This window comes from Octopus sinensis, unplaced genomic scaffold (genome assembly GCF_006345805.1).
Source record: "Octopus sinensis unplaced genomic scaffold, ASM634580v1 Contig13666, whole genome shotgun sequence".
NCBI lineage: Eukaryota > Metazoa > Mollusca > Cephalopoda > Octopoda > Octopodidae > Octopus > Octopus sinensis.
Genome location: NW_021833025.1, coordinates 1 through 71,914, shown reverse-complemented (window position 1 = coordinate 71,914; position 71,914 = coordinate 1). Strand labels below are relative to the sequence as shown.

Genomic DNA, 71,914 nt, shown 5'->3' with positions numbered 1-71,914 from the left:
TGAGAAAATTGCTGAGTATGTGGAAGTATACGATCTAATCTCTGAGTGTCAACTTGGCACTAAGAGGCATTGTCAAGGTGCAAAGGAGCAAGCACTTATTAACTGTTGTGTGAACAGGTCACATGAGTACAATTATTTTCTTCATGGGTAGACGTAAAAAAAGCCTTTGACTCAATCAATCACGAATTCCTTGCAGTTATTCTGAAAAACTCAGGGCTTCCTGAATGGATAACAAAGTTTGTAATGTCAATAATTCCAAATTGGAAGGTCTCCCTCAAATTAGGAAAGCAGCATCTAGGAATTGTTAACATAGAACGTGGAATACTCCAAGGAGATTCCCTGTCTCCTCAGTTGTTCATTTTGACTTTGGATCCGTTGAGCAGATTGTTATCGGCTAAATACCCAAATTTATCAGTCAATACCAATCAAGAAAATTCACTGTTTTTTTCTACGAACCATTTTTTGTTCATTGATGATTTGAAACTGCTCGCCAAAGATGAGGTCACACTCGGGTGTATGATGAAAGACGTGGATTTATTTTTTAAAGCTTCGGGTTTGGAAAAGAATTATGAGAAGTCGGCAACAAATAGTTGTTTATTGAGAAATGATGCCAAACGCTGGATGGACTGGATACTTACCGTTATTTGGGTGTATTGGAAAATAAGTTTAGTCAGGTTGTAAAGAAGAAGTTTTGAAAAATTTACGGATAGAGGTTCAACAACGTATCGAAAGATTGTCGAAGACGAAACTAAATTCGGTGAATTTGTTTAAGGCAATTAATGAACATGCCTTATCTTGTACAATTATTATATCGGCCTTCTGGATTTGGAACCGTCCGTTTTTGATGAAATTGACAAATTGTCAGGAAGCTGTTAATGGATCTAAATATTCATATGAAACCAGCCTGTAAGGAAAGGCTATATGCCGAGGGATAAACTTGGAAGAGGGCTTGCCTCGATTACCTTCAGGTCGGAAAAAATGCTGTTTGACTTTCGTGAAAATCTGGAGAGGCGAAAGTTAATCTCCCCAAGAAAGGCAGCAATTCTGTGGGCCGAGCAGAAAAGAAAATCCCATATGGCCACGATCACAGAATTCCTGCATTGTAAATATGGAACGAACACCCAAGAAGAGATAACCAAATCACTGAATAGATTGCAGATTGATTCCTTACTGTCCAATATCAAGAAGAAAACACTTCACTCGAAGCTATTTGAATCCCTTGATGATAACAATTTTGATATTCAATCGTCTTCAACATGGCTTAAGAAAGGAAATATATCTCCTAAATCTGAAGCTATGTTTTCATTTCTTCAAGACAGGAATATTTTTTATATTGTTAAAATTCTATTTAAATATTTTTTTTGATTCGTTTCTTGGAAATTTTAGGAAAAATGTAGTGTTCGTTTTTTATTTTGGTTTACGAAACAAAAATTTATTTAAGCTAAGAGAAGAATTTGAAAATTAATTATAACTCCTTAAGTCTGTTTAAAATGCTATGACAAGATTCAATCTGCTCCTGTGAAAGCATAATAATCACTTTCTACCTCATAAGACCAAGATTTTTCCGACATCTTAAAGAAAACAACTCCTATACATTCTCGGAGTCTAATAACGACGGACACGTCAATCGAATGCACTCTGGAGATAAATACCGACAATGGCGTCAGAAGATGCGTCACCACTGATAACATTCCACGTTCAATCACTTCGACAATTGTAATGAACAAATTCCGATCTGACTCAAAAAATTTCACTATTTAATAACAAAATTGATAAAATTACTTAAAATATCGGCGTCCTCACTGGCAATAGAAGAGAGAAAGAAGCTACATTTTGCTGCCAGACGTGGACTAAGTTCGTGATTTAGACACTTTCCAATAATTTCTACACCACCAATAGAGACAAAATGTCTCAGAGAGTCAGGATTGTTTCTTGCATAACCTTTGAAATAGATGAACTTAAAAATACATGATAGTGCGTGAAATGACATTATACTTAGTTCCAAATCAGTCGTAGTCTTATTTAATAATAAGATCGAACTCGGAATCAAAGACTCTTTTAAAGCATTTTGTACAAAAGGATTGTTCTGAGCAACCAAAGCCATGAGTTGGCACATTTTTGTGTGTACTGAAGAGTCTTTGATGTTATTAAACACGAGAGACGCTGCTTCAAGGCCATCGAGTTGAACAAAATCTGGAAATTAACAAAATCAGGTTATGTATACTGATGGCAAAATCTATTTGTTGTGTATACTCAAGGAGTGTGTCTATTGCAAAATCGTAAAAGCTTTCATCTTGCTTTCCAGTTGCAAAATCATTAATTGTCTTTATGGCTGATTTTAATTTGGAAGATATGTCTACGGTAAGAGAACCAAGTGCTTCCTTTAGAAATTCAATTCTCTAAATTAAATTACAATGGAAATTCTGCCTCTTCGCTTATTGGCTCTTTTTGTTCTGAAGAGGACCCAGAATTTTTTGTCGCAAATTTTATAAGGTCTCGCATACTCATAATTTCTCTCTCATCTGAATCTTCCATTGTAGAGCACGTGAACCACAACAATTTTTTTATAATAAATATAATAATTTGTATATTTAACATACAAATAAAATTAATTAAGATTTTTTCTCATCTCTGGGCAACTAAACACGTCTATTCATTGGAGACAATCCTATTCCCTCTTCGCGTACCCAGAAGATCCTTGGCGTGGTCTTCGACTCCTTAATGACGTTCTCAAGTCACGTAGAGGAGGCCCTAGCTAAAGGTCTTCGGAGGTGGAACGTCTTGAAAGCTCTGTTAAAGAAGAGTCCCTTCCCCCTGAAAGATTGTGTCAGCAAGGTCTACCAACAAGTGATTGCCCCGACGGTTGAGTATGCCTGCTCAGCCTGGAGGTTTGCAATTGCTTGTTCGAAAGCGGAACGTTTGAACTCACTCAGAAGGAAGATTATGACACCTCAGTTGGCAGCCTTGCTTTCGAGGAGGCGACGCAGAAGAATGGACAGGGTTTCCTACGTTTCTGCAAGGAACTGGGAAACCCACTCAAGGAAAAGGTGGCCCATGCAGAGGAATTTCGGTCTGTTATAAAGAAATGCACTCCAATTGAGTTCCTCTTGAGAGACGATTGAAAACAATTTTCTCCATAATTTTCAAAATTGAGCAGATTAAGCTAATTGGCCTATAGCTATCTGCTTTTGACTTAGGCTTTCCTTTTTTCACGACCATACGTACAATTGTTCGTTTCCAGGTCGACGGAACATGTCCAAAACTCCACGAAGAATTGTACAAAATATTTAGTAATCCAACTAACGTCTGGTCCGCATTCTTGAAAATACTCATTGGGATGAAATCCCATCCTGGTGCTTTATTTTTGCAACCTTTTATCGCAGTATTTATTTCTTCTTGTGTTATAGGTTGGCACAAGGGACTATTCAGTTTCGACGTTTCTTTATAATTACTTCTTTTATTTTGCACTTCTTGTGGAATAAAGGTGGCTGGATCAGTCTCTTGAATTCTGGACAATTGTTTGCGTAATATATCCGGTATTTCTTCCTTCGGAATAGTAAAACCATCATCTGATTTCAGAGAAATTTCTTCTTTTTTATTACTTGGCGAAACCATTCTTGCAAATAGTTTCCAAAATTTTGGATTCTTTCGATGTAGCTTTGAACATTCCCTTTTCCATATTTTTTCTTCATTCTTCTTTACAACATCCATTATCTTCCTCTTTATTAACTTGATCTGGATTTTAAGTTCTTGGGAGTCAAAGGAATCCCAACACCTCCTTAATAATTTTCTCTCTGACAATCAATTGGGTTTTCGACATAAAAAAGGGACTGGAGATTGTCTCAGAGAGCTAAGATCTGCAATTGATAGTTCGAGGAGAAAAAAGGAATTTCTTACAATAGCGTGCTTGGATATAACGAAGGCCTTTGACAGTGTTTGGCACTACGGACTTCTTGATACGTTATCAAAAGCAGGAATTGGGAGAACCGCATTATTATGGATAGAAAACTTTCTTTCAAGAAGGAGGTCGTATATACGTGTTGGAAATTTAATTTCTAAGAAAATTGAATTACGAAGAGGGGTTCCGCAGGGATCAATTCTCAGCCCGCTACTCTTCAATTGTGTAATGAATGAGTTACCAAAAACTGAGAGCATAAATAGTCGTATGATTATTTATTCTGATGACATTCTTGTGCTTGATTCAAGCATAAGTAAACAAATTTCATGGAAAAGGGTAGAAACCCATATAAAAAACATTGGGATGTGGTGCCAAAACAATGGGTTGACTCTGTCAAGAGAAAAATCAACAGTCACATGGATTGCAAGTAAAAGAAAAAATATCAATGAATATGTAAATACAGGAGATATAAAAAACTCTGGAAAATTGGAGTATCTCGGAGTATCGATAGATCGAAGAGGATCTTTTAAAGATCATATCAAAACACGAAGAGAGAAAGCTACAGGAATGTTGAAATCCTTAACTCGATTTCATTTGGAGCCTGAAACTTTCCTTTTTGTGTATTCTACATGTATTGAGCCATTCTTGATATATGGCTATCAAGGGTGGTATAGGTCCGAAGAAAGTAGCATTTTTGTGAAAAAGTTGGAAAAGACCAGAAGATTTGCTATTAAATTGGCATTTGGATTGAACTTAAATTCAAAAATCGAAGATGCTTATGACGCTAAAGTCAGAAAGATAGAAGATTTGTTACGTCACTTATGGAAATTATGATGTAATTTTTTTGGGTATATGCGAAGAAGAGACATGTGGTGTCTCATAAAATGACCCTATACAATGAAATCAAACCCACATTAATTAGTTTCTTGTTCTGCTCTTGGCTTTCTCCCTAACTTTAATTTATGGGTTTGTTGGGAAATAAAACTTGTCTTGTCTTGTCTTGAGTTCCTCTGCAGAAGGAAGAGAAGGCGTTTCCGGATTACGGTCGGGTCATCAGAAAATCATGTAAGGAGAGTACGGCTGTTGTTGGAGGCAGGGATCACCTAATTAGTTAGTTCTTACTTATCTTTCTCGGTGATCTTGGAGTTAATAAATAAATAAAACACGTCAAATCCCGAAATCTTTTCTCGTCCTATTTCAGTAAAAAAGCTGACTCATATTGTATTTAAACAAACACTCAGAGTTCTTATTTTTTAGCGACAAGACAATTTGTTCTTTTGAAATTTTGATCATTATAGTTCTTCATGCCATGTTTGTGTTCAACAATTCTTAACAAACTAACATAGTTTTTTTTGATTATAGTCTTTTTTATTCCATTAAAACTCAAGAATTAATAAGTAAAACATGATTCTTTAGATTTCCATTGGTGATAGCTCATTAAAAGTACAATTTTGTGAATCTCCTGACGACTGTTGTGTCTATAGATCATTTAAAATTCTTGGTATGACAATTAAAAGCTATCAAAAAATTTGTGTACTTAGATTTTTCATTTTTTGATCATGAAAGTGGAATTCTTGAATTTGAAAAAGAATATTTTTTTAACCAAAATAATCCAAAAACGTAAAGAAAGTATTAATTAATTAAATAATCTTTTCCTTCTGGTCGATATATCTTCTATTTGCACAGTGATTCAGGTAGGCAAGCCTGCCTCTTCTCTTTCGGGGTGCTGGCAAGCACAGGCAATGTTGAAGACACACCTTTTTGGTGATAAATCTCTTATTCTTTTGTCCATTTTAAGTGTCCTTTTCCACGGTTCAACTCTGTTTCTATAAGAGACAATCATGCTCTCAAGGGTTTTCTTTATAGTAAGTGATTGAATGTATGCGTGCGTTCTCTTACTAATGTTAGACAAACCTGCATATTGTAGAAATTTAAAGTTACCAGGCCATTCCATGTTAATACAATAGGTACTAATTTCACTCTTGCATGATGAATTACTTCCAGTTCTTTGGATATGACAGGGGTGTCAAAGATGCGGCGCGCGGACGGCCTAATTTGGTTTTAATGAAGCTTTTTTGCATAAAATAAAAAAATTAAAGATTATTCTAATTCTGATTTCGATTCGTCATCTTTTAAGGATGTTGATAAGAAAAAAAGATACGGATTAAAAAAATTGGAATCTGATTTAAAGACGGAGAAAATTTACATTCTGCAGGAAGATGCTGAACGTCGTTTTTTGGCGGTCAAGAAATAAGAGCTAAAACTCAAAGACATTTAGGTTATCTATTGTTAAACATGGTTAGTCAGAACATAATATGGATCACTTCGGACGAGATCGTTTATCGGATAAGCTTCGTAGTTGTTGTTACGATGCTACCTGAACTGAGGTTGCTCAAATTGTTTCAGCATGTTCATTTTGTCAGGTAGACATTCTCAAAGACATTGTCTTTGATTATAACTCCACCGTTCACAAAACTACTAAAAAAATCCCGTTTTATGTGTTCATGGGTCAGAAACATAAAGGAAACATTTTAACTGACGTACATATTTCGAGGCTGAAAAAGCTTAAGTGACACTGTTTTTAACATTATTTGTTTTTAATGTAAATTTTTAAATCTCATTGGTTTTAAAATTATGGCTTTGTAAAAGTTAGGGCTTAATAGGGATTTTTTGAGTTAGGGTTGGCTTCTAAAATGAGGTTCAGTAAACCTTAGGGTTGTGTTTGGTTGGGTTTGGTAAAAATTAACGTTAGGGTTTCATTTTTTAAAAGTTATGTTCGATAATTTTAAATTTAAATTTGTAGTTTTTAATAGAAGTGATTTTTTTAATTTAAAAAATGATTATTTAAATTGGTAAACTTCTAAAATCAGTAAAAAACGATAACGAATTCAATAATTTTTTAATTTTAAGGTTCGGTTGATTTTGTTCTATGTCCAGTTTTTCGGTAGAAAAAAATAAGATATTTTATATGGATAGAATTGATTGAAATGAAATTTTGATATTGGTCCATTCAACGGTATGGTCCGTTCAGCGGACGGTGACACATTATGTCACCGGCTGGATAATGCCCTGGGTTGGATAATACCCACTCAACGTTATTTTAAAAAAATAAATATTTTTTCAAATTAATTTTAATTAGATTTTTTGATTTTCTTAATTATTTTAGTAATTTATCAAAGTTTTTTTTCAAATTAATCTAGCATAAGTATAATTGATCAAATCTATATTTCAGAAATGGTTTTACTCAACCTTACCAAAGATGAACTTGAAGTAATCAAAAATATTCAAATAGATGTTTTTTATATGGACCGATTGCAGATTTAGTGGATTTAAGAAGGTATGCTAGCCTTAATAGCGATAATGGATGGGTATTTCTTTTTGTATAAATTGTAGTTGGTTGTGGTTATAGACTCATTTTCTAAATTCGCAGTTGTAAAACTTGCAGGCGGAAATCAGCGGAGGAAATTACTAGAAAAAGAATATTTTTTACATGATTGGTCCCCCATGTATTCTACAGACGGATAATGTGAAAGAATTTAAGAACAAATGTATGGAAGCAATGTGTAATGATCTGAAAATCATACACATAAGTGGACGCCCTAAAGCACCATGGATTCAGGGTCATGTAGAAAGGCAAGTTATTTGTAAATTTATCGAAATTTTTATGGGAGGAAATAATTTAATCCCGGAGGAAATAAGATCGGCGTTATTGTCATTCGATGGAAATGAAGCGGTTGAATCAAGTCAATCGGAGATAATTGGATCTGATTATTTCGAAAACGAGGACGATTGTTTGAATCAACAAAGTGTGTATGAAAGCCATGTTTTCGCAGGAGAAAAAATGAAAAGGAGGCGGAAATGGAAATTTAATGAAGATTTAGCCATAGGAGATAATGTCCTACTGAGACATGATATTGATGCAAATCAAAATAATCGAAAATACCCCCTATACGATCAGATCGATTCAACTATATATGAAATATCGGAAGTTGATAAAGACACGTGCGCACTTAAAGATCTGAATGACGAATCATCCAAAAATGTACACAAAAGTCCTATAAAAAAATATGACTCTTATAAAAAATTTTTATATAATAAAAATTCATGAATTTTTAATATTTGTTTTTAAATGGTAGACCTAAAAAATTGTATAATTATAATAAAAAACGTTATTGATTCGGAAAAATTGGTGATGCCGGTTTTTGCCGACTTTTGGAAAAATTCATTCGATCAAAAAATTGATAAAAAATTGAATAAATCGACTTAATTTCATTATCAAGTTATTTTTAATTGATTATCAGGTTATTTTCGTTTGATTTTAATAAAATTTTTAAGGGGGTATTATCCAACCCAGGGCATTATCCAGCCTGTGACACATTATTTTAATTGTTTTTTTCTTGTGCGGATGCCTTTTTCAACAAAACGTAGAGTTGATACCGAATGCAGATCATTCCAAAAAAGTTCAATATTTCTTTGCGAGTTAAATCGGAAACCTATTTGTTTGATGTGTGCACAAGAAATTTCAGTGGTCAAAGAATATAACATTTGACGACAATACGAATACAATAAATTGATGGGGAAAATGAGAACGGATAAGTTTGATGGACTGCTTGCATGTTTGCAAAATCAGCTATCTTCTTTTGCCAAATTTCTACCTGACAGTAACTTAAAATTGGAAATAATTGATTTGAAACATGACTCAGATCTGAAGAATAAATTTACCATGATAAGCTTAGACAGCTTTTATAAATATCTCTTGCTGAAGTATCCCAACTTAACAGCCTTAGTTGCGAAGATTTAGTCAATTTTTGGAAGTACATATTTAAATAATTTTTTATTTAATGAATATAAACAAAACAAAATTTAGATCGAGTTGCCGCTATTATAAAGAAAAAAATGCCATGTTCCTGGAACACATTTTAATTATAAAAATTAATCAATCTGTTGCTAAATGCTTTCAAATAATAAAAAAGTTTCAAAATAATATAAAAATTATAGTAGAAAACAAATATCTTGTTAAATCGAAAAATTCAAAAATTAATAGTCTGGCCCGCGGAATCCAAAATTTGTTTAATCCTGCCCGCGAAAGAAATGAGTTTGACACTATTCGGATAGGAGATCATACTTTTTCGATCTCGACTTTGAAAACAAACATTAACTTAGAGATGATCTTTAAAAATAAGTTAATTCGTTTATTAAGTTATTTTGGTTAATTATCACAACTAGTAATAGTGCGTTCTATCTGCTGATCTGATGAATCTGAGGAAACAGAGCTCTCCGTGTTTACTGTTTATAAATATTATACAAACTTGGTTTTTCACACAAAAAATTTCTTTGGGAATAGCAATCAATGTCGTTCCATCCACCAAATGAATTTACTACTTCAACACAATGTTCATTTTGGTTGCTGTTATTTGGTTCTCCACCATTCCAGTTTGAATAACTCTATGTATGTCGATTAATATTTTTTGCCTGAATTTTCCCGTAAGAATTTGTAAAAGTTCCCTCATTACCTTCGTCGTCTAATCCAATGAAAAAAGGTTCCCCGCCACTTGGTATATACAGATTTTCTATTTATTGATACAAATTAACACAAATACCAATTATAAAGTTGTTTTTTTCATTGCTGTCAATCACTCCTAGCATTTCCCCACGATCTTTGCAAAATAGCTTAGCCTGTTCATAATTTTTTTTCTCCAGAATAAAAGAATAACATTTTGAATCAAAACATTCTTTTTATATATCGTATTACTAAATACTATATTCCAAAGAGATAATTTCGTGAATGATAGTCAAAAATAATATCCACATTTTTTAATGCTGTTAAATTTCTATTTATACTTTTTCCCATATGTTGTATATTTTTTTTGCATAAATTAATTAATATTACATTGTCTAGAAAATATATTGATTTTATATATGGGAAATGATAATTACTCTTTTTCTATAGTTTATCTGTGGAAAGTTTGAACGTGTGTAAACTACGGGTAGTTAATAAAATAAGCCTGAACTAGTATACGAGATGGACAGTTGTTTCTTACAGTAGGAGTTGGCGCTGGTTGTTCTTATTGGGCCTATTGCAGATGGCTTTGTATTTTTGACCAAGCGGTATTGTGTTTCATGGGTTGTTCGAATGCAACTGTTGGAGCGGGTGGCTATGTTCTGCATATGGGCTTGAACAGCTAAAGGCTGGTACTTGTTGAATTGCACTTGAACGTCCTTCTGGCGTTCTATACCTTTCCATGTTCAAAGTGGGATTTTCCAAATTCAATATGGGATTTCCAAGTTCAAAGTGGGATTTTCCAAATTCAATATGGGATTTCCAAGTTCAAGGATTTTCAAGTCGGTTATTGAATTAATTCATTTATTATTTTAAAATCGCCTTACATTACAAAATGTACGTTAATAAAAAGAAAGAATTAGCTGAAAAAAGAAAAAATTTGTTGACCGTTTACGAAAATGATGGGGATTGGAATCAAGTTGCATGTTCTCTCGGAATAAAAAGAACAGCTGCATACAGGTGGATAAAAGAAGGCTTTAAGGATGATTTAAGAGGTGGTTTTCGATATTCAAAAATTTCAAATACCGTACGAGATTATATGCAAGAAATGGTCGAGTCAAATCCGAAAATTGCTTGCAAACAATTGGCTGCAGAGATCCAAGATAAGTACGGAATAAAAGTGTCAGGTGAGTGCGTTCGCCTGCATCTTGATTCGCTTATGTATACCATAAAAAACATAAGATTCGAACCTGAAAAAAGCAACTCAATGGAGAACAAAGAGAAGCGCAAAAGATTTTGTGAAAAGCTGCTTGGTTATGAACCTTATGAACCTTAGATGGAAATGAACTTGACATGTCAAAAACAGAATTTCGGAAACAGAGATTGGAGGATTTAATTAAACAATCTATGGACGAAGTTACTCCAAAGATTTGTGCTAAGTTAATAGCCAGAATCCAAGGACTATTGCCTTCTTTATTAAATTACAAGGACGTAACATTTTAATTTTTTCGTTTGATATAAATGAGTCATGATTTTTTTTCAAATATTTTAAAATTAACCTGGAAATCCCATATTGAATTTGGAAAATCCCACTTTGAACTTGGAAATCCCATATTGAATTTGGAAATTCCTATATTGAACTTGGAAAGGTATAGTATATCTATATTGATTTTAATTTCTCCCAATGTTCTGTTAAATAAAAATATACTGATTTCCATTTGATAGTAGGTTTCTGGATAAACACTAACATCTAACAGAGAGGCCAGAGTTTTGCAAAATATGAATTAAGAATTTGTGCTCAACCAATTTAAATGCTTTCCTCGCATACATCCACAAAGAAAATAACATATTCCCATTTTCCTGGTTAATTCACTGATTGACGATTACCCGTTTGTCGCTTACCTGCCACATTCTTTGTGTGTCAAGTTGATTTTCACTGACCAGACTACATCTTTCAATATTTTCGGATAGTTTGTTATTCACACACTTTGTCATTAGTTTGTACAGCTTTTGTATAAGATACGTATTTCGGTGTAAATCAATTATAGAGAGTATATTCATCTTTTATTATCTCTTGTATCTAAACACATAGCAGTCCCGTAACTCAGCATAAGTATTCTCAGAACTGGGACTTCTATCTTAACTAAAAATTGATTTTCTTCCGTTCATATTCACTCGAAAATTTGGTCCAAAACAAAAGGCATTTCTCTTGATTGAAATTATTTTTACTTAAGAATCATCTTTTATTTAGTTCATAACATCAATTCTTTTTTTGGAATCACTTCCCTTACTTATAAATTCCCAATTTTTTCAACAATCTTGATTTTATTTTGCAGTAAAGAAACAATCCTCTTGAACTCTTCTTTTTTGATTTTTTGAAACTATATAAGTAAAAAATTGTTAGTGAATTTTTTCTGCATCATTATCATTTACTATCAGTTTGAACCTGCTCAAGCTGAAGTTTAATTTTTGCGAATTTTCTCTTCATTGACTCATTTCAGTTACTTTTAAATCTAATCTTGTTGGTAAAGCTAGAATATGCGCACTGTCCTGTATAGATAATATCAATGATAAATTAATCCCATCTAAGATTTTTTTCAGCAATTTTTTTTGGACTTTTCTGGTTTGAACAGGAAAGTTCCTTCCGGATTTCCGTATTCGCAAAATTTTGAAACAAAACTCTTAAACATTTTCCAAAAAAGATTTCAAAACGGATTAATTAATTTATATTTGTTGTTAAAAATTAATTAGTTATCATATTAACTTTTGATTACGACGTTGATTGTTGTGTGGTATATTAATGCTTCTGCAATAATGTAAAGAATTAGATGAAGGTGATATCCATATCAATTTTATTCAAACATACTGAGAATGCAAAAATCGATTGTCTATCTCAAACAAGTAATCTCGACTCTTTCGGATACTTCATTAGATCTTCGTATTAACTCATGTCACATTATTCCTTCTTAGAGTTCGTCAGTTTATTAGTTTTGCATCTCGCCAGATCACATTGAGAACTCCATTTTCTACTCGTCAAACAATTAAGGAAGAAGGTCCTATAATGAAACGTATGATTAGAATATAATTGTCATGTTTTTGTCCGCGGAGATGGCCTTTCTGCTGTAACCATCACTGATCTCGAATATCCCAATAAAATCGCCCATTCTTTCATAACTAAGGTAAACTATATATCTTAGTAACCTGAATATTCTAATTAAGATTAGATACTATTAAACTTTAATTTTTTGCAAAAATCGAAATTTCTTGTTAAATAAGAAATTTTGATTCTGCAGCAGAGCTAATAATCTTGATAGGTTCTTGACGAGTTTTCTTCTACATTCAAAGGCGTTAGTTGGAATTCTCCGGAAGATTGGTAAATTTCGATAATAGTTTATTTTTCAGGTCAATTGCTTTCGAACCTTTGCAACAGTATTTAATTAAATATCAAGATCCGAAAGAAGCCGATGTATTGACGAAGGCACAGAACGACCTGGACGAAACCAAAATCATTATTGTTTTCATAATAAGTATATTCTAGAAAAATACAATAAAATCGCTTCTTGAACGGGGTGAGAAGCTTGACGATTTGGTCGAAAAGTCGGAACAACTTACTTTTCAAGCTCGTGCTTTCTACACTACGGTTTCATGCCTATCCAATTTTATTTAACTAGGCCAAAAAAGCTAACAGATGTTGTAATGTATTTTGATGTTTAATAATAAAAATATTTGATTTCTTCACGATTTAGCCGCATTTATTATATAAGTTTAAGCTTACATTAATTACTTGTTTTGCAAACAATTAGTTATTCACATGTTTAAATTTTTTAGCCAACATATAAAAATAATTAGTTAACTTTGATAGTCCGTTTCATTTTATCCAGACAGGGCGTTGATACTAAAATTAGAGGAAAAATTGTTTTCTAAATAGAAGTTCTAACTTTAAATAGCTTTAATTTCACGACAAAAAGTTTTCTTACTGTGAATTTACACGTTTAAAGCTATTGCAGCAAAAGCATATCAATTTTATCTGAATTATATTTTTATCTTTGTTCCAAATCTTTTGTAGGTCAGAAAATAATAAAACTCTTGAGAGTTTTAAAATAATTTTTTTTAAGAATTAAACGATGCATAAAAATAATTATTTCAGAGTTCCAGCTGAAAGGACTGAAAGGAAGACCATTACTCCGTCTGGCCGTTTGCTGTCATCGCGGTCGACTCCGACGTTCGAAAATCAAAGAGAAAAATAATATTGAAATTAAAACAATTATTTCATATGATTATTTTATAAATAAATAATTAAATAGTTTAAACTTAATTCAGGTAGCTCTTAACTTGATAACTATATTATGTTATCACTATAATCTTAATAATCACTATACATCTTTTAGTAATGGAAGGTCATCTCAGCAAATGGATTAATGTTATTCATGGCTGGCAGTATCGCTACTTTGTTCTCGACATTGCTAACAAGGAGCTTATTTACTATACTGTTCTAAATCCTTCTTATCTTTAGTCAAAAGACAAAATCCTTAAAAAAAATTCGCGGGGGCGAATTAAATTAAAAGTTTTAATATTAAAATCATTGAAAGAAAACAATTCTTAACATTGATGAAAATGACGACAGCAAATTCTCATTGATCAGCACCTCAGATACGAAATCATTTCACTTTCAAGGTTTTCGTGTCCTTGAATTATAACGCCCAGCAAAAAATAGCATGGAAAGGAATAATTGGATTAAAGAAATTGAAAAGGTATTGAAGCAGGACGAATATTCTCAATCTGTTGATTTGGATTTGGATTTTTTAGGTACTTGCAAAAGTCCCTCTAAATTCTTATTCCGAGACTTATAAAAGAATTATGAACTCAATTATAGACGGGAGATCGTTTATTGGCACTTTGAATGCCCATATCAATGTTTTTAATTCATTTTGTCATCATTTAATTAGGAATTAAAAAAATGCCTTGGAGATGAGCAGCAATCTAGCAATATTATTAGCTCTTTCGAGGTTTTTATTTAATCATAAAATTTAGAGTATTCTCATGGGTCTCAACGTGAATTTGATCAAGGTGGAGAGTGACATTGTACTCAAATTGATTTTAGTTTATAGGATTTATTTACAAATCTTCAAAAGTCTGAAGTATCAGATTCTAAAAGTTCAGAATTGGAATTTTTTGACTGCAAGTAATTTATCAGATTTATTTTAAAGAGGTGAAAAAACTGATGTTGATGAAGACGTATTATTTAGCCCTGACTTAAAAAGTATAAATGCTTTTTTGACAGTAGTTGGGCTAATAAATAGTCCAAAGGAGAGTTTGTTCAAACATCTAATCAAGCAAGTTCAAATTGGAATGGATTTGACTCGAATAACCCTTCCAACATATATTCTAGAGAGAAGGTCGTTGTTGGAAATGATTGCAGATTTTTTTTCTCATTGTGATATATTTTCCAAGTAGAATTAATATTTGGTGTATATTTGAGTATAACAAACCATGATGATCCTCGTACTCGTATGGTCGAGGTGGTCAGAGCTTACATTTCTTGTTTTCATTACGGGCGAAATCCTGAAATTGCTAAAAAACCGTACAACCCTATTCTTGGAGAGATTTTTCGTTGTTATTGGGACCTTGATGATGATAATTCTGCAGTTGTCAAAAATGGACCGGTTCCATGGGCAAAAGAAGGCCATGTCGCTTTTCTTGCAGAACAAGTCTCTCACCGCCCTCCAGGTATAGTTACAGATATTTTATGCCGGGTAGTGAGTGCATTCTACTTGGAAAATGTTAAACAAAAAACTTCTATTGAAGGACAAATATGGACAAATTCAAAGTATTTGGGACTTTCTGTAGCTGTTCATATGGTGGGCTCAGCTGTTATTAGATTGGAGAATCGAGATGAGACATATACTCTCTCTTTTCCTTCAGGATATGCTCGGTTGGAATAAAATACGTTTAAATCATGTTTAGTTCAATTTTTACCGTTCCGTGGTACGAACTATGCGGAAAAGTTAGAATTTCTTCATCCTCAGGATTTGTGGCTTTGGTTGAGTTTCATGAGAAAGTTTTATTCACATGTTTAAATTTTTTAGCCAACATATAAAAATACAAGAAATATGGTTTCTGCTAAAATCTTTTCTCCATTAGAAGAAACTCCGTTTTGTTTGATAAAAGGAATGTGGAATTGTCTGACAGTAGCAAAATTTGAAGATGATTTGGTTGTATATGTACGATTAGACGGTTTAATAGGAAACAGTCTTTTTTGATGCTAAAAATTCAAATCCTATCAGGAAAATTGTCCAACCTGTCAAAATGCAACAAGCCAATGAATCTCGTCGGTATATTTAAAATTGAATTTTTAGAATGTGGTATGACGTAACAATGTCTCTCTACAATCAGAATGTCTTAGGAGCCACTGGTTATAAAAACATATTAGAGCAAAAGCAACGAGCTGATAAACAATATCGCGATGATAATGGAATTAAATATAAGCCAAAAGTAGTATCTTAATTTTGAAAATTAGTATTTTAAATTGATTGGCGAAAAGTGGAAGTACATTCAAGGTGGTATAAAATAGTTATTATTTAATATACACTTTTTGATCATTATAAAGTTAAATTTATTCTCAAATTCAAATTTTTTTTTTTTTTTATAGAAATAAAACAAGACAAAAATTACAGATAGCTAAGTTAGTTAAAGGCCTCACGAGACACCCGACCAGCCGCGCGAATGGCGAAGACGTTCCCTCGGATCACAGCAATCGACAGACGTTCCAGGAGCCAATTCAAATTATGTTTCGATTTATTGTGATTATATTTGAATACAATAATTAGAAGATTACAGTTAAAAAGCTTATTAATCAGATTTTCTTAATTCTCTATTAGAAATATATTTATAATTTAATTTTATAAGAATTTGGATAAAATATGATTTATGTTAATCAGGCGATAACGCCGCCTGCGAAAGGATTGACTTATTGTAAAGAATTTTCTGAATGTTAATCAATTAATTTAATAAATTAAAAAAGCTGATTCTTTACTGGTCAAGAGGCTGACGTGATCGTAAAGAATTGATTATTGATTCCCGAAATATTTAAGACCAGTGACGAAAATTTGAAATTTGTGAGATGAATATTCAAATTTAAATAAAAATTTTTGTGTCCAGACAATTGAATGATTGCGTTTCCATCAAATGGAAAGACTTCTAAGTTTTTATAAAGTCAGTCTTTATCCTGGCATAATAAATCTCAGCAAAGCAGATAGGGATTGGTAGGATTTATTAGCGGTTATATTTTCATAGCTGTTTGCTATTCACGAGCTTTCAACCGTTGGTGCGGAATAAAATAGATTTCTTATTTTTCAATAAAAATTAAGTTAAACAAATTGAAGCAATTTTTTGGAACATTGATCTGCAATTTTGCCTTACATTGTGATTTCAGAATCATACTAAGACGAAATTAAATGTAACGCAAAGCTTTTATGATATTTCTATTATACTTGAAATTAAGTTTTTATCTATTAAACCCGATAAACATAGATAATAATTAAAGTGACCGACTGTCGCACGTTTCATTTAAAGGAATCGTAAAACTTCTAAGAACATTGTCAATCCATTGCATAGGAACACATAACGTGATTTTACACCAAATCGTGCAATTAAAAAGACTCGTTGTACTAAAAATAAATTAAATGTGTATGACAGATTGTTTTGATCCCATATTTCAGATAAAGAAACATTTATGATTGCCATTTTCTTAAGATTCATTATTTCCTCATAGTTTTTTTCTAGAACAAACTGTTTTAATTTTTCAGCAAAATCTATTTCCTGAATGACATTTACGGTGTTCCCTATAAAGTAAACAGATAAGTGGGACCCGACAAAACGGTAGCTATTCGATTTGGCATTTGTTTATTGACATTATTGAGATATAAACTGTATAAATAAATCTCTTTGTTAGTTTTGTTTGTGATGGTTACGTAAGGCTTAGCATACTTCAAGATTACACCATCTCCTATGAAAATGATTTTTTTCTTGTTTACCGATCGTAGAAAGCAATTCATTTCCATGAGGTAATATCGAATTATTTATAATACTCGTTTCATCTTTAATTTTAATATCTTTAAGTAATATATTATTCTGGTTATATATATTATATTCTGCCCAATGAGATAGTATTGAATCTATGGACAAGGCTAAAACAAATTAATCATAATCAAAAAAATACTTGTTGCAGGTATATAGTGATAAGGATTAATACATATCAAACTTTCATTACGTTCAAAACCATATTTACAGGATTCAATACACATTATATCTTCGTGATCAGAAATTTTTGGCCAGCGAAATAGATTGCACGACATCAAGTGATACAAATGATTTCCACTTAAATTGTAAGCATTAAAAAAACTTTCTTCTGACTGATACACATTTTGAAGAAGAATCAGGATTATTAATAATTTCTAAAAAGCTTTGAAGCCCATTTAATTCTTCAGTCAGAGACAATATCATGTTCAGCTTCCAACTATGATCTTGCAAGCAAGGAGTAAGTACAAAGCGGCTAAGATTAATAAATGCACTTCTAAAGTCCATTATTTAAAAAAAATTCAGCTGACACATAAAATGCAAGTTAATTTATTAACGGCAAAATATTAAATATAAATTAACAAGATACGACAAGTGTAATCAATATAATCGAAATAAAGAGTAAGATTATATATTTATGTTGGATTCAGGGAGTAAGTAATCACCAATTGACAAATAAACCTTGTTCAGTTATTTTGGTTGTTTATTTTTGTGACGAGATCTAAATATTATTCAAATAAGATTATTTGATCAAGTAATCATTACATATTAAACATGTAAATTCTAAATATAATTTAATCAATAATATTATGTAATATTATTTGTCTGACTCATTAAAATGGATGAAATTTCCAATAATCCACAGATGTGCAAAACTGGATATATTTGATTTTATACCTCACGCTTTCGACTTCAAATACCATATATTCACCTAAGAAAGAAAATTTATGTATACCTAAATCTATAATTCTGTAATAATTATGATAAAGATTTTTAAAATTCGTGTTGTTAATAGACACTCTGAGCTAAATATTCAAGAAAAATTACCGAAAGTAATGATGGGAAACTTAGGCAAGGAGGAACCCCAATATGCCACTAACCATCTCCTATTTATGGACGATATAAATTTGTTTCGCATCATAGTGACGTAATGAAAATAATGGTGGAAAAAGTTGAATTGTTTTTTTAAAGATAAGAATAGAAGATAAAAGTTCCAAAAAATAAAGTTGTAGAGAAACATACACTAGGTGCAAAAAAAACCGGTTTTTTAAATACGGCATATTTTGCAAAGATAACCGTGATTTTTCTTTGTCGATATCGAAAGGGATCATTAAATTAACCCTAAATCAATTTTGTTATATTTTTTTTGTATTGTGTTATATGTCTAAATTAAAAATTTTAATTACACGAGCGCAATAAAAAACCGTTTATGAGTGTGACATTTTTTACTTTTTTTAGAATTTTAACCCTCGATAAAATTACGAATGCTTGATGTAATAACAAAAGGAAAGATTCTAAGCTTGAATGCGTTAAATTGGACCACTAAAAAAATATCTGACGAGCTTAATATCCCGCGATCAACTATCGCTGACTTCATCCAAAAATTTATTAAATATGGTACGACTGAAAGAATGAAAGGTTCGGGGAGACCAAAAATTCTTAATAAGGACGATATCCTTATTTTACTCAACCTGGTTAAAGAGGACCCCCAAAAAAAAGCTGATTGCTTAAGGAATGATCTCCGTAAAATAATCGAAAGAACAGTCGGTAAAAGATCCATCGCAAATTATTTAAGAAGGGAGCAAATATATGCTCGTGTCTGTAGAAAAAAACCATTATTGAACAAAATAAATAGTGAAAAACGCTATAACATGGCAAAGCATTTCATTACTGTGCCAAACACTAAATGGATGAGGACAATTTTCAGTGACGAATGGAGTTTCGAAGTTTTTAATATTAAAAAACGGCAATATTGTTATCGGAAAAACAACACAGGCCTTCAAAAAAGCAACCTTTCGCCTACTGTAAAATTTGGTGGGGGGAAAGTTATGGTCTGGAGCTGTTTTTCCTATTACGGAATGGGCTCGCTTGCTTTTATACACGGGAATATGAATTCCGCACTTTATATCAACACACTATGTAACCATTTATGGGAATCTGCAAAAAAATGGAGCTTAGTGACTTTATTTTCCAACAAGACATGGCACCATGTCATACTTCCAAGATGACTATGCGATTTTTTCAAGAAAAGAAAGTAAACCTTTTACCATGGGCACCTCAATCACCGGATTTAAATCCGATCGAACATATATGGGCTCATATGAAGAGGGAATTAAACACCTTTCATCCAAAGAATGTTTCGGAATTGAAAGAAAAAATCGAAAATATTTGGAACGAAATACCGATTAGTTTTATAAAAAAATTAATCGAAAGAATTAAGGATGCCGTTTATTGTCAGGGTTAGGGTAAAGGTCAGGGTTAGGGTTTGAAAAAATTTGAAAGTGCTTATGGTGATACTTCCACGATCAAATCAATCTTACCTAATAACCGCGTTAATGTAGAATTTTAGAATGGAGATACAAAGATAGTTCACATGAAAAGAATCAAAAAAGGACAAAATAGTTAATTTTAAATTTTATTTTACGTTTTAAACTTTATATGATTTTAAACTAAAAACTGGAGAGAGTTTGAGTTTTTTATAAGAGATCTACAGCTCGAAGAACTTGGTAGTTTTCCGAAGCTTCTGGGTTCGAATCTCATGGCATCGCGAAAGTGCGTCTAATAATAATAATGTGTCTCATAATCAATCGAATCTTTAAATTTGAAAATAAATGTGATTTCATTTAACATCTAAAGCTTAGAATAGATTTATGTACATTAATCACTTTTGAACATGTATCTAATATTTCTTTTATATCATCTGGCCCATGTTCCAGCCATAACGAGATAAATGTATTTACTTCCTTTATATCCAATGGGTCGACACTTCCGTCACAACGAGTAAACCGATTCCACTAAGTTAGAGAATTTTGTTAACTTTGTAGGTTTCTTACTCTTTGAGTTTTTCTATTTAGCTTTGGTTGTATATTATTGAACGCATTTCATCGAGTTGGTTTGATTCAAATATTGACTGAGTTGTTTTCTGTTTTATAGATTGAAAAGATTACAGCTTTGATTTTGTTTTCTCGTTCAATTTCAATTTGACGGTTATATTCGTCTAATTTTCTTTGTTCGGCTTCTTCTTGAAGTTCTAAGAATTAATTTTGTTACGTAATACTTATTTGAGTCAAACGTTCAAGTTCAGTTGATTTTTTGATCGAATTTGTTTTCTCAAAATTAAAAAATAAAATAGTTTATTTTTTTGCCCATTTGTACTAATTCGTTACCAGGAAACTATAAATTAACAAACAATTAAATTCTGTTCAATAAAAACAGAACAAATTTAATAATAACCACAATTTTAAAAATAAATGATCGCATTATTACTAAAAATGTGCCAATTATTTATTGAATGACAAATTTTTATTTGGGCCAGACAAAAAATTTTACATTTTCAAAAAGTGAATTGAGTATTTAAAAAAAATCTACTTTTATCTTACTAGTTGCTAAAAGTAATATATTATTGAGATGCAAATTTGTCATTTTTGTTCTTAGACAATTTTTAAATTATTTATTTTGCAGAATAAGTGTTTACATAAAATTAAGTGCCACCCTCTGCTAACTTCGAAGGCTCTGGACTTAGTTAAAAAATTATTATTATTATAACACATTCCGTAGGAACATAAACAAAATTATAATCCCACACGTGTCACAAGCGAAACAATCTTCTGGACCATCCTTGTCCATGCCCATCTGTTGCGGGCGAGATCCCGCAAAGATTCTAGGTCGTCTTAGTTTTTGAAACTTTTGCCATGAAGTTTGAGATCCCGTCCGTCCCGAAATACTACTAAACACTCTGAGAAAACTTTTCTCACTCATTACACTCGGTCGCATAACCCGAACTGTTAATGAATATCTCTCCCCCAGTCACAGTGGATTCAGAGCTGGAAGATCCACAGCTGATATAGTCTGGATTCACAGATGGCGCTGCGCTGTCCAGCAAAAATTTAAAAAAGCTACGGCTATCCTTGGTATCGATATGTCAAAGGCTTTTGACTGTGTCCGTCGTGACCTACTCATCGGGGTTCTGGAAAGCTTCCTAGAGGTGGATGAAGTGAGAATGATACGATTACTACTTGCTAAGACAGAACTTTCTGTTCGTATTAGGTCAGTCTCCTCCAGGCGGTTCAAAACGAATGTCGGCAGGCCTTAGGGAGACTCTCTCCCCCCTGCTATTTGTAATCTATCTGGAAGCCGCCTTGAGAGATTTGAGAACTTTCTATAATGATTCTATTACCGAAATTGTATATGCCGACGATGTGGACTTTGCCTCGGACAACATAGATGATCTAATTCATCTACTAAACAATTCCCCACGGGTACTTAACAAATGGTTCCTGATAATTAACACTTCCAAAACTGAATTGACGGAGATAAAACAAATGGACACTAGAATTGGCGAAACATGGAGGACTGCCAACAAACTCGGCTCCCTACTTGGAGATAGTGAAGACATTTCTCGTAGAAAGATGCTTGCTACCGCAGCTCTGAGCAGAATACGTAAAAAATGGCTTCAAGCTTGGCCGATAAATCGGGCTCTCAGATCAAGGCTTTATAATGCATTCGTAAAGCCTGTTCTACTATACAACTCGTCAACATGGGGGATCTCGGACACTGAACTGAAGACTATAGACTCTTTTCACCGTAAAGAACTACGTCTCTTACACGGAATACACTGGCCATCAAAAATTAATAATCTATCTCTGTATAAACATTACGATGCTACGCCGTTGTCTCAAGAAATCATTGGAGGCCGGTGGAAATTATTTGGCCATATTTTGCGAATGGACCCCAGAGCTCCGGCCAATCGGGAAATGGACGATTATTTCTCCGAACATGGAGACAAATATCGTGGAAGACCTAGATCCACTCTTCCGGCAGTTAAAAAAATTACTTAGTTAATTAGTTTCTTTTTTAATAAACTTTTACATAAAATAAGGAAGTCATTTTCTTAGCATTGTCGATTAAATGTAAATATTTTTTGACATACAAATTTTTTGTGGAACCTCAAAATATCCAAACAAGAAAATATTTTTATTTAAGTAGAGTTTCGCATTGAATTTCAAATAATTCCATTTGATGTGCAATTGCAGTAGCGAGATATCACACATCTCACATTAGTAAAGTATAAGAGATCTCCATATTGTGCCTCAGTATCCATTACAAATTGTCTGAAATGCCGATTATTTAAGCCATGGGATAAAATAAAATTAAAAGCAGCATCCACTGTCATTGAATGATTTAGCAACCGCCTCTTAATGAATAACACAGTGAATCTTAATCAAAATGTGCTGAATACCAAGATTCTACATTTTTTTGGAGTAATATAATTGTGCACTTTAGTTCGCAAGCATAGAAGGAGCCCCATTTGTCGTAATTCCAACAAATTTCGGAAATGGGAGATTAACTTTATTTATTTTTAATTATCTTTGAAATTTTAAAAAGTTATTTGATTTGATAATTGTGCTACAGTCTAGAAATTTATAGTACGCGTGATTCTCCAGCTGCATTTATGCAGGAAGTATGTAATTAAGAACTCCATAAGGTTGAAAACTCATTGTGTTCAGTCAGTAACTGCAAATGACTCTGTGGAGATTTGTGTTGACACGACAATAAATATGGATACAAAAGGCGAAAATAACAAGCTGGACATTTTCATACTTCGACAAAATGACAAACAATATCACGCTTATAGAATTGGGATCATCTCCCAAAAAACCCCAAGCAAGTTGAGATAAAAAAGCTCCATAAATACAAGTTTCTTGCCAGTGAACTGGGAGTAATCCACAATGCAAAGGTAACTAGTACCATTGGTACTAACATGGGGCGGTGTTGTGAGTAAATTCTATAAACATGACTGCAAGTCAATCGGTCTCGAAAGACCCACACAAGCTTACATTCAATCGGTGGTTATCCAGAAAACATTGGAATGTATGCGTATAGAATATAAGTTTGGAATGATCCTGTCTGAAAAATGCCAAAAGACTGGGTTTAAAAGTGGAACAACGGAGGAAGCTTTGCAGAGTGAGGCTATTGAATCGGAATTGAGAACGCCCACAGAAGAGGTCGGCCCTCCAAGATGAATAAGTGTGCCCATCAAAAAGATTGGCTCTGCCTCAAAGAGGAGCAGAATCGACTGTGAGCAGATTATTAATAAAAAATTAATCATTGCTTGTTTTATTTTCATAATTGTTGTTCTATTAAAATTCTCTCGGATTAATCTTAATAAAAATGGTATGGGTGTGTCTGTCTGTCTGTCTGTGCACACCCACATTCAAATTGTTACAAACCAGATCAAATTGTCAAAACCTTCCCTTTTGTAGTTATTCGATAATGAGGCACAATAAAGGTTGATATCCTCTAAGAACCTTCCTGTCAAAAAATTTTAATAAGAAAGAATATCCTCGATGATGAGGTCCCCCAAACCTTCAAGTCAATTTTCTGCGTTTTTGTTAAAATGAACAACAAGAAAGTCCTCGACTCACATGATGTGGTCCCCCAAAACCTTCAAGCTAAAAAATTAAAAAAATTATTTTCTGCGTTTTGTTAAAATGACCAACAAGAAAGTCCTCGACTCACATGATGTGGTCCCCCAAAACCTTCAAGCCAAAAAATTAAAAAAATTATTTTCTGCGTTTTTGTTAAAATGAACAACAAGAAAGTCCTCGACTCACATGATGTGGTCCCCCAAAACCTTCAAGCCAAAAAATTAAAAAAAATTATTTTCTGCGTTTTTGTTAAAATGAACAACAGAAAGTCCTCGACTCACATGATGTGGTCCCCCAAAACCTTCAGCTAAAAAAATTAAAAAAATTATTTTCTGCGTTTTTGTTAAAATGAACAACAAGAAAGTCCTCGACTCACATGATGTGGTCCCCCAAAACCTTCAAGGTAAAAAATAAAAAAAATTATTTTCTGCGTTTTTGTTAAAATGAACAACAAGAAAGTCCTCGACTCACATGATGTGGTCCCCCAAAACCTTCAAGCCAAAAAATTAAAAAAATTATTTTCTGCGTTTTGTAAAATGAACAACAAGAAAGTCCTCGACTCACATGATGTGGTCCCCCAAAACCTTCAAGCCAAAAAATTAAAAAAAAATTATTTTCTGCGTTTTTGTTAAAATGAACAACAAGAAAGTCCTCGACTCACATGATGTGGTCCCCCAAAACCTTCAAGCCAAAAAATTAAAAAAAATTATTCTGCGTTTTGTTAAAATGAACAACAAGAAAGTCCTCGACTCACATGATGTGGTCCCCCAAAACCTTCAAGCCAAAAAATTAAAAAAAATTATTTTCTGCGTTTTTGTTAAAATGAACAACAAGAAAGTCCTCGACTCACATGATGTGGTCCCCCAAAACCTTCAAGCAAAAAATTAAAAAAAATTATTTTCTGCGTTTTTGTTAAAATGAACAACAAGAAAGTCCTCGACTCACATGATGTGGTCCCCCAAACCTTCAAGCCAAAAAATTAAAAAAAATTATTTTCTGCGTTTTTGTTAAAATGAACAACAAGAAAGTCCTCGACTCACATGATGTGGTCCCCCAAAACCTTCAAGCCAAAAAATTAAAAAAATTATTTTCTGCGTTTTTGTTAAAATGAACAACAAGAAAGTCCTCGACTCACATGATGTGGTCCCCCAAAACCTTCAAGCCAAAAAATTAAAAAAATTATTTCTGCGTTTTTGTTAAAATGAACAACAAGAAAGTCCTCGACTCACATGATGTGGTCCCCCAAACCTTCAAGCTAAAAAATTAAAAAAATTATTTTCTGCGTTTTGTTAAAATGACCAACAAGAAAGTCCTCGACTCACATGATGTGGTCCCCCAAAACCTTCAAGCCAAAAAATTAAAAAAAATTATTTTCTGCGTTTTTGTTAAAATGAACAACAAGAAAGTCCTCGACTCACATGATGTGGTCCCCCAAAACCTTCAAGCTAAAAAATTAAAAAAATTATTTTCTGCGTTTTGTTAAAATGAACAACAAGAAAGTCCTCGACTCACATGATGTGGTCCCCCAAAACCTTCAAGCCAAAAAATTAAAAAAATTATTTTCTGCGTTTTTGTTAAAATGAACAACAAGAAAGTCCTCGACTCACATGATGTGGTCCCCCAAAACCTTCAAGCCAAAAAATTAAAAAAAATTATTTTCTGCGTTTTTGTTAAAATGAACAACAAGAAAGTCCTCGACTCACATGATGTGGTCCCCCAAAACCTTCAAGCCAAAAAATTAAAAAAAAATTATTTTCTGCGTTTTTGTTAAAATGAACAACAAGAAAGTCCTCGACTCACATGATGTGGTCCCCCAAAACCTTCAAGCAAAAAATTAAAAAAAAATTATTTTCTGCGTTTTTGTTAAAAGGAACAACAAGAAAGTCCTCGACTCACATGATGTGGTCCCCCAAACCTTCAAGCAAAAAAAATAAAAAAAAATAAAAATTATTTCTGCGTTTTGTTAAAATGAACAACAAGAAAGTCCTCGACTCACATGATGTGGTCCCCCAAAACCTTCAAGCTAAAAAATTAAAAAAATTATTTTCTGCGTTTTTGTTAAAATGACCAACAAGAAAGTCCTCGACTCACATGATGTGGTCCCCCAAAACCTTCAAGCCAAAAAATTAAAAAAATTATTTTCTGCGTTTTTGTTAAAATGAACAACAAGAAAGTCCTCGACTCACATGATGTGGTCCCCCAAAACCTTCAAGCTAAAAAATTAAAAAAATTATTTTCTGCGTTTTTGTTAAAATGAACAAGAAAGTCCTCGACTCACATGATGTGGTCCCCCAAAACCTCAAGGTAAAAAATTAAAAAAATTATTTCTGCGTTTTGTTAAAATGAACAACAAGAAAGTCCTCGACTCACATGATGGGTCCCCCAAAACCTTCAGGTAAAAAAATTAAAAAAATTATTTCTGCGTTTTTGTTAAAATGAACAACAGAAAGTCCTCGACTCACATGTGTGTGTCCCCCAAAACTTTCAAGCCAAAATAAAAAAAATTATTTCTGCGTTTTTGTTAAATAAACAACAAGAAAGTCCTCGACTCACATGATGTGGTCCCCCAAAACCTTCAAGCCAAAAAATTAAAAAAAATTATTTTCTGCGTTTTGTTTTAAAATGAACAACAAGAAAGTCCTCGACTCACATGATGTGGTCCCTCAAAACCTTCAAGCCAAAAAATTAAAAAAAATTATTTTCTGCGTTTTTGTTAAAATGAACAACAAGAAAGTCCTCGACTCACATGATGTGGTCCCTCAAAACCTTCAAGCCAAAAAATTAAAAAAAATTATTTTCTGCGTTTTTGTTAAAATGAACAACAAGAAAGTCCTCGACTCACATGATGTGGTCCCCCAAAACCTTCAAGCCAAAAATTAAAAAAAATATTTTCTGCGTTTTTGTTAAAATGGACGACAAGAAAGTCCTCGACTCACATGATGAGGTCCTCCACAACCTTCAAGCCTCGTGAGGCCATTAATTAGCTTAGCTATCTTTTTTCGATGACATAAATTCTTTTTTGTTAAATTTCGTTAAAAAAATAAAATAAAAGCTCTAATTGTTATCGACCATGAATAGACTGTGCAATTATCAGATTTGAAAACCACTAAAAAGGAAAAAGCAAAATTATAGAGATTTACATAATTGATTTTTTTAACTGCCGAAACTGACAAATTCGATTATGCTACTGTTTAGATTTCTTAAAAGATAGAGGCAAATAAAATTTAAATTAGTCATGTAAATTTCAATTTGCCTATATTTAAATCTCCTTGATTTAACAGGCTTTAATTTTTTTCCTTATAATACTACAAAGATGAAGCTGATTATCATTTTCTTTACCGAAACAGACAAGTTCGATTATGCTAAAGCAGGGGTTTCAACCTTTTAGCTCAAGGGCCAAATCGATAATTAAGATTAGCTTCGCGGGCCGCACAAAAAATATTTTATATTTTTTATATTTTCCATTTTACTAAATATTGATTCGCATAAATATGTAGATTTTATATATGCATTGTGTGTTATATTTTTGAATTTGTCTTGAGGAATTATTCGTAAAAATAATAATGGACGCATTTTTGAACAATGCCGCCAGTTCTATATCATGTTGTAAATTAATGAGTTCTAGTTGAAACTTTGCAGGCGCCTCCTATTTATTTCGCTGAATGGAGTTGAGAATATTCTCATTAAAGGAATGAATTCTTTAAAATTCTAAAATTAAATTTATATAAATTTTTTTTTTAATTTCGAAATAGAAAAGAAAATGGAACAGGAAGTCAGCTACTAGCCGCAGAGAGAAAGAGAAACTGTTCCCCCTGAGTACGGCTATTGAGACGCGCTCAAAAAGCTGATTGACCTCGCGGGGGTCGTTTCTAATCCTCCCGAGGTGACGGCCTCTCTCGGTGAGAAAACGTAGCGTGGCTGGGCCGAATGTGCCTGATGTTTCGACTGAAACAGGCACAAAGAGGATCTGTCGGCGAGCGAGGCGTACTTGTCTTTCTTCCGGGTCTTTGCCCTCCTCGCCGCTGTGCCAATTTATATAAATGTACCCCAAAACGTGCTTCAAATTGATTAATGAAATCACCAATTATGGATATGTTTAACCTTAAGAATGAATAATTAAATTTAAACATTATTAAAAATTAAAAAAGTTAGTTACTCTAGAGGGTGCCGCAAAAAAAATCCTGGGGGCCACATGCGGCCCCGGGGGCCGCATTTGAGAACCGCTGTGCTAAAGTTTCAATTCCTTTAAACATAGAGGCAATTAAGTATAATGGCTTTGATTGGATAATACACTTTACATAAATTTCACTAAATAAATTTACGTAGAAAATTTAATATAACTAGCTCAGCAGTTCGCTTCGCTCACTGCGAGCTAGCTCCTGCGGAGGCCCTGCTCGCTACGCTCGCAGTTTCCTTAAATAACTATAAATTTATGTAGATATATAAATGCGACCTGCTTTGATATAACCTTATTCTAAGGCCTGTGGATAAACGATGTTTGCAGTCCGTCCATCCTTGGCAAATATAAAAATTTCTCTTCTACCTACCCTTGAGCACCCCACATACAGCTGGCCATGTGAAAAGCACTCGTTCTCTAAAAATAAGCCTACTACCTTTAAAGACTGTCCCTGGGCCTTGTTAGTAATAACTGTTCTTTCTTTAAAAAAATAAAGTGTGTTGTCATGCACAAGCAAAACTAAAGTGTCTAGGATTATTACTGAGAAAGCAAAAGCCTTTGCATTGAATCTCGGGATTACTGAATTTAAAGGAAGCAAAAGGTGGCTAGTTAAATTAAAAAAGAAATGGTTTGAAGTTACGTAATATGCATGGAGAATCTGCAACTCCAAATTTTGACCCTAATTTAGTATCAGATTTCATTGAATTAATCAAAAATAAAATCAGTCTTGAGTAAATTGAAAACATTGGATCTTCAATGATCCAAACTCGAAAAAGAAACAAGTCGAAACTTACTAATTATTTTGGTTTTAATTAATTTTTTTGGCTTAATAATTTAAATTTTTTATTGATTAAAAAATCGATATTTTGCCGATCCCCGAAATTGGCGAATCTGGCCGGAAAGAATCCACCGTGTTGGGGTTTCTGAAAAAGCCCAAATGTTCTTTTCTCTCCAAAGTGGGTTCTAAAATATTTAATTTTTAAATTGCTTTTTAATGATTATTATTTTAAATTCCTAATTATCACTATTTGTAATCCAGACAAGTACAAAGTTCCAATAAGAAACTACTTAGTAATGTTATCGAACATTTTCAATTATTAGTAAAAATAGAATAACCTCTTTGAATTTTAATCATTCTACAACTTATATGGGACTAAGAATATTTTTAAAATGAAAATTGTTTTATACATAATTTATTTCCTCTTGTATATTTTTTTAAATTTTGATCTCTTCGGTTGAAAAAGAATTTCATACGACTAAATCTAACTAAATAAATAGCATCTATATAAAAATTGATTAAATAATCAAATAAAAGACTGAGTAATTTATTAAACAAACTACTTACAATTAAATTGTGTTTCAAATAACAGGGCTCCCGCCAATTCAAAACAATCAAGCGTATACTATAAATACACTTGCGCCAGAATTTACTATAATTGAGACTTTTTCGCGGAATCGTAATGGATTACTCACTTTATTTTGGCTTTCCGATCAAGCAGGAACCCAGAAAAACTTGTGATGAAACCTTTGTGCCTCGATAGTGAGAATTCTGATATAGATTATAGTAAACTTGAACCACGTAAAAATGATCGCGTGTTTGATCCATTTAATGGGTTTGGACTAGACATTCCAAAGAAAAAGAAAAAAAAAGTTTTTGAAGAGCCAATAGAAGAAAAAATATCAGAAGAGTCGGACGGGGTTATTATTGAACAAGAAAACAATGGAATTTGTAGCTCATGTAGCTTTATTTACAACGAATGCAAAAGAAAGCCAGAAATTCTCACAAAATGTCAACATACAATGTGCCACCGATGTATTATCAAACAACTCTGCAAGACTGGATGGACGATAAAATGCAGTCTGTGTAATAAAAATACTGAACTCCCACTACATAATCGGATGTCTGTACTCAAGTGTGATAAAAAGGCACTTTTGAAGGCTAATTCATTGCAATAAATGTAACGTTTTCTATTTTAAATGTTCGATTTTTGTGTTTATTATTAATATTGGCTGCAATAATTTGTTGTGTCTAGCAATTTAATTGATAAACTTTAAATTTATATTCAAATGGTGGATCAGACATGTTACTTGATGATTATTTTAATAATTGACCGGCATTTAACAAATTATTGACTACTTTTTTCATCAACTAGGATTAATTACCTTATTTTTATTAAAAATAGACTAATCTTTGTTGATCAGATACTCCTGCCGCACTTCAAATTTTAGAAACTACTTTAAGCAGATGATCAAAATGACTTTACAGGTAGAGTCCTATTTATCCTTGTATATAAGTCATCTTATTCCACCTCTTGCTCATATTGTTATGATTTAATTTGAAGTCTATCGCCATAAAATCAATTTATGTTAATCAAATTTTGTTATTTAATATTTTTTATTCTAAACGACCGAAACCAATACAATAAGGATGTCTCTTGTCAAAAACAAAATAAACCTTTCCTTCTATCGCTCGCACCCTTACTTTTTTCCAAAATGTTTTGCGACCTCATCATAGGAATAGAAAAAACATCACCATATATTGTTTCCAACAAGAAAGAACTCGAAAATGGCTATCATAGCTTAGGGCAAACCCTCTTAGAGCTACGTGAAAAAGCTCTTAACAGCTCATCATTAGTTGAATTTCAAGTTTCCTGCAGTAGCATATTCTAAATCTTCAATATATTTTTTAATATCAACGAAACTGATGAAATTTTCCAACTACTAAATTCATTACTTCCTGTTTATTTATTTTTTAAAATCAATATTTTACTTAATTAAGTAACTTAAGTATTCACAGCAATTAAATTCTCACTTCCCGTCTACACGCTTGATATTTCTGTAATGATAAAAACAAGCATTGAGTGGATTGAAGATTGTCTTTTATGTTCATTCAGTAAATCCATGGATTAAGCTTCAAAGCTTGTTTAACGGCTAAACGTTAGCAGATGCTTAGAAATTAACAACCAAAGACTTTAATTTGGTCACTAAAAGGTAGTTTCAAAATAACATGAAATGTGATAATATGTCGCATCTCATGCTGGCTACATGTCACCTGTTAACAGATCATTTTTACAAGATCATTAACTATCAGATGTCGTAGTTTTTTATACTTCAATATATTATGTCACGAGCCTAGGGTGTTACATAGCTTAGGAGATTACACTTATGTACTTAAAAAACTTTGAAAAAATATTCGAAATCTATTCTAAAATCGATTTTGTCAAAATAAATATAATAAAATGACAAATAATAATTTTAACTGATGCTGGGGGAATCGGTTTTCACCTCAATATGCCTCTGACTTTTAGCCAGAAAGAATCGGTTTTCACCTCAATAGAGATGAATTCAGATAACTTGCCCTCGGTGATAGTGAGGTTACGGACTGTTTACCATCTCAACAAGTCGTGATGCCGTCTCTTGATAGATCGGGCATTCACAGCGATGATTTTCGAGGGGACTATGTTGCTGAATTGCCCCTTCTGTTGCAGCATCTCCGTTTCTACACCGAGTTTTGTCAGGTATTCTATACAACTACGAAAGAATTCCATTATAGCATTTTGAGATTTCAAATTTTTATTTTTTACAAATAAGAAAAATTCAAAATACTTCAAAAATCATTAAAACGCAGAAATTTACGTGAATTTTAAAGGCAAAAATCTATTTTACAGGAGAAATGTCTTTTTATTTGCAAATTCTGTTTGTTTAAATGTTTCATCTGGATATTTTGAAGGAAATTTAAGGTTCGTTACACTCGAATTTTGCTACGAAGTCACTTTTCTCGTCTCATCTACTGGCATTCAAAAAAAAGGACGGCGGTATTCGTCCGATCGCTGTTGGCAACCTGTTCCGCCGGCTTGCCGCTAAAGCTGCCGCACGACACGTCAGTCTACGCCTCGCCGAACTAGCTCCACTTCAACTGGGAGTCGGGATCCCAAACGGCTGTGAAGCTGCCGTCCTACCCCTAGTACGGGACTACTTCTGGACGACGAATCCTTACGGATTGGTGTTTGCTTACGCTTGGGCCTGGACATCTGTCAGCCCCACCCATGCCGGTGCGGGTCTACGATCTCGCCAAACGGTTTGCACGCCCTATCGTGCAAGAAGAGTGCTGGCAGAATTCCTTGCCACACTCACCTCAATGACGTCGTGAAAAGGGCACTAGAGTCGGCAGGTTTCCCCTCCACTCTAGAGCCAGTCGGTCTCTGTCGGAGTGATGGAAAGCGTCCTGACGGGATGACTACCTTCCCTTTTAGGAAAGGAAAGTCCCTGATTTGGGATGCAACTTGTGTTGACTCGTTCTCCGCGACGATGTTACTCAAGACCATCACTAACCCGGGTTCTGCCAGTGCTCAGGCTGAGGACGCTAAGAGGATAAAGTGTGGAAGTATTTCGGACTCTTACGAGTTTGTCCCCCTCACCTTCGAAACATCTGGAATCGTCGGCGGGTCTGCGACTCGCCTTCTTACCGACATTGCCGGGAAGACCAACGACCGGAGGAAGACGAGCTGGCTCTTCCAGCGAATCTCGGTCGCGGTGCTCCGCGGAAACTGCCACTCGATACGCAGCGCGACGTCGTTGAGCTGACCTCCAGGCTCTTTATAAACTCGAGTTAACTTTTCATATTTTGAATAATTGATTAAAAAAAAGTTTGAACAAATTGACAAGAATATATCTTCCTTTATAACTATTACATTAGACTGATTGATATTAAGCTAGGAGATTTTGAGCAGATTGATAAGAATTCTTGTGCACAGCAATCGCCAAATTGTCCACTCAAAACCCCAAAAACTGTAAGTTTATCGTTAAGCTGTATGTTAGCAATGCTTTCAACTCTTTTCGACGGGACCAATTGCTCGATTTTATGTACGATGTTTAGAGTTCTTACAAATTTGAGAATTGACGTATTCCTCTTCAAGCTGTTTTTTGATTTATGATCAAATTATCATGTTTGAATGCGGTATTCAGTAGGGTAACCCATTGGGCTCATGACTTTCTTTGTTGACCATATTGCACGCGACTATTTTCTAGCGTTAATTTTAGTACTTAGATGATATAAAGATTGAAAGACCCACAGAAGTCGTTATGTAGGACGTTAACAGAATCACTTCTGTTTTTAAAACACTGGCAAATGGGAATTTGTCAATATTTTGGTTGCCCATTCCGCTCTCTTTCACACATTCTCCTCTTTCTGCACCTGATCGATGAGTTAAGTCTTACACTTATTACCGATCTAGTTATTTTTGACTAGCCAATTTCCGCCCTTTATGTAATCAAACCCCTATCGTCTAAGCGGGACCCAATTAGGCTGCTTACTGACCGGACCAGTGGACTTTGCCTACATCTGGCGTTTTTCCTATTAAAGAACTTTCTTTTTGTTCCCGGACTGATCTAAATTTCTATTCCTTCCCCCTTATTCGTCACTTCTAATTTTCTATCAAAAAACGACAATCTCGTCCACAAATCCTTAATATACTCTCAATTTGAGGTTCAGTGGGGACGGTTTTATCTGTGCTAGGCTACCTACACGTTTCGGAAGGATCAGAATTCCCTCTTGTGTGGACTTGGGCCTTCTCTGCTATTTCTTTCAACCTCGGCTTCCAGGAATTCCGTTTGCTCACTTCTATTTCCTTTTTTCGAACTCAGCAAGAATTTCGTATCAACTTCCGAAAAAGGAAATCTTATTGAGAATTAATTCCTCGATCTGGAAGTTTATGAAATCATGGCCTCCTAAAAATCTACCAAATTTACGAGAATCTCTTGCGCATCATTCGAATGAGAAGTGACTGGACCGACAGGTGCAAGCCAAGCTTGTTAAGAGTAAAAGACAACTCTGGCTAATTACATCAATTGGCAAAAAAGATAGACGATACAACGCGGTACTTGAATTCCATGAACGAAAAATATGGAACAAGTATTGGTTGCATCCGGGATAGAAAAAATTTTTAGAACAAAACTCAGAATTCACAAATCGAGGAAAAAGCTTAGAAAACAAAAGAGTGTTTTAAGCTCAACCGAGATGCTTTTATCGGAGATTAAAAAAAGAGAATAAAGATGTAGATTTTTGATTTAACAAAGAATTGTTTCTCGTTATAAACGAATGTTTGAACAAAACAGGGGCAGTGAAGTTTTAGTCACAATAAACACGAGATTTGCAGAAGCAAGAACGACGTATGAAAAGTTCAAAGTAAAAATCTCGAGATAATTAAGCAGTTGCCTAACTGAAAATAAGTGAGTGTAATGGAATGTAAAACTTCTTTTTAAAGAATTTTACCTTAATTGTTAGAATAATTCGACAAGATTACACTCCAGATGTTCCAAAAGAAAATTCATACGAATTGCATAAGGAACTGGTGCCCATTACGTGTATGGCAACCTTATGCAAGCTTGTCCAAAGTGTGTATTTGTCATTTTTCCGACTTTATTGATGCTACAATTTTGTGAGAACCAACTGGAAACCAAAAATATGTGCCATGCTGGCAAAAAGCAGGAAATCCTTAATAAGTGTATCCATCAGCAGAATGGCACAAACTACTTTCTACGTGGACATATGTTAAGAAGGTTTTTAACTTAGTCGAGTATGAGTATCTACATTCCTTTTTTGACAAATCTAAACAAAGTTAAGCCAAACTTAAACAAAACAAAATTCAGAAGAGAATATCTCTGCTCCGCAGATCTTCGTACTTGTGATGGACCTCTAAGTAGTGCACTAAAAAAAAAATTCTAAAATGTTAATGGATAACATAAAAAGCGGTTTACCCGCGTATGGACCAAACCACTTACTATTTATTGATTATTTAAAATTGTTTTCCAGAAAAGAGGAAACTGGGAGGTCAAGTCTTCCTTTAAAATGGCTAAGTTTGATAAAAATATGGAAAAGTCTGCTACTGTTCAATCGGTGATGGTTAATGAGAATGTAAGTGTAGATACCCTAATAAATACAAAATCAAACAGTATTTTATTAAAATAACACAATTCCAAATAAAATAGTATTAAAAGACCCTTCAGCCTTCGGAATCCACTCTACGAGCTCCACTATCTTCCCGATCTATCATCCCAGGGCCCACACTTCCGTCAATTTTAAATCGTTTCGATCCATCCAGAAAAGGAACATGGTAGGCATCCTCGACAAGTCGACGCACCGCGATCTCTCGGTCACCGATCCCGTTAGCTTCCTCGTATTTTAAGAATACCTCCTCAACCCGGGCTTCATAATCCATTTGCGTAAGACCTCTCCGAAAGTCCAGCACAATGCTCTCCATCGTACGCTTAAGCACAATTGATTGCATATAAGCAATCAGATGTTCCCTCACTCTGATCGAGTCCAAATATTTTTTAAAATATTTAGACACAATGCCATCCCATGTAAGGACAACAGGAATTATATTCACTTTGGCCTTGTGAATCAGGGATAATTCATTAGCGAGCAAATCATATTTTCTTAACTTTTCAAATTCTACTCGCTGTAAATTATTTTGAGAAGTAACTCCCACTTCCACAATCCAAATTACGTTCTCTTTTTTATCATATATCAATAAATCAGGTTTGTTATAACGAACGGTAGAATCAGTCTCGATTCGAGTGCCCACCCGTATCTCAACTCTTTCATTCGATATAACCTCCTGCACCGAGTGCGTCTTCAACCTTTTCTGATTCTTCAATCCATAAAGACGACAAAAATGGAGATGCAAACAGCGCACAACTTCATTATGACGTCTCGTGTAGTCAAGATACAGCATACGTTCACATCTAGTGGCCAGATGATCCACTGTTTTCTTCGCCGCTTTACAATGAGGGCACCTTGAGACCAGTTTCTCGGTGGAAAAGAAAATATTCCGATCCTGAAGAAAACATGCCAATCCTTCATTGCGCGGTGAGTTATTTCCATTTGCAAGCCATATAGATGAGGACTTGTGATCAACATTTGGAAGGTTTTGTGAATTGAATAGGATAGAGTGTAAATTTTTTCCTTTAATCTTGGTCATCAGAGAAGTTTCCTGAAGGTTTATTAGATTTCCAAGACACTGCTTCAATGGGACTCCAGAAAAATACTCTTCCCCATACTTGGACTGCAAATACTCTACAATTGTTGACATATGCGTCTTAGCATAATTTTCTGCTTGTAGAATTGCAGCTTTACGTGGGGAGGTGAGGCTTTTCTGTTTGAGGTCGGTCAAAAACCTCAATAAAATCTTTTCACTTTTGAAATTGACTGATTGTAGCCCCCTCCCATAAAATATTCTTGGGAGATACAATCTGTCTAAATTCGCCGGCTTGGCGTGTATATGCAGGCTTGTTAAGAGCTGCCGTATACTTTTATCAACTTGATCGAACATGGTCGGCTCAACATTTAGGACTCCAATATAATAATTATAAATCGATAGTGCATATTCATTAACTGATTTGAAGAAATTTCCAGAATTTAGCTTTGTATTAGCAAGCTTCTTAATCCTTGCAATTGCTTCACTTTTCAAGACATCCATCACTTCATTACTCTTCATTTCACTAGATTTGTTTTTAATGATTCCAAGGTAGCGATATCCTTGCAATCCATCCAATACACATGCTTCATCACCCAATGCCATCGAATTTGTTGCAGACTTTTCGAAGTTCTTCTCCATTCCCGAGGCTTCCAAAAACTCGTTTGTATAGCTCATCATTCTTACTAACAGGTCTTCACTTTCAGCGAACATTTTAATATCATCGATGAACATAAAATGATTCGTAGAAAAATTTTGCGTTAAGGCTTCTTCACTTGTTTTGACAGATATTGTGGGAAACTTGAGAGTTAAACCTCTACTCAAGGGGTCCATCACCAACACAAACAATAATGGAGACAAACTATCCCCTTGCAATATGCCTTTTCCCAATTTCACTTTACTAATGGTACGAGTATTCAGCTTTAGATGCACAGTCTTCCCACCAATGATTTGACAAATTTAACAATCCACTTAGGGATTCCAGAGTTGTCCATAATTTTAAACAAAAACATATGATCCACGGAATCAAAAGCCTTCCTGATATCAATCCATAAAGAATATAGCTTGTGGTCCATGGAGTTAAATACAGCTTTATTCAACAGGGCTTGTTCCTTTGCACCCTGACAACTTCGTCTCGTACCGAGTTGGTTTTCTGATATAACATCAAATGCCTCCACGTAATCAGCCATTTTTAAATATACACATTTAGTCATCAACTTATACAGTGACGGGATGCATGTTATAGGCCTCAACTCCTTTGGAGAAGTCGGATTCTTACACTTTGGAACCAAATAGGTTACCCCAGTATAGAACCACTCTCCAGGGTAGTAATTATTTCCAATAATCCTCATTATTTATGCATAAATAAATTTGTGAAGACAATCAAGCTTCTTGATGAAGTAATTAAATACTCCATCACACCCAGCTGCCTTCCAATTGGGTAAAAATTTAATAACATCCATTAACAACTCCTCATTAATCTTAATCGGATCATTCTCAACTCCAGTAATTCTTCGGAGAAGCGGATAATCACCGTTTAAGACATTTTTAGGTTTACATACACTCTCCCAAATTCAGCACACTCTTCCTCATCAATATTTTGGGTAGTAACTGGCTCTTCAGATTCAAGGTTCCTGTAGAACCTTCTTCGGTTTAGCTCAAAGTTCATATTATCACAACGGAACTTTCTCCTCGACTTAAATAATTCCTTCCGTTTTTCCACAATCTTGATCCTGTCATTTATTAAGGTCACCAATCTAGTTCGCTCATTCCGAACTTTCCTGTACCCAAATGATGATAATGCATTTGCCGCCTTTGGTTTTCCTCCTTGGTCAGCTTTTTTCCAAAGAATTTTGTAATAAGTTCTAGTTTTTCCTTCAGTTCGCAAATAATCTGATCAAAAGAGTCCACTGGGTCTTTCTTAGCAGGGTTCCTCATAGTCAACTTCTCATAAGCCACTTGGGCTGAATATATTATATCCGAGATTTCGTCAATACAGGTCGGGGAATTAGTCGCTGTAAACTCAGCAACTACTTTTTTCAATCCAGACATAATGCATTCATCCACGTATGAGTGTGAGATCTTCTTCGTTGGCCTTCTCTCAGTCTGGTCCAACTCTTTCACGCAACGGTAAGCATTGACAAATTCCTCCTTGTATCGTTTAACCAGGGAAGGCTCAACAAATGGCGAGGTTGTTTGCCCGTCCGAATGGGACTGCTGACTAGAAGAGACTCTTTTTTCGGAAACTTTTGTGCCCAAATATGCCAATTTTTTAAAAGCAGTAATGGAGGCTCTTTCACGGAACTTGGAAGCAAACTCATCAAGAATAATAGACCATCCGCCTCTCGGAACACGTTTGAACCGACTCTTCACTGACTCCAGAACTGCATGCGCCCATTGTGATTGATCACTCTTCTTGATAGAAGAGAGAAGACCTCGAAAAGAATGGATCCTCTGGCTTACATGACGCATCGCTCCACCAACTGTGTCGACCGAGTCCTCAACCGTTTGTAAAGGGTTATGATCTGATATTTCGGTAGAGCAGTCCATATTTCCACAAATTGATAGAGAATTTCGTTCCAGCGACATGCACCACAAAAATCTTTTTTTACAAAATCAAACAGTACAATAAGCCAAATATATCTTTATTGGATAAGTTGGAGAGAAAAACCATGGTATCGATAACTTCTCAGTAATTACTGAAACAAATGGAAATAGAGAGGACCCACAGATACAACTTCTTGCTGATGAACTAGCAATGATACACAATGCCGAGGTGGGTATAGTGCGTTTAATGTTAACTTGGAACGATATTGCCAGCAAGTTTTACTAACATCATCAAAATTATCTCAAGGTAGACAATTAAGGCATGTATTCTGAGTACTGTGATAAGAAAAACTCTGAAAAGCATGCGAGTTAAATACAGAAATAAATCGACTGACAAGGATGGCTGCTAACAGATTGTGGTCAGTGATTTTACGACCGGAAAATGACGATTTTAAAAAAATACTATAAGACAATAATTTGAACTCAAGAAGTTGGTAGGAAGAATATCAACTCAAGTAACAGTTGAAGAGGGGGAAGATGTTGGAGAATAGAGAGTAGCTCTAAAAAAACATGCAAAAAGAAATGAAGGAATAAATTAATTAGTTGAAGGAAAGTTTAATATAATCGAAAGGGTTATCGGCGACCCGTGTGAGCACCGGTATTTAATCGAAAGAATATCTATAGCCATAGTCAGAGGCAATACTCTGGCTATCTGCCAATGAATATTTCTCTTTTGATTTGAAATAATAACGTGTTAAATAAAAAAAAATATAATTAAAGAATGTTAATTAGGTTTGTATTGCTTGCTTTTTTATTCTCAATGTTAGTTTCAGATTCACCTAATGTCGAATTATTTTCATTTTTAATATTTATAGAACTTTCTTCGGTTTTATTTTCTTTCTTGTCATTTTCTTCTATATCCTTAGAATTATCGGAATCTTCATTTGTGTTAGAAGATTCTTTATGATTATTTCTCGAATTCCATTCTTTACATATTCCATCAAGACATGCTTGACATAATAGACGGTTGTGAGGATTTTTGGGTTTTCCTACACGACGATCGATTCTCATTGAAACACTCTGAAATCCATAATATTCATGTCCAACTCGATTATAAATATTCCCTAACACCTAAATATGTTACATTAATTAAAAGAAGTAATTAATGCTTGAATAGTCAATACTTTTATGATTTCTTCCGGGTACCACATTGGATTCTGAAAAGCCCCTTTAACACATTTGATGCATTGCTGGCCATATAATTTGAAGTAGACTACGCCAGCAAAGTTTTCTCTCTCCAAGTAAAACCAGAAACAAACTCTGCCCTTCATTGATGTCCAGCCATGGTTGCACGACTATAATTTATAAGAGGATTAAAAGCCTACTTTGCAACAAAATCGTACTTTGGCACTATCAGTAAATGACTTAATATTTCCGATAGGATGTTCTGTAACAGGAATTAAGGCCCATATGCTGTTTTGATGTATCAGATATTGCGAAAAAAACTTTTGAAATAAATTCTGCCAAATGTACGATGTGCTACTCAAGTATTATTGTTATAGAAAATACTTAGCTTGACTTTTCCAGCACGTCCTATAAAATTCGTATTGTCCTTGAATATCAGAAAATCCCACTTGCGGAATAGAATAAAACTGAGGGAACTCATAATATCCAAGAAAAGGTGTTGGCTGAAAAAAGCTGTAGAAAGAATGAAAATTAAAGACAGAATTTGAATATTCAGCATAAGGAAACTTTTCGCTGTCAGGTGACAAAGAATTTTCAGATTGAATGCTCTGATTTTGTTTCAAATTAACTTTAATATCGCTCTTGGTAGAAACGCCCACGGACATGTTTTCTATTAATATAAAGCATAAATATTTGAAAAAGATGTTACATTTAGTAACATAAAATAATAATGATAAGTAAGCTATAATCTACATGTTAATCTTTAACTCTTAAGCGATTTTCCCTATATATTTATTCTGTTTTACGCAAATTACGGATATACATTACATGAATAATTTAGATTTAAATTTTCTTAATTAGGAATAAGGCCATCAACACTATCAGAAATCCTATTTATGTCAATTTCCATCCTGTCAAAAAAATTAAAATAAATAAAACTATTAAAAATCATTCCAATTCATAAATATTTAAATACAGAACATATATATGAATTAATTAAAAGTCATTGACTACGCATTAGATTACTTCTCTGTTCCAAGAGTATCTTCTTTTTGGGCGACATTTAAAGTATAATGTTGATTTTTAAAATTTTTATTTTACTTTCAGTTTCCTTCCTTTTTACTTGCATATACTTTAACAATGATTTATCATTTTATCGTACCATTTCTTGTTTTTAATTAAAAAAATTATTTTCAATAAAGAGATCTGGTAAAGTTAAGAGGTTTCCCGTAGATCGTTCCTCTTTTTCAAAACGAGAACTCCAATTTTTGACGAGGAATAAAGTCTTTACCAAAACAGAATTGATGATAAACCGATCAATGAGTTCTTTTTACAATTAAGATTTACACTACTGAATTTTAAAGTTTGGTGATTAGCCTTGTTATTGCTGTTGTTTGGTATTGTTTATGAATTCATTTTTTAATGATTTAAAATTTGAATAAATTTAATATCTCAATAATATGGAATATTTTGAATAAATGAAAAATTTTCCGAGTTTAAAATATACATTTCCTTCTTTGCTCATCCTTGCTTGAATGATAGCTAATTAACAATTAATCATTTCTTTTATTTGGCCTAATCGTCCACTTTTGCATTATTATCTTATACTTTTGTATAGAAACTCAGAGTTAGTTGTTCTTTTCACTTCAGTAAGTCGCTAATATTACGAATGCTGTTTTCCAAGAAAAGCTTCAAATGTCGAGAATGTAACTTGTCCCAAATATTTTTTGGGAATCAGAACAATTTTTTTAACCAGTTAGGTATCTAAGGAATTGCCAAGGAGCTGGAGAGCAGGCCTTGAATGAGTACGCAACTCTACGACTACGTTGGCTTGATCTACTCAATAAGATGTACGACATTTTTTATAGTGCGTTATGCATATCTCGCATCTCAGATAAGCCGAATATTGACATACTGTTGTCATTCTTGTTGGCATATGGGAATAACTCTCCCGATCAGAAAAGCTATTCTCATATTTTAAAATAGAAACGTTTTTAATAGTTAACGAAAACAGCGTAACTACTGTAAAAGTAAAGTGATGAACGTTAACCATTTAGGCAAAAATGCAGGAGTATGCTTTTCCGTAATTCCACATGGAGACATAACGAGATGGTAATGTCCTTTTATCATTTACTCTGCAACAATGGGTGTCTATTAAGGTGAATACTACATAACGTACCTTGATTTTTGTCCAGCACAACAAACCCGATATTGTAGTCTACGATAAAATCATCGGGGAGAATTTTGCCGTTGGGGTAGGCATCACAGATCTAGATCGATTGCAAGTCGTGGAAGTGGAAAAAAGAAGGAAGTATGGCTTTTTCAAAAACAAACAAGGGCTGCACCAGTAAAAAAACATGTCATTCCATGTGCAATGAGATAAAATAGACCAAGCTCGAAAAACCCTATAAATAAACGAATTAATTATTTAAATAAGTACGATTTATATGTGACCCTTCAGAGTGAAAAAAAGTCTGCAGTGCCTCAAATGAGATGTTTTCATACTAAAAAAGTTGTAAATCTAGGCAATTCAAAAATTTCAGAAAAATTGTTTAAAAGTGCAATGAGATTTATGTTTTAAAAGACTCATGCTGAGGATTCTTGAAGCTAATTAAAATGAACTTAAAATTTGTAATTTTTATTTTTATAGCGTAATAATAAATTTTATAAAATTTAACGTTTTGAAAAAATATTGATTCTGAAAAATTGAATATTTCGTTCATGATCTTATTAAATTTATAATGTATTGACGTATTATGTTCTTTAAATTATCGACGTTCACTTAAAAATATTATATGCGCAATATTTCATAAAAGTAGAACTATGTTAAATATTAATGATATGTACTATTCAATAAAATTCTAATAAAACTAGAGATATGGATTCAGATACAAAAAGTACCATCATAAAGGAATTGTTGTTGCAAATTGACATTTATTACAATGAATGTGAAAGATTGAAAGAAGTGGTTAGTATTGCTACACAGTTCGATAAAAAAACAAGGTTTATTGCAATAAAATAATTGTATAGCTCTACATCAGCAGAAAATCTGTTATTGAATCAACTTGCCAACATTCAAATTGAATTTAAAAACTTGAAACAAAACAAAAATGAATCTGAAAAATCAAAAATTTGTGCACAAAATGAACTTACGTTAAGTAATAAGAAAGTAAAACATTTAGAAGAAAAAATTGGTGTTTTTACAATTTTTTTTACTAATTCTGATAGAAAAGCTTGAATATGAAAATCAAATTAAATTAAATCTCAAAGTATTTATTATTAGATAAATTTGTTTTTATTTTTTAATTTAAACGCAAAATCATTAGGAGAATGCCTTAAAAATAATTCGAAATATTAATCAAAAGAAATACTGTAACAATGCATTTTGTAAAAAAAGGCCGCCCTATACGTTTGTATGGATGTGAACAAGGCAAAATCATAATCCTTCAAAAAAGAGAAATTGTTCTACTCAAACAAATACGTTCTCTTTACAATTTCTTAGAAAGTCTTTTAAATTTGAAACCTAAAGAGATTTATTTAAAGAGGTAAACTGTTATAGTTAAATCAAATTAGGAGTAATATTGAAAATAGAAGCAAAAGTGAAACTTCCATAAGCAGGTATTTAAAATTATATAAAACTAAATACTTTTAAATTATTAAATTAAGTGAAAACACAGAAATTGAGTTACCAAACGAACAAAAGTCAAATTTCATTAGCTATGTAACTTAGCTCACTATATTTTTAATATAGAAAGAATTTCAAAATAGACGTGAAAATTACGCAGCAATGAAAATTCAGAAATACTTCCGTGAATTTGCAAGTGCTAAAAAACAAAGAGTTTTTTTAAATAATATTTTTAAAAGTGTTCAATTGAGGTTTTCCGTCAGAAAAGAGCGTCAAAAATTATTAAAAGATCTCTTATCCACTATATCCGATTGGTATTCTTTATGTTTAATTTTTAACAGAAAAAAACATATTCTATTGTTCGTCAACATCAGCTTACTAAATTATTTAAAAAATGGATATTCAGATGTGATCAAAAACAGAAGGCTAAAGTTTTTTTCTATTTTTACTGTAGAAAAAAAATGAAAAAAATAAACAAATTTTTGAAGCTCTGAAACAACAGAAAGAAGTTAATCGCAATCAAGATAATTACAAAAGACATTCTGAGGCTTTCACTTTAATATTATCATTAGGCTGTAAACGAAACATTGGCTACATTTTACGCTCATACAAACCGAATAATTCATCTTAGGAAACTTTTAAAATTAGAGTAATGAATGCCTAATTTTTTAATTAATAAATAGAAGTTGTAAAAAATATCTTATTTTGTATTTTCGTGATTCAAATAATATTAGTTACTAATTCCGGTTTCAATAACCAACAAGAAACTGGAGATTATTAAGCTCCAAACACATATAACAGATCCTTTCTGAAAATCTAAAAACTTGAAAAAGATGGCTGGATCGTACGGAAACAAATATACCCGTATTTTATACTGAACACTCTAAAAAGTTTAATTATCGGAAGAGATTATTAGCCTCAACTCACGTAGCCTCAGAAGTGACAATACTATCTCATCACCTTCAATAAGAATTTTAGTTTCTTTGTTTCTTTAATTCCATTTGTTTTGAGATTTTTTTATTTATCGCAATCTGGTGGTACAGTGGCTAGTTCTTGAGCGTTAGTGACCTAGGTCTTGCGTTTGAGTTTGGCCACTGTCCATCTGGCGGAAGGTTCCATGCATCTACGATGCTAAAAGGCTTGACGAGTGACGGCGTCATCAGTGAAGACTCACAGCAGAACTAGAGCGTCTTGGACATAGCACACAAGAAAAAAAAATATTGAAGACAATTCTTCGGCCCTACCTACAATTAATTAAAAATTAACTCTTCACTTAAAATAATAGTATATGTCCTACCCATTCCGGAGTTATAAATTACTAAGACTCTGTTTAAAAGGTGATTTTTTATCGCAATATGATTTCAACTTATTCCCATAATTCTTTGTTATTATTTATATTTATATCTTTTCAATACTCCACATTCTTAGAACTAGCCTCAATCAAAAATTTATCAGGAAAAGTCTTGTGTGTACAAATTGGCGCAGAAAAGTCCAGATATGGTCAATGCTAATATCAGTCTAAAGTTAAAAAATTTCAATCCAAAGAATAATAAAATAGTGTCATTGACTAGAATTATTCCTGACAAAAAGGAGATCTCAAACAAATACAACTTTTATTTTTAGTTTTACAAGGGTTTCATTTTGTTCACTACTATTAAATTTTGTTATTTTCATATCAAAATCGCGATCGATATAAACGAGGTTAAACTATTAAACAACATATTTTATGGTGAAGGCATTTTTTTATTGTTGTTCGTTCTCTGCCTAGAACAACCAAATACTGGCCAATTTAAAGAAATAACAATCGAGCATAATGGGACGATACCTGCTGCTTCATCCCTCTGGCTTTCGAAACCAGTGAGGTAATTGAACCCAAAGCCTCTCAAACTACTCTCAGAGAGAAGTTCAGCCATCTCTAGGAGGAGTCATAACGGTCGTGAAACGAGCTGGCTTTTTCAATGAATTGGCTGTCCATAAGCTTCGTTCGTGATATTGCGTAGGAATTGGCTGTCCATACGCTCAGCGACTAATTTAAATTAGCAAGCATTTCTTTCATGTTCTTTTTGTTTTACATAAGTTTGTTTTTTAATTAAAAAAATTCAATATTAAACATTCAAGAGTTTTATGGCATCCCGCATTGTCAAGAACAATAATATTTTTCGTTTGTTTTTGCAAAAAATTCATTTATTAGCCTCAACTCATAAAAGTCTTTCCAGCCATCTATGCATTTTTAGAAAACGCGGAATAGAAGAACAGTGAGTCTTTTTTTCCTTGTTTATAGCCAAAACACGGATCACCTTGTACTTTGTGACTAGTTTCCTCTTAGATAAATTGTTTTCCAAAATTTATTTAGCAATTTTCAATTTAATTGTATGTATAAATACTTTACTAAAATTACCCGCGAGTCGTGTTTGATAGAAAAATTTGTTGGGGCCAAATTTGCCCCGCGGTCCGCTAATTTTAAAACTAATCAGTAAATTTAGTTAATAATTCCAAAAAAAATAAAAATCAGTTATCACGAATAATAAGAGACTTTAAAATTTTAATCTCATGAGAATAATCACTAAATTCCCCATTTTTTAATGGCGTCTCAAGAACCATTGGAATATCCTCAAACCTACCATCATTTAAAAGTAATTCAAATGCATGAATTCCAATCTTTCCTTTCCCAATGGTCTCATGTCGGTCTATTCTTGATCCGAGATCACCTTCAAGTAGAAATTTCAAAACATACCTTTAGAATCGTTAATATGAAAGGCCTTGAGGAAATCTAATCCAATAACTTTGTCAAATTCCTCCATTGTCAAATGATAGCCTGATTCCGTAGAAATATCATAACCTTCGACCTCAAATATGTCAAAACTAACCAGCAGCAAAAGCATGACAAGTATCAAAGCAAATCCCAATTCGAGACTTGTCTTTGATTTGATCAATAATTTGTCTTAACTCTTCAAACGTGTGTCCGACACTTCCTCCTTGGCCAGCAGAATTTTCCAAGAGAATGACTACACCATTTACGGCTTCGATTGCCTCGTTTACACACATCGCGATCTTTGCAATGCATTCTGCTCGACTGATTTTGTTAAGAGTTGATCCTATGTGGTTTCTAAAAGGGAAATTACCGGGGTGAAAATTGTAGAGACTAATTCCAAGTTTTTGACAAATTTTAAGCTCTTCAATAAGACTTGAACGACTTTTATCCAAGACATCGGGTTTAGGAGAACCACAGTTTAGTAAAAGTGACCCATGAGGGACAATCTTGTCAAGTAAAATACTTTTTTCCTAAAGAATAAGAATCATCAAGGAATAATTAGTATAATTAAGGTTTTACTTTGCATATCAATTTAAAGTCAGCAGCATCCTTGTCTGAAACGATTTTAGAGGACCACTGCCTGCTTGATTTAAGGTATAAGGCAAAACAATTTGCACCAATGCTCAAGGCTTCAATAACGGAGGACTTAAAGGATGCTAAAAAATTAATTTTCCATTTACGTGAGCAGGAAACATGTCCGCCGATGAATCTTTGCACTTTAGTTGAAGCCATTTTTGGATATTTCTGTAGAATATCTCGAATGTTAAGAGGCTTTGGTTTATCATTTTTAATGAATTTTAATATGCTTTCCGTTTTTGTATTTTTTTTGTTATTTTTAGAACTTAACTTCGACACCATACAACGAACAATCGCTCCAATCTATTATAAAGTAATATTATTGAAAAATAACTGTTAAATACAGTAAAAGATTATTTATTTACAGTAAAGAATACTTGATTAAAGAGTTTGCTCAAAATTGTGTTTTAAGTTTTTGTTTACAATTTATCTCGTCTAGATTTTGGTTGAGGTGGTGACGTACCTCTGTCTGTTTTGGATACGTCTTTTTTGCGTTTTACAACTTTTGCGACGTCCCCTACGTTTTCATTTGGGAGCTTTAACACTGCTGATGATCTCGACAACCTGAGAGAATTGGAAAAGAGGAGAGGCACCTGGAGAAGGTTTGTGGGACAGTATTGTTGTTCACGCGGCACAAGGGAAGCTTAATTAGTTTTATGACTTCTCGGGAGTGCTTTTAATAATAATATTACAATTTATTAAGCTTATGCTTCTTGGTTAATTAAATTAAATGTTCTGGGTATTTTATCAGTATTGATTCCCATGTTCCTAATAATTTTATTTCCAAATAATTCAAGTTTTTTTGGCAGCTTTTGCAATAATTTAGTCTTTATCATTACCAAAATATACTCAATTAGATTGAGACTAAGTGATTAAAACGGCCAATCAAGAATTTTATATTTTATATCTTTTATATATTCTGTTATTACTCGCTAGCTATGGCAAGGGGCATTATTTTTTCAAAAATAAATGAGTTTAACCCCATTTTAGCGTTTATTGCTCGAGATTATTTGATAAAATGTTTAAATATTTGCACTCTTCATTTTTCATTTTATATGAAAAATATCTTCAGAGAATTAACTTTCTTTCATCACACATAACAATAGGGGCAAGCTTTTTAGATTTTTCTACATATTGTGCTTGTCAACTCTTATATATAGCGTTTTCCAAGCTTTTACGTCAAAACCGCAACCATTAGCGTTAATTCCTAAATATTAGCGTTAAGGATCAAATATTTAGAAACTGATACGACTGGATTTTCTATTTTTCTGTAGTTAAATTATTTTTGGATGGCAAAAAGATTCCATGTGAAAATTTGGTTTCTTGGGGAACAGTGCAATGTCTATGGTCTGGAAGTATAAATGATTTGCAACATAATTAAAAAAATAGTCCAAATGTGATTTATATACATTGCGTTCTACATAGACACCATTTGGTTTCAAAGAAAGTACTTATGGAAGAGATCCTCGCATGCATTTCCTCTTTCAATGGGGGCATTCGACGACCTACGTCCTACCCATCTAAAGGACTTGGTTTCGGGCTCCGGCCATGAGGCTGGCTGGTCTCTGAGTGGGGTGCTTACTGCTTTGGTCCACCACATGATCAAAGGAGACATTCCTGTGATCGTTAGAGAGCTCCTTTTTAGTGCAAAAAAGACGGTGAGATACGTCCTATTGTTATTGGCAACGTCCTCAGAAGACTGGCTGCTAAAGTCGCTTCGATACTTCTCTGAAGTTGGCCTCTGAAAAAATTCTAAACATATGCTTTGACGAAGTTGAATGGACTAGTTGCAAAATTACCTCTACGCCTTGGTGTAGTTGGAGTACGTTCGCCGCTGGATATGGTCCTCCCTACCTTTCTCTCCTCACGCGCCAATTCACATGTCCTCATCATCAAAATCCTACGTTACTCTCACGGATTGGAAAAGAACCGGGTTTTCTCTTGAGCTTGGAACTCTGCAGTTTTAGACATAAACTGCCTTAATCTATTCACTACATAAAATTAAAGCAAACAGCAAGTATGATTGTCGTTTTAGAAAATTTTGTTATGAAACTAAAGAAACATATGTCCGTCTGATGCTTCACACCGAAGTTATAGTCTCCAATTTTATTTGATAGGTACGATGGTTATCAAGGGGAAATGCGCTAGAACGATTTTCAATATTAGTTGACACAATCGTAAATTTTCTAACTCTTGTGGGTGATAAAAATTTAGCAGATTTAATTGTATCGAAAAGAAAGAAATTTTTCATTTGACTAAGATTTTTGGAAAATTTAATGAAATTTCATTAGAACTTCAGGAAAATTATGTGACTTTACTATTAGCGTAAAAGAATTATTCAAATATTTATTGAAAAAATAAAGTTAGATTCTAAACAAATCGATTTGAGAGCGTGTATAAAAACCGATAAACATTATTGACAGCAAAAGTGAATTTTTACATGATTTGATCTCTTTTTTACAGTTCAAACGCGAATGCTTCCAGGTTAAACGTCCATATTTTGAGCTTTACCGCAAATATTTAGGAATTAACCCTAATGGTTGCGGTTTAGATGTTAAAGCTCCTCAGATAAACGTATAATTTAAAAATCGAATATCTTATTTATTGTTTATCACATAGAAACATCCTTTAAAATAAATCGAACGAAAATTGTATTTTATAATCGAATCGAAAAAATTGATTTAATTAAATTTTTTTCCAATTTTTCGATATCAAAACTTGTCCGTTTAAGTTAATTCTTATGAATCTACATCCTTGATGAATATTAAAAAAATTTAATAATTTTACTAAAATACTGGTTGCATACAAATAAAAACTATCTATATTCAATAGAAATGAACAAATCTAAAGTTTTTAATATGGATCTCGGCAACCAATCTTGACGTCAATTAATTGGATTTATTGGCATGACTGATTTTCTATTAATTCAACTATAAGCTCTCAACCGACGCTAAAGTGAGAAATGTATTATAATTATGATTCGAGCGCACAACCAATAATATATCAATCACAAGTATTTCAAACCGAACGGTTTATGAGAGCAAATCCACCAAAGCATTCCGAAGAAACTACCTATCGAGACGATTATAGGCTTTTTGATTCAAGACCAAAATCAGTAAAACCAAAGCTGAAATCAGTCATTATTTTTATTCTTTAATATTTTTCAGAGTATGTCTATTCTTCCCTTGGATAGTTTTGAAATGAAAACGAGGAAAGTATCAGTATATCAAAAAGATTATAACTCAACAAACCTATTTATTGGTAATATATCTGGCAATTATGACCACATTAAAGCTAAAGTAAAAACATTTGTTTATTTAAAGGTTGATACTGGTCTAAACCTGACAAGCACTAAACTGCCCAATGTGGACTTGACAAGATCAGTTCTTAAAAAGTCAATTCGAACAAAATCAGCTAAATGTCTCCTTTATTACCCAAAGGCAATCACTGAAGACACACTAGAGGATATCCGGGGAATGGATTTTAACGGACAACTAAACATTAGATGTAGACAAAGAAACAAAAACATATCAAACCCCTGGGCAAAAGCAATCAAACTTCCTTAATTACATTTTCTGCTAATATTTGTTTTACTAATTGTAATAGTAAATCAATTTTCCTATTTTCTTATGGTGTGCTAATTCTTGTTTAATGACTTAAGTAAATTATTTTATTATTATTAGATTTCATTTTTCATGATAAAACATGTTCAGCACAATAAGTCAGAACCCTGACAGTTTTTTTTCATTTCGTTTTATTCAGAGCCTCATCGAGTAGCATGACGAGATCTTCTCAATCTTTAAAAAATTTCATTAAGTTTATTCGATTGTTCATTTGAAACCTCAAATGTCAACCGCAAAAATCAAATTTTCAAGTACAAACTTCAAGTCGCAACCGCAAAAATCAAATTTACACGCACGAACTTCAAATGGCATTTGATAAAATGCAAACTTGAATTTCAAAATTGTAAATTTGAAATTTTCAATTACAATCCGTTGCTATCGTGAGAGGCAACGCAACGTCAATTATGTTGGCGGGGTCCACTTCGAATAGATGGCTTTGTTAACTTCTAGTAAATAACAGTTTCTTAAATATTATTAAATTATCATATTTGAATCTGTTATTTAGTATTTAATTACAGCAGAGGATAAGATGGAATGGCAATTCCCACGCATGATGGCTATTGATATGCGTTGGAAAAGCCATGTCCGTTCCCGATGATCATTTCTTCTTCTGCTTGCCAAATCCCCTAGTTTAATAAGGAATTTTTTAGTTCTGGGGCCGAGGACTCCCGATGTCTCCACTGCGATCGGGGCAAAGATATGGCGGTGAGATAATGCACTGTATTTCTTGATTTTTAGCGTTTCGGCCAGGTTGGCTGCGGAGCCCGGCTCTGAAGCTGACGTCAAGATGTTCCCGGCGGAGAAGGTATCCGTGCAAGTAGCGTCCCAGATGAGAGACTTGCCATTCTCAAATGGGAAGGTCGTTAGACCATCAGGACGTTTACCATCCTCCCGAGCCAGCCCGACCGGTTCCAGCTGTGAAGGCAATCCGGCAGTTTCCAGAGTCCGCTTGACTATGTCGTTCAGAGCAGTATGTCGAGGGAAGCGTCCGGAACTTCTTTGGCACGATAACGGGTGCAATCCAAAGGGGTCAACGGTCGATCCACAGCGACACCGGTGTTCCCGGCATACGTTCAGTCCTAGGCGCAATGATATGCCGATCCTCAGGCAATCATCGTCCAATAAGGTTCCAATAGAACCCATTGGGATGGCGGTCAACCAAGCCCCCGAATATGGTTGCGAGGCAGCCAATAAACAAGCCAAGCGATGTTGGTTAAGCTTAGGCTTGAGGTTGTTCAACTTCTGGTCGCAGAGGATCCTGTCCCATTCGACCTGTGCGTGCGGATTCTGAGGGAGCTCAAGAGACAACCCAAGCCAGCGGCTTTTTGCGGCGACTGACTCTGATTCGGAAAAGGGTTGGAGAATCTCTTGGACAAGGGTGCTCGTGGCATGTGTGGAGGAAAGGAATGCTGGCAAAGAAAGGTCAGTGGCTGAGCGCGCACCGATGCCGCCATGACTGATAGGGAGTATTGCCTGTTCCCAGCCAAGATCGTCGAATGGTGCATTACATATTGATTCGAGGCAAGTCCTAAGAGCATGGTCGAATCTGGAAAGACTCTCGGGATTGGCAAAGCATGGTGCGCTTCTGAGGGTAAACAGTAGTTTAGGAATGGCGAAACAGTTCCTCAATAAGAACAGGGCCGAATGGGAATCGATGATACCAAGATTACAGGACATTGACGCAAGGTTTGATGTTTTTTCTGATAAGGTAGAAACAACACCGGAGTGAAAAATCGGGGAACCCAGAATCTTGAGATTTCCGGGCGAAGTGCCATGGATGTTAGGAAGTAATGACTCGATAGAACAATGGGGAACAGAGAAACGGTGAGTATCATAACTGATGTTAAAGATTTCAGATTTTCGGGGATTGATATCGAGGCCAATTGCGTGTAATGCCGGGATTAAAGTTCTCAGATCGTCGAGAACGGATTCGAGTGTACCTCCGATAGTAGCATCGTCCAGATACCAAGCATTGAAAACGGAGGATACACTTCTGGCAACGGGATCGATTGCCAGGGCGAAAAGGAGAGGACCCAGAGGATCGCCTTGTTGGACCCCGTTGCAGGAAGAGATTGAGTGGTCGCCAGCGATAAGGAGGCTGGGTCGACCGTAGGCCAAAGCGACCAGACGAGCAATAAAAGGTGAACGACGGATGATGGATTCAAAGATTACGTCACGACGGACGCTGTTAAAAGCGTTAATCAGGTCCAGTTTGATTAAAAGATGAGGATTATTCGGTTGATTTTGCGAGGCAGAGATGAACTGCCTTGTTGCATGGACTGCGGCTTCACAGCCGCCACTGACACCGACTCCAAGTTGTATTGGGCGTAATTCAGATCCCAATAACTTTGTGGCTTGCCTGCAAGCAACTTTGGAGGCCAACCGGCGATAGAAACAGCCCACTGCGATGGGGCGAATGCCGCCTTCTTTTTTTCCGGAGTGCAGTGAGATTGGCAGCGAAAAATAAGTCGCGGGCGTGTTCAGGAATTTCGGCATTCAGGATTCTGTTCGTAAGAGCCGTTAGAGAAGATAGAAGGCGCTGACCGGCCTGACAGGTATGATTTGATAGCATATCTTTGACGTGCCCAGGGCGGAGACCGTCTATGCCGCCACAACTACCTGTCGCCAGAGAATTAATGGCATCGAGAACTTCCTCTTTAGAGGCATGAGAGTTTGGAAGGTCAGAATGGGCGATAAAGGGCCGTTGGTCATCCGGAGGATTGGGGTGCTTCGTTTGTAGTTCTGCAAGAACTTGGGGAGTTATTTCGAGCGCCTTGGCATCGGATGCCAAGACACGGACAGCACCGGCAACATTTCCTTCTAATAGTTGGGCGTTAACACGTTCACGTAAGCGTATGGAGTCGCGGTTGGTTGTCTCGTCGTTTTGTGGGGCGCGTGGCTGGTGTTTCTTGCTTTTAGGTTGGGCCTTGGCGGGGACACCTAACCAACTGGAGAAATCCGAGGGGCATTACATATAGGCGGAAATATTGGCTTTAAATCGGGAGGAATTAGAAATGGAATGAATGTTATGGCCTTTGGGCTGCTTGGGGGTAGCCTCTTTAGGGAGGCCTAAGGCCATGATTCCGAAACAGAAAAGATGGTTTCAACTTGATGGGTCGTTGGAAGTAAGTGCATTGTTAATAACGGAAGATAATGTGTCGGCCGCGAGAATCCGAGCAGCCTTAGGAATTTTGACTGGGATAGAGCGGACTCTTTTAGCTCGGGCAACCGACAAGAGGAAATCTTTTACAGATATAACAGTTTCTTTATTGTATAAATAATTTTTTTATTAGAAGTTAGTTATCATAAATTTGATTTATACAATTTGAAGTTTGTACTTGAAAATTTGATTTTTGCGGTTGAAATTTGACGTTCGTAGGTGTAAATTTGAATTTTGCAATTGTCATTTGAATTTTGTAATTATAAATTTGAAGTTCATAATAGACAAATTTTTTTTTTTTTTTTTTGCTTGAGGCTGTTGGTGAACGTTGCCCTGATCTTCTCCCAATTGTATCCTTGGCTTATTCCTTGCCGAGCAGCTTACTTTTTTCCGGAAAAGTTATCAACTCTGAGTGTGGAATCCAACAGGGCGACCCCCTCGGTCCTCTATTATTCGCTGTCTGTGTTGATCACGTTGCACGTGGCATTTCTTCGCCTATCAATTTTTGGTATTTGGATGACGTCACTCTTGGTGGGCCTTTAGAAGTCATTATGGACGACGCCTCGAAGATAATATCTGAATTTTTGAAGATTGGCCTTTCTCTAAATCAGTGGTTCTCAAACTTTTTTTCCTTGCGTACCCCTTGCCATCTAAATAATTTTTCGCGTACCCCTTATCGATTTTTAAACGAGTAACTGAGAGCAATTTGCTACATCTGTTGATTCATCCAATTGAATTGAAAATTTTTTAAAGGCAGCACTTTTTATTTCAGTAATGACCTAATATAATTAACCAGAAAATAACTTGTTCTTTTATGTTTTCGGATAGATCTCGTATTCTTCTATTGACGGTATCATTTGAACATGGAATTTTTCGAACAATATGCTCCAATTTATTGCCAGGGAAACATTCAAACATGTCCTTAATGCACGGTATAATAAGATTCTCGGCAATTGTATGTGGTTTTTTGGCTTTTGCGATCCGATATGAAATCATGTAAGAGAGTTTTGATAGTAAAAAATTAATGTCAAAATTGAAAGAATCGTCTATTTTCCGAATATTATCTTTTTTGTTCTTAAAAAAGTCATTTGGTTTTCCGATAGTTTCGAAATGATTAGAAACTTGATGCCGAGAAAGTAATGAAGGTTTCATGGATTCAGGGCAAAGAATCTTTTGGCAAATAATACACTGCGGATGTGGCACACCGTTTAATCACAAAATAAATCCATAGTTGAGATAACTATCGTTGTATTTTCGAATCTTGTTAACAGGTAAACTCATAAGAAAAACTAGTAGCGTGGAGATTTATTTTATTATTAATTATTTAATTTAATTATGATTTTTATTATAATTAGAATTAATAACTTTTTTATGTTGAAACGAAAATTAAATAGATTTTCAAAAAATTTTCGCGTACACCCCTACAGAATTTCGCGTACCCCTAGGGGTACGCGTACCCCAGTTTGAGAACCACTGCTCTAAATGGTGCAAAATGTGAACTAATCGGACTTACGGAGCCGCTAACCCGACAGAGTGAGGTTTTTATGGCCCTTTCGGAGAAAATGACGGCCTTCGTATAACCGCTCTCGCGGATCTTGTGATTCTGGGTTCACCGATTTCTGATAAGGGAATTGCGAAGGCTATCGTTTCACAACGAGATAAGATTGCTCCTCTCTGCGACCGATTACGACTGTTTGGCTCCCATCTGGGGCTGTTTTTGCTGAAAAACTTTCTTTTTTACCCCCGTTTAATCTTTTTGCTCCGAACGTCTCCTTGTTTTCGCTCACGTCAAGAAACTTTGGATTTGGATGACGCGGTTACATCATCATTACAGTTACTACTGAACACTTTGTTCACTGACGTGGGACGTACACGTGCCGCACTTCCACTCCGCTTTGGTGGCCTTGGGGTTCGTTCTTGTGCAGATCTTGCTTTGCCTTGTTATCTCTCGTCGATGTCTGCTTCCGGCAATTTCGTTCGCTCTGTTCTTATCAACTCACTCGAACTTGATGAGCTTACGGAATACCCTGTTGCTGTTCTCGCCTGGAGATCGCTCGGACTTGGCCTTCCGGAGATTCCTTCAATACAGAAGAGTTGGGATGTCATCTGGTGCACACACCTGTTGGAGAGTTTTCGCACGCGAGTCGACCAGTTGGAACTGGCTTCTTTGAACTGTGCCTGTCAGCCTCACTCAGGAGACTGGCTAAACGCACTTCCGTTGGCGTCCAATGGTCTGCTTATGGAAGACGAAACTATACGTATCGGAGTGTGTCTTCGACTTGGACTTGAAATCTGCCAACCTCACCGTTGTCGCTGTGGTTTTTTGATTCCTTCGAACGGTTTACACGCATTGTCCTGTAGGAGGAGTGCTGGCCGATTTCCCCGCCACGTCCTCCTCAATGAAGTGGTGAAAAGGGCTTTGGATTCTGCGGGATTCCCATCGACCCTTGAACCTATTGGGCTCTGCCGCAGTGACGGAAAGCGTCCTGACGGGATGACTAATTTCCCTTTAGAGGAGGAAGGTCTCTTGTTTGGGATGTAACTTGCGTCGACTCCTTTTCAGATACTGTGCTCACAGGAACAGCCAGTACACCAGGCTACGCATGTGCGCTGGCAGAAGAAAGGAAGTTGACGAAGTACGCTGTGCTTCCGAACGTCGTTGAGTTTGTCCCCCTAGCCTTTGAGACCTCCGGTGTGGTTGGAAAGAAGGTAGAAAATCTGTTACGGGTTGTGGGAGGAAGAATCTCACAGAATACAAATGACCGGAGGGAGACGAGCTGGCTTTTCCAGCGCATCTCGGTTGCAATTCTTCGCGGGAACTGCCTCTCTATCCGCAGTGCTTCGTCGTCGGACTAACCCTCAAGTTCACGACATTAATTCGCTTTTAATTAATTTGACTGTATATAAATAGACAAATGACTTGAAATTGGTATAGTATGCCCCAAAATTTATCTGATCCGTTTTTTCCTACTATAAGAGACATAACCACTACTTAGCCATACAAAAAATATTATTGAAAAAAAATCAAAAACTTTAAAAGAAAGTCACAAGATTGTATCATTGATAGGAAGCAATCCGAAACGTTTTTTAATAATCATTCGATGTCTGGAAAATTTGTCTGTTTCTGTAAATTTTGCTGGATGAGCAGATAATGTCATATCACCAGATTTCTTTCTTTCCTAAAAATAAAACAAATATTTATACATTAAGTGTATATACTCTTTTCCCATCTTCAAGATAGTATCTTAATAATGAAGCAGAAGACATTGCCAAAAAACAACCACGTTACTGTTAATTAGTTTTTATTTAATTATTATATAAAAAAAATAAAATTTGATTTGAAAAAATAACTGACTTTATTTGTTTTATCCGAAATATTAATTACTCCATTTTGGATAAACAAGGTTCTTGCAAATTTTTCAGATCGAATGATTATTAAAAACTCGCGACAACCTCAAACACAACACGTCTTGGTCAGAAACCTCAGATATCGTTTTAGGGAACTAAACAAGAATATGTCTAACAAATTCGAATTAAGTATTGATGTGAGACATTTTAATCCTATCACGAAAATTATTTTAAATTTTCTTTAAAAAATCCACTGTACTTGCATCCTCCCCAATGTAGTATGCCGGACATCTATTCTCTACATTTTTCAATAATTACCTAAGTGACATTCTATACCACTAAAAATGTATTTCTGTTCTTATAAGCAGATGATATTACGATCACATCATCAAACACAGATCCATAATTTCTCCATCACATTGAAAACCTGACTTATAAATGCAAATGTAAAATGAATGCCTTCCGTTCACCCACAGAAACCGACTTTAGACAAAATAAAGAATACCTTACATTCCTATACAAACAATATATACTTTCAATATAATGGGCGTTCTCTTTGTCGGAAACACTCTTTCAGAAATTACAATAAATTCAAAACCAAGCACTCAGAATCATTACGGATTGTATGAAATCTACTCCGACTTACCATATGCATCAGGAAACCAACACAATCAAACTAGCAGACCATTTTGACCCAATTTTTCGCCTCCGCAAGTATGACCAAAAACCATCAAAGTCGAAATCTCACTACAATACCAACCCCTGATGGGAACATCAAAAACACCCCATGACTTCACTTTTGTATCCTAAATTCATTCATTAATAAAAAACCATCGAACATTAAGTAAACACTATCATCAACAATCCCCCTGCAAAAATAAACACAGCTGAAAAGGATCTCTCCATAAGATCAGATTGAACTTGCAAGGCATTATACTTCACTCGTCAACTACCAAAACAAGCTGGACAAAAATTTGATCCGACCTGTCCAATCTGCCTTGACGAATGATACACAGTAAGACACCTAGAATTCAAAAACCCCACCGCCTTATGAAAATCATACAAGATTAACTTTATTTTTGACTTATGGTGTGACCCTAAGAGGTTTGTCGATTTATTTCGTGGCGTATTCCCTCTCAATTCAGGGAGGGAATAAGGTTGAATAAATAAAAATTTATTTCTCAAACATGGTCTGAATGGAACCCCAAACTGTGTTTCAGTTAAATATGATATCTGCCATATCTTCATTTTTCCATCCCCACTATCTTCCCCTTTCGGCATTACCACACGGCATCTCTGGGAGCTACCAGTAATAGTTGTCTGCTTTCTACATGATAGAAGAAGTAAACAACTTGAAGTTACGAATTAGAAACGCATGTGCTCTTATTTATTTATTTATTTATTTACCCCCGGCCCCTTCAATTGAAGGAAGCCGGTGGCTAACAAGAACGTTAGGGCCAATGTCGGACGCTCCCAAAGATCCCCGATCGTGATCCGGTGTTCCGAGGAAGTAGAAGGCGGGCCTGGACAGGAGAAAAGGTCGTTGAGGGAATAGGAAGGGGTTATTTCACCAAGACCGATTTTTATGCGATAATCGTGTAGGCCAGTATGGTGGCCACAGCGGAGACGAGCCAAGTTCACTCGGGCTTCTCTTGAGAGGGAGGATTCGATCTTATTAATTGGCGGCGGAAGGCGTCCCAGAAGCTTGTTTATTCCAAGACATCTGATTGCCCTCGTAGCCACCAGGTCGTGAATCCCCTTCTGGTTAATGTCCGGAGGGGATCGTATAAGCTTGCGGACTTTGTCCGCGAGGGTCGGAACTATTCTCCTGTTGTTAGTGGAGTGCCAGAGGAAGTAGCCAGGGTGATTTAGGGTTCGGCATTTGTCAAGAAATTGCAGCCCGAGCATTTCAAAATGGTCACTGATTGGAAGGATTTTCGATTCCCAATGTAGGTGGTCGGTAGGTGTCGTTTTTAGACAGCCGGTAATAATTCGTAATGCTGAGTTTTGAGTTCTCTGAAGTTTTTCAAGGTTTGTATTAGATAAGCAGGAACCCCAAGCAGGGATGGCGTAGTTCATAGTTGTTCTAATAAACTGCTTGTATACAGTTGTTAGACTTTCCTTATCCTGCCCAAATGAAGTCCCCGCAATAGCTCGGAGCACATTGAGTTTTTTCTGGGATTTTCCACAGATATATGAAACATGTTTCGAGAAGGACAAACAGCAATCAAATATCAGACCCAAGATTTTGGGGGATTTTTCAACTGGGAGTGGAGTGTTGTCTAGGAATAGTTTAGGCTCTAAGTTGAACTGACGGCGGTCAGTTGTGAATAGCGTAACAGATGATTTGGAAGGAGAAGGTTGAAGAAGATTGCATTTCAGCCAGGACGAAAGAGTGTTCATGTGTTCCTGCAGAAATCCAGAAGCGGTGATTATGTTTTGGTGGCGGGAGGCAAAAATTAAGTCATCAGCGTAGGAGAGAAGTAGAGTATTATTGTTCGTCGGGATATTTGACAGATGTAAGTTAAATAAGGCAGGTGAAAGGACCGAGCCTTGGGGAACTCCGTTAGGCAAGTATTTGTAGCGTGAGTAAGAAGACATGATTGTGGTGCGACCAAGACGCCCAGAGAGAAAAGAGAGTAGCCATGACTTTATTTGGTGGGGGAATTCCGTATCGGTTATTTTCCTACACAGAACGTGTCTTGACGTTCTGTCAAATGCCTTTTCAATGTCGATGGATGCAATAATTGTTCTTTGAGGTGGCTTATGATTGTTAAACCCATCCGCAATGAATTGTGTCAGTTTTGAAAGATGGGTGGAAGTGGAATGCAAAGAACGAAAGCCATGTTGAGATTCAGCAAATGGGAGGAAAGGTTTTATGATGCTCAATACAACTCGCTCTGTTATTTTTGAAACCACTGAGATCAAAGAGATAGGTCGAAAAGAGGAGGGGTCAGAGGTATCACGATTTGGCTTTGGGATAGGGATGATGGTAGATTTCTTCCAAAGCATAGGAACCAGACCATGGTTGATCGAGTATTCGATTAAATTGGTCAGAGCCAGAAAGCCATTAGGACCCAGATTTTTTAGGTGGTGGATGGCAAGGCCATCAGGACCTCTGGCGTTAGAATTCCGCGAGTTAACAACAAGTTGCCTGGTAAATGATTCTGGGATGTTAATATAGTCAGTAGAATTGTCATTTGACTTATAATGTGATTTTCTTACGAAACGGAGATCCTTTGGGGTAGGAAGGTGACTGATTTTTGCATAATGGCGAATTAAGATGTTGGCTTGATCCTGGAAAGATAGGACAGATTTTTGGTCGAGATACCGGTGGCATGTGAGAGGGGACATGTTTGCCTCGTGTGAATTTTCTTGAGGGTTCTCCAGAAAGCACGGGATCCAGTATTTGGGGTTATTGAAGTGATAAAATCATTCCATTCGTCAGTTTTATGTTTCTTGATTAATTCGTCAATTTGTTTGTTGATTTCTGCTAGAGATTCTCCATTTCCATTGATAGAAGTCGTCGATTTGATCCTCCTTCGTTTTTTGAATAGTTCAATGATAGGTGGGGGGAAGTGGAGGCCGTGATTTCGGATGAAGCCGCGGGGAATAAATTTTTTGTCCGCAGAAAGAAGTGTACTAGTAAAGAAAGCAACGGCAGCGTCAAATGATTGAATGGAGGAGCAAGAAAAATTACTGAATATACGTTCAGTTTCACTCCTGAACGAGTCCCATTTCCCACGTTTGTAGTTAATGTAGGTCTTCGTAATTCTCTTCTTTACAGGGTGATGGTTTATTTTGATTAGAATAGGATTGTGGTCCGTTGGTAGGTCGTACAGAACTGTCCATTTGGCGTCGAGGGCGATGTTTGGGGAACATAAGGTAATGTCAGGAGAAGTGTTTGAATCTCCAGGTCGCATTGCACAGCGGGTGTGTAGAAGAGGGTTGTTTAGAGTGATCAATTCTTCCGCATCCGTTGTGATTTGCTGGCCACGTTTGTCAGTTTTGTTTGTGGATAACCAGAGAGGATGGTGGGCGTTGAAGTCGCCACATAGAATACAGTTTTCAATTGAAAAAAGAGGCAGTAAGTTCGGTGTATAATTGGGAGCACATGACGAAATCGGGGGGATATATGTGTTAACAACAGAGTAACATATCTTGTTAATGTTAATTTGAATAGATGAAATTTCGGTAAATCGATCATTAGTTAAGAGAGATTCAATGTTGGCAGTTGAGTCTGCAAAGGGAATGGCCTCGTGAATGAGAGTAATGAGACCACCGCCAGGCTTTCCAGACTGGCGGTCACGACGAATGGTGGAATATCCCTTAAAACGGGGGGTTTGGGATTTTGGAGTAAGTTTGGTCTCTTGAATAAGAGCTATATCAATAGAGTTCGTGTGTAGAAAGTAGCGTGGGTCATTGCATTTCTTGGAAATCCCGTTGATGTTCAATTGAAGGATGGTTAGTGTTCTAATAGGCTCAGGTCCAGGGTTTTGTTCCACATCTCCACACCGAATCAACAATAGAGTCAGGGAACGTAAGCTTGGCGCTCGTCCCGTAGCCACTACCAACCAAACCGTTGACAGGTTGGTTGGCAAGGGGGAAAAATTGGTTCTGTTTGTTGCTGATGTGAAATCAGCATCCAATCGTCTCCACGAGAAGGTGAACCACATGACGATCGCATGTGCTCTTAGTCGGAAGATTTAATAAAAAGTCCATGGAGAATGGTCAGAGAAATGTGTTAAAAAATCAGCAAGGATTTTATTAATAATTTTACTCGAAAATATCAAAGTTCGTTTACAATTATATAATATCTGTCATTTCAAAGACCTAACATCATCTATAATTAAACTATGCTATAAATCAAAGATAATGAATATCCAAGAAAATGTTTACTCAGGTAAAACAGATAATCCAATTATGTAATTATAAAAAACATAAAATAAATAGTTATCAGAATTCAGATTTAGGAGTAAACTCATTTGTATCACACTTCTCTGGGCTACTCAGCTCGGTAACTGCACCATCACTCTCTTGCTTTATTTCACAATCAATGTCGCACGCATCGTCGATATTCCCCATAAAGGTTGTTACATTCCCCAGACAATTCATAGTCGTGCAACAAAAACATTGATATACTGTAAATTAGGGAAATAATAGCAAAACTTAACGTCCCAAAATCGTCAGATAAAGCCATTCCATTATGAGAATGGCAGTTCCTGCAGATTAGAGCCAGCCTGTTCTGAGGACCATCACAAAGAGCATAATCTAATAATCGACCGAGGAAACCAGTATTTGCCGACACTACTGGTCTAGGTAAAATTTCTAAAATCTTAAAATTTTTGTGAAACCAGAATATTTCTCTGTATCAGTGTCATATCTAATCAATTGGCGGGATTCTAAATTCGACACGATTATTTCTTGTGGGACAGGATTCGTTTGTGTCCCGACGTCAATCATTTCGCCGTTTTTTAGTTCACAGTCATCAGTTTCAGTTCGTAAATGCATAATTAGTCTATCAGGGGCATATTTAGAAAGCAAATCGTGCACATTTTTATATGTTTCTTTTTCCATTATCAAGGAAATCTACTATCTACTAAATATGGACCACAACCACTTCTTCTCTCAAATCGGTTAATTCCTGACGTTTTCGGTCAGTTCGAGTAATAAGAGAAGAATAGTATTTCTTGAAAAAATTTAAACAAACAAAATAGCTAAGATAAAGAGGAAAGATTACCAGGAAGGGAAGAGAATGAGAGCAACAGACGAAAACACTTTAAAATACATTTCGTTCATAAGAGCGTATGAAAATGTCGTAAGTGGGATCGCCACGGTAAGAAGGCTCATAGTTAATAGAGAGTGTAATTTGTTATATTTTTGATTATATTGTACAGAGGAATCTTTCAGGCGATCTAATTGCAAACATATTTGGGCCAGTTTTATTGATAAATTTTGTTCCTGCACATAAAAAGATGTTTAGAAACCTTCCATATGTATGAAATGAACTTTTTAAACATTGTAAGAGATGTAGCACAAGGAATATATCATAGATTAGATTTTATTGTTTAATATAAAATAGCTTCTTAGACATAGTCTAATTAAAATTATTTGAAATAAATTACAATGAATTAACGTTAATTAAATTTATATTCAATTAGGTATTCTTAATTAATGACAAGGGTGAGAAATACGCTGGAATTGGGAATGGCAGAGTGTTTGTCCCCCTGGCTGTTGAGACGTCAGGAATACAGGGGCCTTCTACTCGGACCCTACTCCAGCGGATTGGCTCACTAATCGAAAGGGTTACCGGCGACCCGTGTAAGCACCGGTATTTAACCGAATGAATATCTATAGCCATAGTCAGAGGCAATACTCTGGCTATCTGCCAATGACTATTTTTCTCTTGTCCTTTTATTAATAAATAAATTAATGACAGATTTTATAATCAAAAATTACAAATTCTCAAACAACATAAAGTCGATCAAAGTTGATAAATTTACAGATATTTAGTCGGTTAATTTAAGAAAAAGGCCATGTTTTTAGAAATTGAACACTTTTTGAATGAAATGTGGTGAAATACAACTTAGACACCAGAGACAACGAGCACGTAAAATTTCTTAAACTCCGAAATAAGGCTACAACCTAAAAAAGTGTTTGGATAGGGGAAGAATTGATAAAGTGCCTCAAAAAAGAAAAGGGATACACATTATTAGAATATACACGAAATCTGTTCTTTGATTGAGGTTAGTATCTGAGTATCCAATGAAAATTGCTAACAAGTCGGTGAGTGAAATATATCTAAATGGACTTTTGCCGAAAATTTGAGCTAACAAAGGCATTTGCTTCAATTAATCATTTTAATCGTCATGGTAGAAATATGTGTAGATACGACCATACTGACGGATACCAATATCCAGACTTACTGATACCAAACGCTTGAATAATGGGACCTCTCGAAAAAATGAATATTTCTAAACACTTCATTTATCATTTGTTCAAAAATTTGCTTAGACATTCAAATCTTTTTACTCCTTACTTCTGCAGCCAATTTCTGTACCTCTGTAAAAAAATTCATTTCAGAAAATTATAAAATGAACAAAATAAGATCAAAAAGTTGAGAAAGATTGCCACTTGTAAGTGGAAAAAAGAAATATATGGTTTCTAAAAAGGAAATGAAAAACGAATTTCAAGGAATTCTCTTCGTGGTAGAAATAAACGTGCAATTTAGGAAATAAGAGGTGTCTGTCTAATAGATGACTCATGCTCTCAACGAAATAGGACTAGAGAGAATTTCTGCAGGCTGTGAAATTAAAAAAGTATATTCCGGAGTCACAGGAGAAAAGTTGGAAAAAATTTGTACGAAAGTGCCTGTTCACAGCCATAACGAAAAAGATTGTAGTCGTATCAGGACGTCTGACATAAGTCCGGATTGACACCGCATAGGTATAAATTCGTCATTATACATTTTTATCAAAAAATTAAAGACTTAATTAGCTAACTTTGTACTAAGCCTTCGGAGTGAACAAGGAGCGACACCCCATACAGCTCCTTCCCCTTTTTATTCATTTTTTCTGGTTCTGTAGACCTCCAAGAAGGTGCAGTCCATTACTTTCGTTGACTAAATATCAGGAAAAAACTGAATCAATGGACATATTTTCACCAAATTATCACAAGTAACGACTTTGCTATTTAGTAACTAGTGCAGTCCGTGTTATCACAAAAAATAACTTGGATCTTAAGCTAGAGAAAATTTGTCATTACACAACCTTGTGTTGAAAATAATCAAAATGAATCTAACTTTACTTAATGGTGACTAATCTCATGAAATTTAACTGGATTTGAACAAAAAAAATTCAAACACTTTGAACTAATAAATACATTTAAGAAAGCTAATTAAGCAGAATCATCAATTTCCTTATCCCCACCGTCTACAACTAAAGATGCACCAAATTAAAAAAAACCCCCTTCCTCTGGTACATAAACTAATTGAGTAGAGAACAGACTTGTGTCAACAACGGGCGCATCACTAGAAGGGGACTGTTCCCGTCCATAGTAGATTACCTACAAATATAATACTCAGATCTAACCTGTTTGGCCATCTTAAACTCTTCTATCCCAGGGATATCATGACACAATGAATACAGTTTTTCCGACAACTTTCCCTCGCTCGCCTTTTCTTCAAAATCTGCCAAGTCAGAGGAGTTCAAACAGTCCACCAACATGAGCTACAATTTATCATTCAAATTCAACAGATTGGAGAGCCTGCTTGAGTCTTTGAAGCATGAACTTTCCCTCTCCTACCACGAAGGGGTTTAGGAGAATCTCGCATATCCGTTGTATCGTGAATGGAGCTCTGCAGGGTATGCTTAGTAGGGTACTCTGAGAGTTCTTGAATGAGAGACGTTATCTCCTCTATTTGGAATACGTCATCGTCTTCATTTTTGATTTTATTAATATTCGGAGCAATTTCTGATAATCTCTGCTCTAAAATGGTTCTAAGTTCTTTCCATTCTACTCTACAAAAATATAGTTTTAATTTAAATCACCTTACAATACCATCGAAAGCGACATTTAGCAGGGTGAGCTGATTGGGGCTCAATGTATCAATATCGTCTTTAATTTAATGTAAAATCAACTCATTTTAGCACCTTGTATAAACATTGGAGAATCGTACAAGCCTCGCCTCGCTTGTAACAAAATGTATTTAAAATTACATTCAGATAAAATTATAATAAAAAAATAATATAATGAGACAAACCAGATACTTCTTTACTATATTGTTCACAGAGATCCAATATGTCTGAAATATTTGTAGTGACGCAAGACTGTCAAATTGGATTTGAATCTAAATTTCGATGAGGAGGGCATTGGAACATAATTGAGGTAAAATGGGACTAAATCTCATGAGGACCTGATTTATAATTTTGATAATGTCCTGCTGTCTGTTTAAAAATAGAAGATTGAACTTAGAAAGTCATACTAGACTTTTCATACGTTTTAAAATTTTTGGTAGACAAAATTTTCTTGGAAAAATATTCTGAAGAAACTTTTGGTTGAAAGCAATAAAAACTAGCCATTGGCTACTTTGAAATTTCTCACAACAGATTTTATTCACAATAAATTTTTGTATAATTTCAAATAAGACGTTTATGTAAAATCGATTTTTTGAATCATATATTTTAAATTTTACGATGAGGGGTTCTCAACCTTTTCAGTTCAAGTGCCAAATCGACAATTAAGAGTATCTTTACTTGTCGCACAAAAAATATTTTATTTGATTAAGAAACAAGGCCTTATTATGTAATAAGAGAATCAATGTAGACTTGATTTTGCTTGACATTTACAATTTTATCGATACGAGATTTAAAGTTCGAAGACAATTTACTCAAAGTTGAATTAAGTTTTTTTTCGGAATAAAAAAAAAGTAAAAAAATAGTGTTGGATTAAGTGTTCATCAATAAATCGATTTCGATACTTACTCTTTATTCGCGTAAATTTATTGAAAAGAGCTTCACATGCATACGTTGATCTGAAGACTGATGCATTTTTAAGCATTATCGACCAAGTTCAAATGTTTCCATTGTAGAATTCGACTCCACAAATCCAATAATTTATTTGACTTTAATAGCGCGGTAAGTTGTGACTGCCTGCATTTCAATTAGCAATGAAGTGGTTGCAGCATCTGTTTCCATAACTGACAAAAAATATTTTTATAATTGGCGGAGCTTCTTTAAATTTATTAAAACGTGTTTCGAATTCATCGAGTAAGTCACTAATAACAGAGACATACTTTTCATATATTCATCTTCCCGTGGTTTGAAAATATTAGAAAATGAATAATAACTCGACTTGTATTTTTTTAATAGCTCATTGATATGTTGGTTTTTTAAGTAGAAGATTTTTGAAGAACCTCATCATTTTGGGCTTGTTTTCCATTATTGGCGAATTATAAGGGGAAAGGATTTTGAAAATTTAGCTGTATTTTGCTAATTTGAAGTTGGTCGCACACACAGACACACACTATATCATTTTATTATTAAGACATATGCCTAAAAATAAGCCTTCCGATTTTAAAAAGCTAAAAATATTTGTAACAAATATTCAAAAGAATTTTCGATTACACCGAATGGAATCCTTTCATGAAATTAAGTGAGTTGTCCGTAACTTTAAAAAAATTATTTTTTGTAAACAAACACAGCGAAACACAAGACCACTCTTCAAGAACAAATTATACAATTTTTTTGTATATACAAGAAAATTAAATATCGTTTCTTTAAATTATTATTTAAAAAATTGTGCGACAAATAACGGAAGGATTTGTATCCGCAAAAATTTCACTCCATAATACGATAAATTCTTCCATACGCTACCCTCCTAAACATGCCCCACTAGACCATCAGGAAATACTTGAATTGATCTCAAGTGATAAAATGACGCCGAATTCGGAATTGAGAAATACACTCAACGTCAAAAAATTAATGGTCTATCTTACAGAAAAACATCACATCTTCTTAACGATGACAAGATCTACCGGAGGTCCCCTTGAAGAGGAGTATCTTGCCTATGAGAAGTATGGTAGGAAATTTGAGAAAAAACCATCCACCTTTTAGACGTTGATTAAGAATTCGAGACAAGGAAGAGATAAAAGGAGACGCACTGACACCGGGATCACTTAATAGACGATTACTATTACTCTTTCCTGTGTTCCCGGGATTAAATAATAATAATTTGTAAATCAGCACTTTAGATCTCTAAGGTATTGGTGATTTATATTCTAAAATTAATGAATTTTAAAATAACGGGTAGCAAAGGGATTATATTTAAATTTTAAACAGTGAATAATAATATATTTGACCAGTTGATTGCAGTTTAAAATTAGCGTCTTCAATTGTTGACTTTTTTATTTTTTTTATTTTTTTTCAATCGGTAATTTATTTTCGTAACATGCAAAATTTCGGAATAAAGAGATAGTTCTTGAGTAGAAAAGCCCCAGGTGTGATTCAGGTCTGAGAGTTCAACAAACCAGAAGTAGTCTACATCAAAAGTGCTACGAAAATGATCAGAGTCAAAGCGGAAAAATTTTGCGACAATAGTGCATACCTATTGACCAGACATAGGCAATTAGTTTAGTAGCAAAATTTCAAAAGTTTTTATGCTTTCCAAGAAGATCCGTAGAGAAAGCAGGTATTCCACTTCCAAATATCTTTAGTATAGAATCCGATTAGATCGCAACAATTCCATTTGTAAATTTCTATCTGCATTGTTAGCATCGAAGCAAAAGGTGCTGTGAATAATGAAAATTCGAGTTCAAAAAACAAGAAATCAGAATCTTTTCATGAAATTCCTTTGGCAACAAATCCAATGTTCTTCCATACTCGGAAAAAATTCATTACAGCATGTGCATCAACAACACTATTAGCTCTTTACCGTAAATTTTATAGTGCAAAGATGGTCCCAGTAATAGTGTCGAACTATGTAGGTCATCTTGGTCGCCAACTTAATTCGCGGCATATTTAGATGCTATTTTTGACATGTCGTGTTGATTTATTAAAAAATACTTCTCTGAACTACTCAACAGTCGTATTCCAAAATTCTTTTCCTAATTCTTTTGTCGTAGAACCAATGCTGTGAAAAATACAGTAGTATATGCTGAAAATGATATTATACAATTACAAAACACAAAATTTTGTCATCCTATCCCTAGTTGGCTAACTTTGGAGGGGTAGCAGAAAAACCTTATTTTGCATGTGTTAGTTTTCCTGTGTTATTCTAAATAAATAAATCATATTAATCAAAAAAATAAATTTTATTCAGATCGGTTTTGACTGTACAGTAAGGAGGGAGTCATTTATCTAAAGACTTGAAAATTTCTTTGGAGGATTGAAGAACGGGGCATATGTGGGCTTCAGCGTGATAGTCGATATTAGACGTTCCTCACGTTCTTCTTTGACAGTTAACTGTTCCTCTTCAGTAGAGAACTCTTATTGACCACTCTAAAATTAGTACCGAGGTAGCAATTGGTATTAAAAGTGGTGTCAAACTGCTGGACCATATTTACTGAACTATTTTACTAGAAGATGCCACTTCGGTAAAAATTCTATCAAAAATATATAGCTGTAGAAATTTCATACCAATTTATAATATATCGACCACAAGAAAGTGATATTAAAATTTTAGTTTTTATAAAAATGTTCCAACAAGAAATACTTATTTACTAATAGAATGAATCTTAAGTCAAATAAACCTATTATTTGATAATCTTTGTAAATATGGTTCAGCAGTTTTTGGCATCTTTGTCTATTAAATTAATTAATTAGTTTAAGTCTATTTTGTGTACGGCATTCTCCCTCCTAGAGCAATCAAGAGTTGGATTTATGTTAGCTTTCTCTTCATAAGAACGCATTAAAAAGTCAATGTTTTTCCTACACTTCAGCTCTCCAATTTTTCTGAAGCACGCTGGCTGATAAATGCCTTTGGTTGCCTTTTCAATTCTAAAGAAGCCTAGATAGCTTTTTTAGTAATTTGAGGAATTAGTCTTATTTAGATACGAATGGGATTATTCTTACCTTCCACCACAAGTAATATTTGATTCACTTTCTACAGGTCATGTTTATGTATTTTCACAACATTCTGATTGCTGTACTGACCTTTATTTCGACAAGCTCATTCTCTAGAACAGATTGAACTAAGTTGATTTTTGGGCTTTTTGTTCTTCCTAATTTCATACTTCCTATACAAATGCAAATGTAAGCATTTAACAATTTCTTTATGTCTTCTGAGATAAGAATATTAAACATTCTGCTACATCTTGTAGCTGTGGTGGTAAACTCTCTTTTTTGTTCAGTTACAATAATTGAATTATTTCCTTATATTCGAAAACAGGTTGCGATCTCGATAGTAAACAGAAGATTTTTGTTTAAAGATGAGTTATTTGTGTTTATTGGTTACCCTGAATTTGACCCAATTCACGTCAGTATTTTCCAGACACTGATAGAATTGAATGTAATGGTTTCTTTTCAGTTTTCTTTAAACAGATTTACAATTGGATCTCATTTAGTTTCTTGAATGTCAATTCTTAGTATTTCTAATGCTGTCTGTACTTTCGAGAGATAAAATGTACATTAGTTGCAGCAGATATATTTTTTCTGTATGATTCTTAGGATTTTTGATCTTTTAACTGAGTTTACCTATGTGATTGCTAGATTTCTAATCGTATAAATTTTCTTCATAATTTTTTTATAAATCGCGTTTCAATACGCAAACTGTCTTGTCTTCACGGATGCCAGAATGTCGATACATTTTCAGATCCATCGAAAAATCAAGCTGGCATATTTAGATAGTCCGAGTAAATAATAATAAAATGAAAAATATTCTTGTAATATAACCTTCGAGTAAATATTGAATTCAAAATATCCGAACTTGGCAATGTAATTCAGAATGACTTTTTCAACAAACAATTAATGTTTATGGATGATCTGAAGCCGATGCCTTTTTTGAATTTGCTGAACTACAATTACAATAATGCCGCTCTTCTAGCGTACTTGACTATTTCTAGCAAGAAACGCTCAGGAGACACTTAATGCCTACCGAAAAAAAGACTTCTAGAACTCTGACCCTGGGACATCGTCGTCTTAGTCCGATCATGTGGGCAGGATCGAACCTTTCAGAAGGATCTCTCTCGCTTTAATCGGGGATCACGGGGATTATAATAAACTGGCTACCCTGGTTTTTTGGTCAATAAATAAAAATAAATAAATGCAGTTATGATTATATGTTCAAAGCATTTCAAATTTATTTTCAACTAGCTCGCCAATCTCTTCGCTCTGCGTGATTTAGCTCTTTGGTGGGCCTGTTTCATCAATCTATATAAGTATATATAGATAATGTATATACAACAACCTGGTTTAAATTAACCCTATTCTAACGCCTTTTGATAAACGATGTTTGTCGTCCGTGTTTCCTTGGCATATATGAACAAGTTTTTTTGCCCAACCTTGAGAATCTAACATACAGGTGTTAATGTGAAAAGCACTCGCTCTCTAAAAATAAGCCAACTACCTTTAATGACTGTCCCTGGGCCATGTTTATTGTCATCGCAAAACTCATCTTTAACTGAAATTTCAGCCTTTTAATACAAACGCTAATTCATGAGAAATAATATGAATTCATGGGGTATAAACAGCCTCACCTTATACTTACCTGTTAATATCGTCGCTTCTATTACGTTTCCCTACAAATTTTTGATAGGTCGTTTTTTTATTTAACTCAAAATCACCAATAGTTAATTAAGTAAATTAATTAGTTGATCCCGACAACTCGAAGAAAATTTTGAGTTATGATTCTATAGATTGTAAAAATTGTAGCAAATCGATTTTCTGTTAATAATTTTTTTGGGCAAGAAGTAAGGGGAAAGGATTTAGACAATTCATCTGTATTTTGCTAGTTTGAATTTAATGCGCACACACCATGTTGTTTTATTATTGAGATTTAGAAATTCGATCCAAGATCTAAAGTTTGATAAAAACAATAATCTGGGTTTTGTAACCATCAATTTATGACATTGACGAATTCAATAAATCAACTGCTAGTTTTTTTCGGTTTCAAAAGAAGTACTTATATAATTAAGTGATTAAAATCAATTGTATCAATAAAAACAAAAGTTTTTTTATTCAATAATGTACTTTATCTAAAGAATGTCAAAATTATTTAAAAATAAATGAAAACTAAACTATAAAATTTAGTACAAACATTAGAGTATTTA

The 71,914-nt window shown here is 34.6% G+C and overlaps 9 protein-coding genes and 2 long non-coding RNA genes across 11 annotated transcripts in view; 5 read left to right on the top strand and 6 right to left on the bottom strand.

The window, feature by feature from the left end:
- LOC115229760 overlaps window positions 1-151 on the top strand; it is a 1,299-nt gene extending 1,148 nt beyond the window's left edge. Inside the window, exon 1 of the mRNA XM_029800060.1 lies at window positions 1-151. This exon is cut by the window's left edge and continues 1,148 nt beyond it. Coding sequence (XP_029655920.1) covers window positions 1-151 — 151 coding nt within the window.
- Window positions 152-9,181: 9,030 nt separating this feature from the next.
- On the bottom strand, window positions 9,182-14,306 carry LOC115229759 (collectin-11-like). The gene is given in 4 exon segments (XM_029800059.1): window positions 9,182-9,343; window positions 13,253-13,293; window positions 14,066-14,177; window positions 14,274-14,306. Coding segments are annotated over 4 exon segments (348 nt in total).
- On the top strand, window positions 12,173-12,551 carry LOC115229766. Its single transcript, XR_003883361.2, has 3 exons — window positions 12,173-12,190; window positions 12,221-12,336; window positions 12,369-12,551. It is a non-coding gene; the product is annotated as an uncharacterized LOC115229766 (long non-coding RNA).
- Window positions 14,307-14,688: 382 nt separating the features above from the next.
- LOC115229753 lies at window positions 14,689-15,432 on the top strand. Its single transcript, XR_003883360.2, has 3 exons — window positions 14,689-15,125; window positions 15,156-15,330; window positions 15,363-15,432. It is a non-coding gene; the product is annotated as an uncharacterized LOC115229753 (long non-coding RNA).
- A 6,337-nt stretch (window positions 15,433-21,769) lies between these two features.
- LOC115229758 lies at window positions 21,770-22,531 on the top strand. The gene has a single exon (XM_029800058.1). The coding sequence runs from the start codon at window positions 21,770-21,772 to the stop codon at window positions 22,529-22,531; it is 762 nt and encodes a 253-aa protein (XP_029655918.1).
- Window positions 22,532-35,299: 12,768 nt separating this feature from the next.
- On the bottom strand, window positions 35,300-37,108 carry LOC115229757. Its single transcript, XM_029800057.1, has one exon. The coding sequence runs from the start codon at window positions 37,106-37,108 to the stop codon at window positions 35,300-35,302; it is 1,809 nt and encodes a 602-aa protein (XP_029655917.1).
- Window positions 37,109-46,139: 9,031 nt separating this feature from the next.
- On the bottom strand, window positions 46,140-47,175 carry LOC115229756 (probable endonuclease 4). The gene is given in 4 exon segments (XM_029800056.2): window positions 46,140-46,323; window positions 46,362-46,498; window positions 46,500-46,913; window positions 46,963-47,175. Coding segments are annotated over 4 exon segments (948 nt in total).
- Window positions 47,176-50,012: 2,837 nt separating this feature from the next.
- On the top strand, window positions 50,013-50,635 carry LOC118761447. The gene is made up of 2 exons (XM_036499337.1): window positions 50,013-50,155; window positions 50,187-50,635. The coding sequence occupies exons 1-2, from the start codon at window positions 50,054-50,056 to the stop codon at window positions 50,583-50,585; spliced, it is 501 nt and encodes a 166-aa protein (XP_036355230.1). The 5' UTR covers window positions 50,013-50,053; the 3' UTR covers window positions 50,586-50,635.
- Window positions 50,636-50,861: 226 nt separating this feature from the next.
- LOC115229755 lies at window positions 50,862-53,138 on the bottom strand. The gene is made up of 2 exons (XM_029800055.1): window positions 51,261-53,138; window positions 50,862-50,969 (listed from the first exon to the last, which is right to left on the bottom strand). The coding sequence occupies exons 1-2, from the start codon at window positions 53,136-53,138 to the stop codon at window positions 50,862-50,864; spliced, it is 1,986 nt and encodes a 661-aa protein (XP_029655915.1).
- Window positions 53,139-54,570: 1,432 nt separating this feature from the next.
- LOC115229754 (SCAN domain-containing protein 3-like) lies at window positions 54,571-54,954 on the bottom strand. The gene has a single exon (XM_029800054.1). The coding sequence runs from the start codon at window positions 54,952-54,954 to the stop codon at window positions 54,571-54,573; it is 384 nt and encodes a 127-aa protein (XP_029655914.1).
- Window positions 54,955-65,398: 10,444 nt separating this feature from the next.
- On the bottom strand, window positions 65,399-65,830 carry LOC118761446. The gene is made up of 3 exons (XM_036499332.1): window positions 65,802-65,830; window positions 65,700-65,766; window positions 65,399-65,669 (listed from the first exon to the last, which is right to left on the bottom strand). The coding sequence occupies exons 1-3, from the start codon at window positions 65,812-65,814 to the stop codon at window positions 65,399-65,401; spliced, it is 351 nt and encodes a 116-aa protein (XP_036355225.1). The 5' UTR covers window positions 65,815-65,830.
- Between the last annotated feature and the right edge of the window lie 6,084 nt (window positions 65,831-71,914).

What these genes read in the sequence shown, in the direction of transcription:
- LOC115229754 (XM_029800054.1), bottom strand. Translation starts at nt 54,954, where the DNA reads ATGAAACCTTCATTACTTTCTCGGCATCAAGTTTCTAATCATTTCGAA.
- LOC115229758 (XM_029800058.1), top strand. Translation starts at nt 21,770, where the DNA reads ATGTCGGCAGGCCTTAGGGAGACTCTCTCCCCCCTGCTATTTGTAATC.
- LOC118761446 (XM_036499332.1), bottom strand. An exon ending in GCTTTCGATGGTATTGTAAG is followed by an intron (nt 65,670 to 65,699) that starts GTGATTTAAATT and finishes ATATTTTTGTAG; the next exon opens with AGTAGAATGGAAAGAACTTA.
- LOC118761447 (XM_036499337.1), top strand. Translation starts at nt 50,054, where the DNA reads ATGAGAGCAAATCCACCAAAGCATTCCGAAGAAACTACCTATCGAGAC. An exon ending in TAAAACCAAAGCTGAAATCA is followed by an intron (nt 50,156 to 50,186) that starts GTCATTATTTTT and finishes AATATTTTTCAG; the next exon opens with AGTATGTCTATTCTTCCCTT.
- LOC115229757 (XM_029800057.1), bottom strand. Translation starts at nt 37,108, where the DNA reads ATGGACCCCTTGAGTAGAGGTTTAACTCTCAAGTTTCCCACAATATCT.
- LOC115229755 (XM_029800055.1), bottom strand. Translation starts at nt 53,138, where the DNA reads ATGCCGAAATTCCTGAACACGCCCGCGACTTATTTTTCGCTGCCAATC. An exon ending in TTATTAAACTAGGGGATTTG is followed by an intron (nt 50,970 to 51,260) that starts GCAAGCAGAAGA and finishes TTGAAATTCAAG; the next exon opens with TTTGCATTTTATCAAATGCC.